Source organism: Semicossyphus pulcher, unplaced genomic scaffold (genome assembly GCF_022749685.1).
Source record: "Semicossyphus pulcher isolate SPU_LCO1_2020_fin unplaced genomic scaffold, fSemPul1.0.p SCAF_18, whole genome shotgun sequence".
NCBI classification, from domain to species: domain Eukaryota; kingdom Metazoa; phylum Chordata; class Actinopteri; order Labriformes; family Labridae; genus Semicossyphus; species Semicossyphus pulcher.
In genome coordinates this window covers 2,233,770-2,305,858 of record NW_027211691.1, presented here as the reverse complement: position 1 = coordinate 2,305,858, position 72,089 = coordinate 2,233,770, and the positions used below count along the sequence as shown (strand labels likewise).

Sequence of the window (72,089 nt, the reverse complement as noted above, 5' to 3'; positions counted from 1 at the left end):
TAATGGACATTTAAAAATATACGCCTAATTAAGCCGCCTTAAAAAGGAATAATGACATAATTTGCTCTGAATAACACTTACCACCTAGCCAGCTATAATCACCACTGGACAAAATATTAAGTATTAAAATATGAACCAGATTCTCTCTAAATTTAAAAAAACATTTACTGTTTTAACCGTATTTATAAGATGTGGAGTCATTAATGTCTGCAGTCTTCATTCAATTTTAATATCCCAGACTTCTTCTAATATAATAGTAACTAGAATTGCCACCTCACGGTTGTATGCCTCCGCCAACCAGTCAAGTTGCAGTTTACATCCATGTCTGTCTGTCTGTTTGAAGGAATTTAATAAAAAGTATCAAGTATATTTCTTGGCGAAACGTGGACGCTTCACACACATCTTCAACCCGACAGCACAGAAGATACAATCAGCACAGTTCCAAGGTGGCACCAAACATTAGTGTCACTACTTCAGTATCTGACCAAATGTGAAATATGGTCACAATCTCCCCTTCTGTTCCTGAGTTATGGCGTTGAATAATGGCCAGAAAAGTATTTTTGCAGAACATTATGTTGTCACGGTGAAGTTGACCTTTGACCTTTTCGGTATAAAATGTCATCACTTTATCATCTTATCCTATTTTGTCATTTGTCATACAGTTATTAGCGTATGAATTCTTGAGTTACCGCCCAAAATGTGTTATGTGTAGTCAGTGACCTTTGACCTTTGACCACCAAAATCTAATCTGTTCATCCTTGAGTCCAAGTCGACGTTTGTGCCAAATTTTAAGAAATTCCTTCAAGGTGTTCCTGAAATATCGTGTTCACACGAATGGGATGGATGTGAGGTCACAGTGACCTTGACCTCTGACCTTTGACCACCAAACTCTAATCAGTTCATCCTTAAGTCCAAGTGGACAATTGTGCCAAATTTGAAGACATTTCCTCAAGGAGTTTCTGAGATATTGTGTTCACAAGAATGGGACGGACATGGTTTGCCCAACTACTAACCTAAAAGCAGTGAGTAGCCCAACTAGTAGCCTTAAGTGGCAGAAATTTGAACTTCTATCATTCATCATGTTTGCCTAGAAATGGTGACTAGCATGACTGCTAGCCCCAAAAGTAGTGAAAATTAGCATTTGATTAGCCCTATGCTTATGAAGGCACATTTGAAACTTCATTAAACCATCGTGGGTAAACTTCAGACACAGAACAATCATTTTAAATTACAACAATGTTCTCTCTGATATGAGTGTTTTGTTCTATGCTTTTATCCCTCTCATGTAATATAGTCATACAGGAAACAGTCCATCATTGTCAGAGTCCTTATTGAAGTGAACCACATGGGCTACGCATGCAGATCAATCCCCTTGAACCGTGACCGTTGGCGTGCGTCCTGGTCCTGTGTGGTTACATGTCACTGCTGTTGGAGCGGTGGCTAATGTTCAATGTGTCGTCTGGTTTGACCTTTAGCTAATGGTGCCGGCTCTCCTTAGCAAAGGTCACATTTTACATTTCAACCAATCACTGCTTGTAGCGTGAACCGTCGGCCCTGTGCTGACTGAATGAAACAAACCGTGGAGGATCAAAATACAGCATTTAAGGCCGTTCCACAAATAATAATGTGTTCGATGTGTGATGAGGTGATAATCAGTTTCACGGTGGGTTCGATGGCGTGGCATGACATGACCTTTACAGAGCCTGAAATGAACGAGCAGTGGGTCGAGGTTATATTACAACATCAATATTTATGATAATAACATCTAAGAGTGTTATTACCCTCTCCGTCTGAAACACGCCACCTGTATTTTTAGAGGGCTGTCGACAAACAGTGGATTTAGTTCGGGGATTTGGACTGCATAAAAGATTAAACCAACATCTTATGCAAAGGCAGATTTTCAATTAAGGAGCAAAGCAGCTTCTCTTTGTAAATTACAAATTGTCAAGGCTGTCTTCATTAAATTAGTTATATTAGCATTAAGTGCATAATTGAATATGATTATCTGTAATTATTGCCATAAATTACATTTAGGCCACTGATCACAGAGGAAACAAACACATAAAACGTGTCAGGGGTGTATTTTTCCTGCTTCTTAATCGACCGCCCCGTCTAGAAAAATATCCCCCAAACAGACCCAGCATTAATATTTGATTCCCATCTGGTGAAGAGTTTCTAAGCTTCTCTCAAACTTTCTTATTCTCATCTGTTGACAGTTTGATAGATTATCATGTTCTGCTGTTTGAAATCAACCCAGACTCACTGCAGTTGTCGCAATAGTCAATATTTATCTTTAGATTTTAATCTTCAGAGCCTTTATGAAGTCAGGAGTCGTAGTTAATTGGGTGGTTGTTCATAGATGGTTCAAACTAACAGTCAGAATTTGAATTATTTTAAGTGACTAAAGTTACATCACATGATTTAATTGCCTTCTTACAGCGTTCCTTGAAGGAAAGTTTTTCCCAAATCAAACCCATTAGTTTTGTTGCCTAAATATAACCCGACTGTTTGTTGGATAAAGTTTATTATGAAAAAATAACTCAAAATCAGAGGGCCTTTTTTACACGCTCGCACAGATAAGGCGTGTCCAACCCACTTTTGCTGGTTACTCAGGGCACAATCTGGACACAAACCGAGGCACATGGCGCAAAGAGGTTTGCTTAAAGGGCCAGTTCGCCGACTTTCAACCTCAGGGGAGGTTGCTATTATAGGGAGCTAATGCCATTAAAGTAGGACATAAATGCAGTTTGGCTCTGTGCCTTGGAGGACGCTATCCGCTTCTCCAATGGGCCCTGGAAAACCTCTGCTAGACTAGCCAGGGAGCTAGGGAGCTTGCTAAACTACACTTCCTCAAACTAGGACGCCCGCCTCCGATGTCTGCATTGTTTAGTTGAAAAGAACACACATCGTAAAATGTAATAATTTTTTCCGTGAGGTGCTCTGAAACACTGCCTGCTCTGCTGTATTCCCTCCCAGACACATTATATATGTACATAATAATATATCTTGTTCAAAATCGTCAGGTTTGAAATGTAGACTTAAGTCCTGAAGTGCTTTTAGACGATCCAGCGGTATATTCTCGTCGTGTTTCAGATTCTGTACCGCTCTGGGTTCAAAATGTTCCTTAAGCTTTTGGGAAAGATTGTGGTTTTTGCAAAAAAAATACCTAACCTCATTTTTTGGTATATGTGGGATGCAAAAAGCGATCTCCTCGATGAAAAGGAAAGAGCTGAAAGGGATACGTGATTCGTGCCACCCCCAAGTAATGTGGTCGTGCTGACTGACACAAAAAGGCTTTCATGTCGGAGGCATTCCAAGTGAAATGATTGAATTTAATTCTGACGGACACGAACGAAAGGGAAATACTTGTACATGTTAACAATTTGGAGTATTCTGTTTTCGTGAATATTTAATATAAAAATAAAGGTGTAAGTAGCATCGATGGTATCATAATTCAACAACAAGCTAAAGTATGTCATAATGTCAGTGCCAGAAACAAACAGAACAGACATGCAGCATAATGACTCCTTTCACCACTAAACTCAGAGACCTACAGATCTCTCTCATGTGATCTGGAGACAGAAGGAACATTTTCATGCAGTGTGTCACATCTTCATGGCAACACGGGAACAGCTAGAGAAACACGTTCGACTAAAAACAAAGTGCCAGATCTTTTTGTGGACTCGGTGAGGTAGTGGAACAGCCTGCCAGCCGCCGGTGCAGGAGACAAAACCGAAACAAAGTGTGAGCGTGCGTGTGTGTGTAAGAGAGAGAGAGAGAGAGAGTGTGTGTGTGTGTGTGTGTGTGTGTGTGTGTGAGTGTGAGTGTGTGCTTGAAACTGCTGACTGGAAAAATGTGGGTTTCTTCAAGAGCTCACAAAGCCATGAAAGCATGTGATGACAGAGTCTGGTGAACACACTCAATCACTCATGTGGGCACGCATGCCCACACACACACACACACACACACACACACACACACACACACACACACACTTTTGCACACTTAGTGAAGGCTGTCACAGCAGATGGAGCCACTTAAATGTTGTACCTGCCTGGAATATAAGAACTGTTTAATTCTGTGATACAGTCTTGTAGCCAGTGAAGGTGTTTATAGTGAATCTGAACTCTCAGATTATATTAAGTTGACTGTCCACACCAATAATATGACTGTACAGCTTGTCTGTGCAACATGTTATTGCAGACGATGTTTAAGTTTATATCTAGGCAGTGACCTCTAGTGGCCGTGGAAGTCATTACGGTAGAAAAGCAGAAGTTACGTTTCGTAGTGGGAAGAGCGCAAAGTAGGTTTGGGGTGACGGATGGGTCAAGCAGAATCAGGACCTTCAACCAGGTGACAGGAGTTTAAGTACTGTGTAAAATCAAAGGTAAACATTGACTTTTTTTAAAGGTATGTATGCAGGTATGTCATTTCAGTAAAGTAATAAGTGTACTCTTACAACCAAAACAATCTTTATTTCAAACAAACAGGGTTTACGACGGGGAGGCTGAATTTCTAGTCATGTGTAAAACCAAAAGTCACCAAAAGTGTTTCTATCTTTGAAGTTAGACTACTTAATGTCACTTACCTACATGGCGTTTTTACCTACGTTGGTGAAGTGACGGAGGTAAATTCCTTATTTTACTGAATACTATCTTTTTCACTTTTAACTAGCAGACAGGAGCCTGAGGTTTATATGAAACCAGAAGAAAAAATCGACTTTGCCTTGTGGGTAACTTGTGTACGTAAAGTAACCCAGGTACGTTATTTAAGTAACCATAACCACAATTCTTGGTTGAATTTATGTTTTTAAAAAAAAGGTGAATGTTGTCTTCTTTAAAGTTGTGTGCATAACGTCACTGATGTACGTAACATAGGCCATGTTTATAGATTAGGTAACATCAGTGAATTACTTGTTTAACTGAGAACACAGGAGCAGACCAGAAATTTGAGTACTTGAAAAACCAGACAAATACGTCACAATACGGAAGCTAGGTACTCTCGAAATGCCGTTTCAGCTCCACTTTAAGGACTGAGAGGTTGAGAAGAAGCTTTTTCTCCACAGCCATACGGCAATTAACTCAAATAACTCCAGAGGGAAGGTGTCTCAGTCTACTTCTTGCTGTTCTTAAACGTCCAAATGCACTTTAAATGTCTTTTTACCATAGCCTTTCAGCATTACATACAGATGAATCTCTTGAAGTTATTTTCTACAGTTTTTAGTGCAAATGATGAACTTAGAGAAGCTGATTTAGGAAACACTCCTGTGGGTCGTATATTAAGGTAGGAACCAACTACCTACTGGGTCTAACGGTTCATGGAAGATAAAGATTAATGCGTTAAACCGAGAAGTGTCCTTTAAAAACTCCCAACATGTTTTGTCTGTAATTTTAAGTTTCTCCTCCTTTGAGGCAGGTTTAGCAGCACCTCTCGAAGCTTTTACTTTAATTTAGACAAAAATAAAAAAATAAAGTAGTCCTGTGTTTATATTTAGACACCCTGGGCTGTCAAAGAATATTCCTCTGTGATGGGCGACTGAAAGTACCACTTTACATAAAAGCCCTGAGAATCCAGTGACTGGCATGTTGCTGCACAAGAGCCATTTTTAATAATCAAATTCCCCAGTGGCCTGAGTAAGAAACATGTGTGCCTGTGTGTGCATGTGTGTGTGTGCGTTCCTGTTCTCATTAGGATCTACACTACAAGCCCCGGCTTCAGTGTTGTTTCCTGTATAGCCCATTACTGCTACCTGCCCCGGGGTTGGAAGTTGAAGCCTGAGACAAACAGCGAGCTGTGTGCGGTAAAATGCACCCGGGAGATTAGCGTGGCGAGGAAATCGGGGTGTATAAGAGGGGTGAACTTAAGGTTGAGTCAACCTGCGGCCACAATGGGCTGTTGTGGAAAGACGATTTCCAGCCGGGCTTTTAGTGTGGAGGGCCGGGGACAAGAAGGAGGGGGGGTTATTGTGCCGAGACAATTTCAGTAATTCAATTCAGAAAATAAGGAAATACTACAGTTTAAAGGACCGCACAGGAAAGAGTTAGCCTTATGTGCCTTAAAGAAGGTTCACACCACAGATCACGCCGACAATACAATCCAATAATAATCATATTTTAGACAAGAAGAAGAAGAAATGAAAGTGTCTGAAGGTGCATTCAGACTAAATATGTATAATTCATGCAAATGTGACCATGTTGGCAGAGTTGGGTACTAAATGCACATCTGTTAGCTGCAGCTAGCTCGCAAATTACATATTGACTGTGTCTCTGTGTGTGTTTAAAAAAAACCTGAGACTCTCAGTGACCTTATGATTACCACGAAGACAACTCCTTATTTTTTATCTTCAGTTTGTCCCCTTGTTCCTCTTGTCTCTGTATATTTATGTAGTAGAGTCCTACAACCTTAAATAAAACAAAGTTTTCACCACTAATATTTGGTTATATGTTTTTTTTGCACTGACATTATATATGCAATAGTTCTGAAATTCAGAGACAATGGAGCTCTGGTCAGGTTTCCAATTATTTGAAATATCAAAAAACGACAGCGATTAAACAACAGCCATGTTTGTTGTTTCTGCCTTACATGCTCTAAAATGCACATTACTTCTTCTTCCCTATGTTGCACTCACTACTGATGCAGTTATTCCAGACAACCTCCCATGCTTCTTTGTACAAAATCCCTTTTTTTGTTTCTGTAATACTTTGAAGGCCCCCCCTTCTTTTTGCATTCAGCCATTTTGTGACAGCTGGGGTGGGAAACTTTGCAGAAACCAGAAAGAGTAAGCAGGTTTTTAACCAAAAAATATTTAAGCCACACCCCAAAATACTGAACATTTTTAAAGCCACTCCCCCGTAAACATGCACTGTGTCAATTAAAGGGCAAGACACATCAACAAGGGAAGGCTGGGCAAAGGTAAGCAGCTAATTGTTAACATCTCAAACCTATTAAGCACCTTTCATTCCTTCTTTTGCTAATAGCTTGCTAGCTTTAGCATGTGGAAGACTTCACTCATGCACAGTGATGGTCGAGTGCAGGTAAGTAGGAAGACAAGTAGGCAAGCAACCTAATAATTAGGACAGACTTAATAGTTTTCCTTAGATTTTATTTCTGATTTAATAATTGCTGTCTGTATGTAAAATAATTAAATCAATATGACCAAAAATGCATCTTTAATATTTTACCTACGTTAGCTTTAACTTGGCTCATCTTCCCTCTGTACACATGCACACTGAGCCGGTTTGTGACGGTGGTGTGCACCATTTCTTATCCAAGCATACATGATATAAGGAGATGTTTAACCTCCTTGTATTAGCAATGTTTTTTAAAAGGTCTTATATTAATCAGACTGATGAGCTACACTGGCTGCGACGGCATCAGTTTACAAATCATTAGATTATTGGTACAGCAGTGCTTGATACCCCTGTGTGAAACCTCAGAGTGGTCACAACCTAAAGAAAGTGTGATACAGGAAGTACTTCACAGTAAAGATGTCTGTGCTGTCATAATCTTCTTGTCTTTGGTCACTTCACTGAATGATTTCCCTGTAGGTGCCTGAATCTGCACTTTCAGATGATCCAGATTTGCAGGGGAAACAGGTTAATTTAGAATAACAGGCAGAGAATCAGCCTGTCTGCACTCACTCACGACATTCTGCTCTGAACGAGATCCAATCTGCCTCACGTTCTGTCCGTGCTGAGACACACGCAGCTCCTTCCCTCCCTGTGATCACGAGAGGGCCGGTCTGTCTGCCTTGCGTGACTCGGCTGGTACTACGTCTGTGTTGTGCCAATTGCAGTTTAGCAGGTGTTTGTGGGGACGTCTCGCACTGATACTGTCACTCACCGTGTTTTCCAATTACCATCGCCTGCACACCGACGTGATTGCCTGATTGGCAGTGTTATTTCCGTGGCAATTATTATGATTCTGATTATGTCAATCACTCCTCTCTCTCTGCTCCGCGTGGCATCAAATAGCAGCCGCTCCGGTTTATTTCCCCTCATGTGTCTGATGCTTGTTTGAGGTATTTTCTCTCTTTTTTTACAGTAGAAAAACTTTTTAAAAATTCATGCTCTGCTCCCCTCCAGTGCTATTACCTTTGAGCTCGGTAGCTCATTCTAAATTACTAACGGCCTGTATATGGTCCCCATAATGATCATTTTCGCTCTCTGTCAGTAATAATTGCGAGGTTAGTTCTATTTTAGTGCAAGCTCAGGGCTTCTGGTTTTATCTCGCTGCTTCTTGTATTATTCATGTCATGCTCGTGTCTTTGACTTTTCCTACAGCCCCCTCCATTTAAACCGCAATTACTTCTATTACCACCACTATACTCCTCGGGTAAAGGGGGAAAAAAGTCATTTTCTTCATTATCATCGTCACCGCCGCCATCATCATCATCTATTTACTACATGATTCAATTAGTGAGCCATCAGATAAAAGGTCACGGCTGTAATCAGTCCTTTGAGAACATGTTTTTTTTCCCCTCCTCGCACCTTTCCACCGTGCCGCCTGTTACATCTGAAGCTGGGTAATGACCTTGCTTTCACATTTCACGACCGGGACGACTCAGACGCCTTCACGTTTGAACTCATCCACAGCAACACTAGATACGAGTGAAGTGTTAGAATCGCTGCAGAGATTGGCTCTGGTTCAAATTTGCTCCCCTGCCTTACAAACACAGTGAACTGACTCCAGCCTGCTGCAGATTTTGTGGAATATTCAGGTTCCTGTCTGCACTCCGGGCTGCACAACATGCTAATGTGCTCCGTGTTTTATCTCCTCTCCTGTATCTGCTGAAGTGCACGGCAGTTTAAACACAAACAGTGCTGTCTAAAGATGTTTGCTGTGCTCAGGTGTGGTCGGATTGCTGTTAAACTAATGCAATCCTGAGCAAACACTGCACAAACATTACCTGTAGTTAAATGGGGCTCTCCAGGCTGCACATTTTCTCTGCCATGATTTGCCTGTCCCTGGTAAATTTTGGTTTATCCAGGACAAAAACATTTTTGTCAACACTTTTTTAATGTCTTGTAGCCTTAATTTACTAGCCAGGTAAGCCGGACCACTTTGGTTGTGTCTGAAATACTCTTATAAAAATGCCTTTAATATTTTCCTCTCAGTGTTCATGATGCCCTGAGGATAAATCCTAAGAACCTGGTGGACCTCGGCCTTTTTATTCTAGCAACACAATAAGGTCAACATTTATTGATTTGAATGAAATGAAAAATATTGCATGATTTCATTAAATGTGGCACATTTGTAGATGTTTCCATGAGGATGAATTTTAATTGACCTCTTGCTTTTTTTATAAACTTTTTAACTCGTCCAGTATAATTTTCCAAAAACAAGATGGATTCGCTCAGCGTCTCGTATCGATGTATCTCCTGACGAGGGTAAAATCCTGAACTATGACACTTGTGTTTTTATGTGAGATGTATAAAAATATTACTTCACTTTATGACAAAATGTCTGTTAAACTAAAGCATTGTGATCAGCCTTGTTTGTCTTGAGTGCTCATTAGCTAAATTTAGCATGCTAACATGCTAATGGTGCGTTCCATTTGTACTCGGAAGTCGGAATTTCCGAGTTCCCACTCCTGTCGCCTAGCAACAGTGGGCTAACTAGCTAGCATAACTAACAGCAAGTAACATAAGCTATTATTTTAAAGATAATTTGCCCCCTCGTCATTTTTAATGTGTATCTGAAGCTCTTTGGTTGAGTTGAAACCAAAAACTCATTTGAATTGGTGTCCAATGATGAATTGGTGAATGAATGAATCCCGGGACACCGTTGGGCCGCAAAGGATGCACCCTGGAAAGGAGGACGCATTTGTTGGCCACATCTGAAGGAGCCTTCGAAATGAGACAACCTGCGACGTGCTGCTGTGACGCAAACACTGTACGTCCTTCAAAGGATGCCGCCCCTGGATTGGGACACAGCTTTAGATTGTAAACATGGAAAATATTTGCTTTAGCTGAGCATGCTAACGTTGTCATTGTGATGAGGATAGTGTGCTGTTATTAGCATGTTGATTTAAGGAACCAGTAGTGCAGCACTGAAGGGACATGTCCAGCAAAAGATAGACACTCTGCAATATTCTTGCATATTTAGTTCCTCCATAAACGAGCCGTTAGTTGCACATGGTCGTATAGCTTTATCATGAAATTAACATTTGCCACAGGGTGGGGCAGAGTTTGAGGATTCTGGATCGCAGAACACAGCGTGAGACAAAGCATGCATTATGAGGGAATCAGTAGTCTGTCCTCACGTGGAAATTGAACCTCTTTAAGTCCATGTGCTCGTAGTTTCTAGATCATTTTGAACTGATCGCATGGAGCAGAGTGTGCAACCATTATAACACTGTCATTATCTGTAATAGGGCAGTTTGCACATATTATTAGACCTACTCCAGCGTAGGAAGTGCAGTGACCCATCCATCCATCAGCTATACCGCTTATCCAGGGTCACCGTGGGCTGGAGCCTATCCCAGCTGTCATTGGGTGAGAGGCGGGGTTACACCTGGACAGGTCGCCTGTCAATCACAGGGCTGACACACAGAAACAGACAACCTTTCACACTCACACCTACGAGCGATTTAGAGTCACTGATGAACCTAACGAGCATGTCTTTGGACTGTGGGAGGAAGTACCTGGAGGGAACCCACGCATGCACGGGGAGAACATGAAAACTCCACACAGAAAGGCCCGCTACGTCTGAGCCGGGATTCGAACCAGGAACCTTCTTCCTGTTTCACACATTAGCTAACAAAGAGAGGACTACAAGTAAAGTTATAATAAAACATAACTGACTCACTCACCGACACTGACCTACATCTGAATGAGACACACACACACACACACACACATAATCACCTTAAACATCAACGTCTTATCTTCCCTGAACTCACACACTGAACGCCTGCCTGATCAAAGAGGAAAACAGCAGACTTCAGTGTGTGTGTGTGTGTGTGTGTGTGTGTGTGTGTGTGTGTGTGAGTGTGTGTGTGAGTGTGTGTGTGTGTGTGTGTGAGTCCATCTCAGCAGCTGCTCTGTCAGCATACTCTCAGTCCAGGAGGAGGGGGGGTCCACACAGCATGGCTAAAGAACTCATCAACAACCCCAGGCGTTGTGCTCGGTGTGTGGGATGATGTGCTGCAGACTCAGCCTCTCAGCCCAGCATCCACCACACACACACACACACACACACACACACACACTCCTGTAGACACATTAACATGCTTACTGTCTGCATTCATCCAGTAAATATGCCCGTTGCCCACGAGGACGGTGTTTTTGGGGGTTAAGATGAGGGGTTGTTATTAGAAACCAGAATTTGATTTGTTATGAATGCAAAGCACGCAGCTCAGAAGCTCTCGGGGTATTTAGTCTCCGGCTATAGGCTTAATGAGTGTGTGTGTGTGCACGCTGTATGTGCTGCATTAATGTGTGTGATGCATCAGCATTTGTGCATGTGTGTTTGTTTTGCACTTGTCAAAGAGGAGAGCGCTCTCGAAGTGCAACACACTCGTGTGACGGCTGGAGGCGGTCGGTCTAATTCACTCTCAGAGGCTAATTCCATGCTAACAAGTCAGTGATGCCACATGTTTGTCCTTGCCCACAGCCCACTGGGTCGGACTCAAAGCAAACCAATTAGCCCGGCTCGCTCTGGGTCTGTCAACCCCCCCGAAAAGTCATCCTAAACTTTTTTCTCCCTCTTCCCTCGGAGGCTTTTGAATGAAGGAGGTCCGCGAGGAGAGCAAAGGGGCTGCGCATTAATAAGCCTGTATCGCTGACATGAAAGCCGTCGAGCAGGAAACATCAAATACACAAGGCTAAGCTGCCGTGCCAATTAGCTAAAATAGCTATTTAGTGACAAATCTTCTAACATGCGAATGAAAGCACGGACGAGGACATGAATGCCGTTCTAATGGACGCATTAACACGCTGAGGGATTCTTTGTGCAAACTTTCTCTGTGAGTTTGAAGACAGCGGCGAACATGAAGGTGTCAGGACTCGCTAAGTGGACCGAGTCGACACTGTAGCAGCAGCAGCAGCTCCTCTGTGGGAGAAGCTAATTGGATGGTAATTAATGAAACGGAGGCCGATAAATACCTTTGTGAGCAGGCTTGTCAAGGACACGGAGGTGATGGGAGAACGTCTGAGAGAGAGAGAAAGCTGCAGGACGGACACCTTTTCTTCTTCCTGACAGCTAATCCTCATCCCTTCATCCCCTCCCCTCCTTTCCCAAATTAAACTCCCCCTCGCTCATCAGTCCCCCTCCCTCTTCCTCCCCTTATCAGGCCCCCTGCCTTTTCTCCCCGTCCCCCAGCTTCACTCGCTTCCCTGGAAACACAGGATAAAAAGAGTTACTTCCAGATTAAATCAAACATTTTTGAAGTGCTGAAAATATTACAAGCTCTTTTGAATCGTGTTCCTCGAGTTCAGGATGATACTCTATTTTCTCCTTGCAGATAGCGCGTGTGTGCCTCTTTCTTCACACACTCTATTCACTCTCTGACGCACACTGTTAGACCTGACTGTCTCTGCGGGACCAATGAATGGCTCGTGAGTTGACAGTTTTTCTTTCTTCCTGTTTTTTCCTTTTTTTCGCTGCATTTCAAGGCTTTGTAGGCGTCCCACAAATCTGCTTAACCGATCTGTCAGCCCCCGTCGCCGCCGTGGAGGTCCGGAGGAGAGTTTTGTGCATAATTGAATATCTGGGTTAGAAAAAGAACCTCGTCTTGTGATGCGTCTGTAGGATAGTGCACTTATAAGTCTGGTGAGGCTGCTTGTCTTCAAACACACTGCAGGTTACTGTAAACTGTGTTATCTTAAAGCGCCGTCTCTTTGATCCTGATCACCACTTCACAATGTGTAGCTGCGAGCGTCGGCTCTCTCCGCTTAAACAAACACATGATTGCTGCTCTGGAGTTTTACTAGCCAGCAGGCAACTGAGAAAAGCAAAAGACTTGTTGCCACCAAAACCAGTGTCTGACACGACAAAGACACTTACATAATCATTTAAATCACAACGTTGTAGAACCTTTGTTGGTTAGAGTCAGAATCAAATGCTCCGGCAGCATGTTGGAGGCGGCGCCCAAGCTTTGGGTTTCTCCCTTTTCAACAAGTACCCAAAATTATTGAGGACATACATATTTTGCACGTGCATTTGAAGGACACAGTCATGCACACTTTCAACAAACTATTTCTCTGTCACCCCGGGGACGCTGTCAAACCAAAACACAATGTTGACGCTTTATTTTGACCTTTTCAAAAACCTAACCAAGAAGTTTTGGTGTCTAAAGTTTACCAAAAAGCGACAGTTTCACAAAACAGAACACATTTAGGTTTAGTACCAAAACTACTTGGTTCAGAAAACGATCACGCTTTGGGCTAAAATAATTTATAGACCCTCTAAAGTGATATCAGAATACAGTCTCCCAATTGAAGTAGATTTCAGTCAGTTTACTGCAGCAGCAGAACACAGCTTGTGTTTGGCCTCTAGGCTCGACCTCATGACTCTGCGGTTTATTTGAGGAGTCATGAGATAGTATCTTAAACCCCCTCTAGCCGGAGCCTGCAGGTGGATGCTGGGGTGGTGGTGGGTCTGAAAGTAAGAGCGCAGTACTGGTGCAGGGCAACGGTGGCAATAAGAGAGCAGAGGGAGAGACCGGAAATGGTGCAGCTTAGATAGACCGCCAAGCTGGGAAGAAGTGTTCGTCAGGTGATTGTGGAGTGACGCATGTCAAGTGTGAAGCTCGAGATGCCTGCCTGAACAAGCTCGCAGGCGTCGCTCCATTTATGTTGATGGAAATATTTCAGTCCCTCTGAATGTTAATATATTTCAGCACTATTTACTTTGAGGTCCAAAACGAAGCTGGTCAGTGTGAAAATGTAACAAAAGTCAGGTAATTTTAATTTGAAAATCTGCAGAAAGTCTCGTCCTGCAGATTTCAGCCGTGCAGCAGTAAAGTTACAAGGAGCAAAAATCTAAGAGTGTCTTTATAAATGTATGATGACAAACAAACACTGAATCATCTCTGTGTGAAGTTACAGTCAGGCTGAGCTCTGCTGGAGCTTCAGTCTGCAGGTTAGCACAAAAATTAGCTTCAGGTCAAGGTTTTGCTAGCTTACCCAAAAACTGCAGCGAGCTTAAGGTGACTGCAAACTGCCCAGAGAAACGCCGACCAACTCAGACGGGGTTGTTCCAGTTTGACATGTCCAGTCTGGTTTGGTGGAGTCGTGGAAAGTTGGACGGCCTTCTCCCATCAAACCGCAACATTCTGAGAGTGCGTTCCCTTTGACAACTAGACTATACTCGCGGGCGGGAAATCAGTACGCATGACTTCTGTCCATGTAAAATAAAGCAAAAACGTAAATAAGAAAAAGCAACAAAAGTCTCTCTTGTCAGCTAAGTGTGCAGTCACCTTACAGGTGCAGAGACAACCCAACGAACGATGTGTGACACATGTGAAAAAGAGAGTTTTAAGAGAGTCCCTTATTGTGCTAGCTGGAAATGTACGTTAGCGATGAATGCCACGTTTGCCTTTACAACATTTGTTTGTATTACTTTTGAAACATGAAAGCTAGTTAGCCTAGCATGCTAACATTTGGACCAAGTCTCTCTAGGCTGTCATGTTGTTGCAACATTTGCATAATTCATGACACCTCCTCAGGATTAAGTTCTAGCCAATATAAAGCTAGCTAGCATTAGCCCTCTCCCTTTCAAGGTAACATGTTTACAGTAGTAGATTAATGACCTCGAATATGAATTACAACATAGTGATGGAAAAATAACACAGAATGCTGACAGGCTAAATGATTTAAAATGCGAACCTTGTGCTCTCCAATGTAATTCCTTCTCATGCTTACTGCAATGTTGACCAATGAAGTGCACATTTAATACAAAGACTAATGAATAATCATGCATCTCTTAGCTACGAGTCTTTACTCGACTCTGTCGGGAGGAAAACAAACACATTCATTGTGTATCCCCGTTTTTTAGAGGCAGCAGAGAGCAGTGCCGTCATTGTTCTGAGGATCTGACCTCCAACATGGCAGCAGGATGGCGCTCCGGCACGTCACCTCAGACCTCTCCATGGAGACGACTGTCTGATGTCCACTTTGCTCGGTGCAGATGAGTGACAGGAGATCCACAGTGACACCCGGCAGCACGTAAAGCTTTTACCAGCAGCAGACTGAGCGTGTCCCTCCTTCACACATGGCCGAGTCCTGAAGGAGATGAGAGTGCCAGTTATACCTGACTGCAGGGCAGACATGTACACATGTACAAGGACATACACAGACACACACACACACAGGAAGTGGTGTCTTAATCCCAGGAGAGAGTCTGGACATGGGTCTGTACAGCAGAAAGCACGCTCCATCAGTCCACAGGGGGACCGTCTGAGGAGAAGCAGTCCACCTTAGTCTGCGTCAAACTTGTCACGCCGTCCTGCTGGAATATTTCCTCCCTCAACAATAACTTTAATGGATTTTTCTTTGCAGCAAGAGTAGAAATCATAGCAAGTCTTCAATAAGTGTGCGGTTAAATGCTGCAGGACTTATGCATTTTTTAATGCATACTTTTTTATGCATGTTAACAGGGTTTTATAAGTAACGTCTCTGTACTCTGAGAGGAATACGAGCTTCAGGGAGGAAGGCTGCAGATTTTTTGCGTACTGTACAGTGGTGCAGAGTTACCACTCAGCAGACTTTGATTTATGAGGTATACACCCTCCAAATTGCACCTAATGAATTGTATTGCTACAGCCTGAGTTTAACACCCCCCTTCACTTTACTGCCTTTGTTAAACACGGGTTAACTGCCACAGGAATAGCGATCAATGCTGAAATGGTTAATGAGTAAACGAGAATATGAAAGATTGATTTGCTCCGGCCCTAAGTGGGATTTATCGTGCGTGTTCTCACGCCGGGCCTTAAGATTAACCCCGCGATGCTCATGTTACAGAATGCACATGTGTTGGGATCCACACATCTGTCTGCACGTCTCAGATCGGCCTCACCTCCTCCCTCATCAATGCAGGGGGATACATTTAGCACACACCTGCATCAAACGGACGAATTCAGCCGCTCCGGGGGTCAGAATTCCGTAAATATCCTCTCGCTCTTGTTAACGTGTCACGGCTTTTAAATGGATCGACAAACAGCCCACCTGGGACTCATGGGAGAGAGAAAGGGGAGCTGGGGGAGGGAGCAGAGAAAAAATGAAAACACAGCCCGTCCGCTGCTCCCGTCGTTATTTTTACAAGTCTTTACGACTCAATTTAGCGGATGGGAAATAAAACAAGCAGGGTGTCTGAGCTCGGGGGGCTGAGATGAGTTAGAGGGGCTCCCTGAGCTGTCAGAGAGCGAGCCACAGCGGCGGAGCCGGCGTGGGGGCTGGGGATCAGAGGGAGGAGGAGGAGGGAGGAAGAGCGTCCTAATCAAGCAAGTTTATTCAGATCAGCGTCAGTCTTTAACTTCACATCTCAGCAACTTCAAATCTGAGCGCTTAGCAGAAGAAACCAGAGGCTCCTCAGAGGAGCAGAGGCCGAGTTCTACTTTCAGGGTGAGTTAGCGTGAGCGCTGCATGTCAATGTAGCATTTTCATCAAATCCTGCCTGCTTTTAACTCTCCATAGAATAAGACAGGCCTGCACCCTGGAAATCTACAGATTTATTTTTAGTCTTCTTTTTATATCTTTGTTGAATTCTCTTCACTGCAGTCAAAACACGAAATGCTCAAATAAAGATAGAAGGAAAATAATCCTCTCGTAGGACTGTGCTAAGTAAGGATTTGATGGCGTACCTACATCTCTACCTACCTTCATGTCCGTGCACTCACTGAGCATGAGCGAAGTCTTCCACAAGCTAAAGCTAACAAGCTAGTTGCACAAGAATTGCAGAGGCAGTTTGATGCTGCTGTTACTTAATGCTGCTGCTTCATTAGGTCTGAGATTGAGTGTCTCAATGAGATTAACGTTCTAAATAATGGTGAAATAAAAACTAATAAGGGTGCAACGATTAGTCGCCATTGTTGATAAAAATCGATGACAAAATTAGTTGCTAACAAATTTTTTCTCATGCTGTGTGCGAACAGAACATCGTTTTTCCAGAGCTGAGTTTGCTGAGGGGTGAGCCGTCTCACATCCTTACTATCTCTGCTGACGGTTGTTCATGCTTAACGGCGACCCGGGAAGCGACAGGTAAACAAAACATAGCGAAATGTCGGCAGCCGAGGCAACACCATCACATCCTGAAAGTGTGGGAGCATTTCACCCTCAACGCTGCAAAGAAAAGGATCGCCTGCATGGTGTGTAAAGTGGACCTTATCACGTGAGCACGTCGGTGATGCGCGAGCATTGAAGTCACGCTGGACTTGATTTGATGTATTTTTTCTATCAGCACTTTGTCTGTCGTTGGTTTTAAACGGACAAAAACTTGATGTCTCTTTTGTATCAGTCGGAGCCGAATCAGCAGCAAAGTTTATTAAAGACATACTTTTGAATGAAGAACTTTATTGTCTTTATTGTTAGTGAGCACATGATTAAAAGAACCTCCAGCTGCATTTGAAAGCTGAGAGCTGAATAAGAGACATTAAGTCATTGTGAAATTCATTATCCTGATACACTGATCGATTAAATAAGCGAAGACCAGTCGACTATCAAACAGTCGCTACTTGCACTCATGTTTTCTACTCATATAAAAAGGAGATATTGTTAATTATTGTACCTTGCAAGTCACAAAAAGGTGGTTCTAAACGTGTAAGTATAATATGTTTATGGGTGGTTCCTTTAATACAGGAAAAGTCAGCAGTGACGTGGGATATTACATTTATTTAAACCAAATTAAAATCTTTGGGTGACACGGTTGTGCAGTGGTTAGCCTCACAGCCAGAAGGTTCCTGGTTCAAATCCCGTTTCAGACGTAGTGGGCCTTTCTGTGTGCAGTTTGCACGTTCTCCCCGTGCATGCATGGGTTCCCTCCGGGTACTTCCTCCCACAGTCCAAAGACATGCTCGATAGGTTAATGTTCAGGATTGACTGGTGATCAGTCCAGGTGTAACCCCGCCTCTCGCCCAATGACAGCTGGGATAGGCTCCAGCCCCTCCACGACCCTGAACAGGATGTAGCAGTATAGATAATGGATGGATGGATAATAATGTTCACTAAAGGGCTTTTGTTGCCTAATCTCGACTAAGGATCAAGTGTGGACGTAAACGCCGGACTGTCCTGCCCTTTGCACCACGCCACCACCCTGTGACATCACTCTCTGCAGGAACATAATCCAGGAAGTGATGATGTTGTTACTATAATCTTATTTTCTAAACACTTGAGTGATATACAGTCACAGGAGACAGGTATACATTTAATACGGTTAGCTCTGTGATGACCTCTCCGACCCTCCAGTGGACTTGTCCTGCACCATAAATGACAAACAGCACGTGTGTGTGTTTTGTGACTTTCACATTTTTTCCTGTTGGATACTTTACAAAATCTTCTCCCCAGCCTTCCAAAGATCACTGACATATTTTCCCTCGTTGCATTCAGGTGGTTGAATTGCTCCACATGGTGCTGATGCCGCGCTCTGATGGTGTCTTTCTCCAGCAGCAGCTCTGATAGCTCCGTGTTAATGGCTCCGTCTATCGCTCAGAAAGGCCTCCTCTTCCTGTCTCGCTTTTTTTTCTCTCCATCGTTATTTCAGACCAATTGGGAGCTCGCGCACACACACACGAAGGAGAGGAGGAGGAGGGGAGGAGAGGGTCGGTAATTAAAATTCTGTTCAGCATGACAACGCTGTTTCATGCCTCATTTTTTGTCACACGTGGGACGAATACGGGAGCGAGCGCAGACTTTAATAGGTGAGGAGACGTGTGTGTAAAGAGCACCGCGAGCGCACAGGTGGAGAGCAGACACAAACACTGCGAGCTTATCGGCAGCAGCACGCCGTATGTTAATATATGTTATGTTTGGTAATGGCAGAGGCTTTAATGTTTAATGTGCACGTAAAAAAAGACCGTCCCTGAAAACTTGTGTGAGCGTTTTCAAGGATGCATGTGTGTGTGTGTGTGTGTGTACTACGCTCCTGCTCGCATGTGCTGATTCTGTGATGTGTTTACTCATCGGCAGGGGGAGGAGGAGGGGGGGTAAAAGTGAGCCTCCTGGGATGCCGTCCACAGGGCTTGTCAACTACTGTCACTCAGTCATCACCCGCCCCCTCACCATCCTCGTATCCCACACTCCCCTGCTCCAAAACAAAGAGCGGCAGCCACAGCAGCTGCATCCAAAGGGAGCGTCACTCCGCCAGTGTTTAACCTCTGCTGCAGCTCCTCTCTCTCCCTCCTCCTCCTCCTCCTCCTCCTCCTCCTCCTCCTCCTCGCCTTCATCAAAGCATTTCTGGCTATTTTGTTTCCTGGCTCTACAGAGAGTTATTGCTCATGACAACGATCACGGTCGTTTATTTTCTCTCGGCAGCCCGGCCTCTGTATGCACGCCGGGCTAGTATTACCCTATGATATTCAAGCGCTCTCTATTAAATATGCATGAACCCTGGAGATGAAAATTAATTTTGGGAATGTTCTCTCCCTCTTTCTCCCCTCGCTCTCTCTTTGAATGTTCAAATATGCCTTCATCTGCCTTTGTGTCAGGCCGCGAATTCATTATTTCATTTGCCGGTGATGGTGTAACACAACACAACATGCGGGGGGGGCGGCGACGTGGTGATCGTGATCTGAGGGGCAACGAGCAAAAAACAACTCCGGCCAGAAACACGCGACGCAGGAAGCAAGTTTCCAGAGAAGTTTGGAGCAAGTTCGCCTTGAGCTCTTATCATTCATGAATATTTAGAGCCATAAAATGTGAAAATATTAAATTGAATTATGCATGTATGAAGCGATGGAAATCTGGAGTAGGACACTGCAGCTCCTCTTCCGTCTTTCTCTGCTACATGATCTTCTTAGCATCCCATCCCTCGTCTCTGGAAGCCCAGACGACCTTCAGACTGCAGACCGGGGCGCGTATGTGGGTGCTGTAGCGCTGCCGTCCGTCCCGCCGCACAGTAAATTACAGTATTCCTCAGTAAGGAGTGTGCGGGAGAGTGAAGACATGAAACGGCTCACAGACGCAGACGGGCTGGTTGAGCAGGTTGTGTGGGCGGTGAAGTCGACACAAGTTGACGGATAAAACAAGAGCCGCTTTGAGAAACAGAACGCGGCAGAGAGAAGATGTTTCTCTGAGGTGTCTTTCCAGGAGGATGCTGGGAAACAGACGTACTGACACAGTGACACCGTCTGCACGCCGCTGCTTTTAGATTCAGTATTAGTGCTAGACCTGGGAACTATAGTCTGCAAGTTTTAGTCGACTTAATGCTTCTCTTGTTAGAACTTAAACTGAACATTTTATTCTCAACTTAGACACAGAAAACAATGAACATTTCAGTCTTCTTTGGGATCAACAGATAAGAACAAGAACAACCTGCAAAAAGGCCAAACAAAGGTTGTTTAAGGAAGCAGCTTAGATTGTGATTCGTTACTGGAACAAACACCAACTTTTTCCCGTTGAAGATCCCACAACTTTGCGAAACGCAACTGCAAAATGCTAACCTATACGTGCCTTGAGTTTCGCACACCAGGAGAAATCATAAACAATACTTCTGTGCTCTTTCGCTCGCTCGCTGTTTGTAAGTTAGATTTGTTTCAGGCATTAATAGACATCTAAAAAAAATGCTTATTTGGGGCGCCAGTGAAGCTCAGCGGTTAAATCGTGTGTGCCACGTACAGAGGCTACGGTCCTCGATGCGGCTGCCCAAGCTCGACTCTCTCTGTTGGCGCCTTTGCTGCGTCTCAGCCCCACTTTCTCTTCCCCTGTTTCCAACACTATCCACTGTCCTAACTCTCTCAGTAAATGTATAAAAGGCCTGAAAAATGCTTATTTGCATACTCCGAGTGTTAGATGCTACTTTCATGTCTGTCTTGTAAATCAGTAAGTATGCTGCAGCCAGCAACGACTACATTAGCGTAGCATAAAGCATTGAAATGGAGAAACAGCTAGCCTCGCCCAGAAGCTCTGCACAAACATAACAAAATGCATCCACCAGCAGCTCCAGAGCTCAACATGTAACACTGAATATCTGGTTAGTTTGCTCCATACTCAGCATAGAATACAAACTAACACTATGCACTGTTGCAGTGATTCTGCAAACTGTGGTGCATGATCCACTGGAGGTACGCGAGAGCCGTGCTGAACCATGCAGCCACAAGTCCTTCACTTTAATTGGCTGACATAACATAACTAACATTACTATTATATTGCAAGGATGCACAAATTACATGTTTATTATTTTGATATTTGCAGGGTGGACGTGGCATTTCGTCCTTCATAGCATGAACTCTTACATAAACGTTACCGTGAGATTAAGACCCTTCAGTTGTGGATGTTAGCAAAAGGAAGTTTTTAAAGGGCAATAACGTCTAAATAACAGTCAGCGGTAACAGGCCTCAGACCTGCTGTTCAAAGACAAAGCCAACAAAAGGTTCATTTATCTCAGAGTGAAGTGATCTTATAGATATGCGAGGTGTTTTTCATCATCCCACTGTTGTAATCTGCAGTAGGAAGTAGATTAGGTTTAGCACACGGTGGTGCATGGTCTCCAAATTGTGTGAACCTGTGCATTATTGTATTTCAGTGACAGGAGAAGGTTTGAGTCGCCTGCAGGAGCCGACGCTCAGAGGAGGAGGAGGGGGAGATTTTGGCTGCTGCACACCAGCCCCCCTTTGGCCTGCATTCACTCACAGCGGGTCAATCTGCATAACTGCATCTTTCATGAGGTTAGGTCAATGCCCAATCCATACTGTATACGCCTCTGTGTGTGTGTGTGTGTGTGTGTGTGTGTGTGTTACTCTGCATGTTATTTTCTATCCCAGCATGTTTGTGTCTGTGCAGGTTTTAAATCTTGTGTGTGAGCTGTTTTTTTTTTGGACGCAGACGAATCCTCCGGGTCAGAATTGAGCGCCCCTTCCTTCGAGTGAGCTCCCTCACCTGGATCTCTTCATCACCTTCATGCTTCCTGCCAGTGACACCTTGTTTAAGGCCGGTCAATATTAGCAGAGAGGGATGATGGTGACTGTAGTTTGTGGACGTTCACTGCAGCTCTTATCAGGTAAAGTGGTTTTTGATTAGTGTTAATGGCTGCGACTAAATAGCCTTTAGCTTTTCCCCTGGATACACCTGTTATACTGTATATGTGTGTGTGTGTGTGTGTGTGTGTGTGTGTGTGTGTGTGTTTGCGGCTCTGCTCAAGGGCGTGCTAGCCATTCATCAAGTTGAAAAAGATGTATCCTCCGTGCAGAGCGAACAGGTTTTATGTCTGAATCTGCTCCCTAAACTGTAACCTCCACAGTCTGCCTGCTCTCTGTTATGTGCAGAATGCTGCTGGAGGAGCTGCAGAGCCGTGTGTGTGTGTGTGTGTGTGTGTGTGTGTGTGTGTGTGTGTGTGTGTCAGCAACACTACGGTGTACAGACAGGAAGAATGAGGCTTTTCTGGTCGTGCATATGTTGAAGTGTGATGTTGTTTAACTCAACAAGGACAGCGTATCGATTGTTCAGAAGAGTTATATAAAGATTGAAGCAAAGACTTTTATTTTGAAGGTCGCAGGTTAGCATTTCAGCTGGCCAGTCTTTTCGAGTTTTGTTGCACATGTTAATAAAATGAAATCTTGAGCGTTGAAATCTTTCCTTTCAGAAAATCTTTATCGAGAGTCATGACAAGCTTTTATTTCACGCTCTGCAGTGGTGGCACTTCAGGTAGCTTGTCCTTTTCCCCTCTTTGCTGTTATATAAATGTGACGATGCTAATTAGAATTGCATCATTAAGGTATTTCCATGAGCTGCAAAAAAATCAGCGCGACAATGCTGTGCTGCAAAAGCCATCAACATGGAGATGTTCCTGATGTCCCGAGGTTGCATCAGAAGTATCGATTCACTCTCCATAAAAAAACAAAGTCAAAGTCAGTGTGTGTCTCGGCTCGCGGTCGGTCCGGACAAAGCCTTGATTTTCATGATGCGGTTATTTTAGCATCTTTACGACCGTTTATTGTCATTACATCTCAGTTACATCTGTTTATTTGGCTTCATAGCGCTGTAGAGACAGATTTCATGTGACACATGTGACATGTGCTAGATACAGTGAAACTCAGACGGACGGCGCTCCACAGCTGAAACAGAACGCTGGTAGTTGGTGTCCATCAGAGAAATCCTGGTACTGATCCGAGCTAACAGCAGGAAGCAGCAGGAGAGTTCATGCAGACACAGCTCCTGGAGAAGGAGGGGACGCTAACCGAGCTGTGTGCAAGTCCAGATGATCTTTCCAAACCAATGCAGTGTTTGGTTTTCGGACGCAAATGGAAAATACACAAATGGTCCTGCAGGTAACTTTGTGTGAGTAACAGGAGAGGAAAATGGGCGTCACTTTCTGTCTGAATTCACCTTCAGAGTTGCACTTTACGTCTTTACAAGAACAAATCTGCTACTTACAGGAAGTTTCAAAATGTTTGTTGCAGCACTAACATTAGCCAGTTCAAGGCGGGATTATTACGCCTCTGTTACATTTCGTCTTCTATGTAAAATGCACGGAGGCGGACTGGTGGGGCGAAGTCGTTCCGGCATCAGAGGTAGCAACAGAGGTGAAACGGTGTCAGTGTAAACTCCAGAGGCGGCACATTTTGCTTCCGCAACACGTGAACGTGATTTAAAAACACACACTGGGGCGGCTTTACGCCGGCGTTGCGTGATCCAATGTAGAAGGACAAAGGCTGCATGAGGACGGAGCTTCGTTACGGCGCTGAGGCAGAACCGCAGAGTCAAGAGGCTGTAGAGTGTCCCGTTTAGACTGGGTGTGCTAGCATGTTGCATTTAGCGTTTCTCTGCTGCTGCAGGTATGCAGGTCTATGCATGGATAGCTTTTCTGTCTGCAAGCACAGAAGGTGAGATCATGTTCATAATTTGCATCTCATTTAGTTTTTGTTGGTGCGTTTTTCTTTTTCTTTGTCTCGGGGATTTTCCGTGGTAAGGCGTGAGGAGAAACCCTGTGAAGGTTTTGTTTCATTTGCTGCTTGTTGGTGAAAAGAAACCTCAAATTGTGTCTTTACCTTCTTCACAACACAAAGCAGACTCACTCCACAGACTGAAAGCGCTCCACTCGTGGCCCACAAAGACAGACTGCAGCAGCACCCGCTCTGTGAGAACGTCTCAGCATCTGGTGCAACAGACAGCCGTGCATGTTAATGCCAAGTTAATATTATTATTATGAACTGCGAGTGACTTCGCATGTTAGTGAGCGCTCTGTCAAATTAATGTCACTTCCATTAGAGCCGCCGTCTATTCCGTGTCACAAGTACGCTCGCCGCTCTTACACACACACACACACACACACACACACGCACAGTCTGCCTCGTGGAAAGATTCACACCCCTGTATCTCAACAGTAGATACATATTTACACACACACACACACACACACACACACACACACACACGTCTCTGTGCAGAGGCAGAGACGAGAGGAGGAAAATGAACGTCCTGACTCATTTATCACACAGCCCCAAAAGTACAGATGAATCCAGTGATGAAAATCTGTCCTGAGAAATGTCAGGAAGATATTAACTCCAATACATCAAAGCAGAGCTGCAGTCTCTGAGCCCGCTGCTGCCAGCCTTTATAGTTACACAGAGAGGGGGGGGCGCGACAGTGTAGATGTAATTTTAGCAAACTCTGACCGTTCGTCACACAGAAACGAGTAAATAAAGACACAAGTCACTTCCAGCCGAAGAATAACATCCGAAATGATGCAGAGCGGATTTCATTAGCGTGCAGAAGCCATTCTTTAGATCTGTCTGATGCCAGTGAAGTGTGAGGGAGGCTGAAGGGAAGAAAAGAAATTGCCTTTTCATGTAGATTCCACTAATCGCTTCCCTAACAGAATGCGGAGGGACTTGTACTAATAAGTAAGTTAGGGCTCAGCGGACAGAGAGAGGGAGACGGCGCAGGGGCTAATGGAATCGAGAGCTTTCCACGCCTCCATGGGCGTCTTAATTGTCAAAAGCAGATTCTCACAGGAGTATTTCGCACACTCGCCTGCTCTGGATTGTGGGAAGCCTAAATTGGAGTGCGACTGGCTGGGCTTGTTTAAAGCCCGAGCCTCTCCGGCGTGTGCGAGGTGGATCAAATCCCTTATCCGATGTGTGAACAGGTCCTGTTTGTGTACGCGCCGCGTGCAGCCGTCAGGCGCCCGCTCGTATCTGAAATCTATAACTTCTGTGCTTTCTCATCTCTCCTGCAATGTATTATGTGCTCATTTATTTCTGCATGGATTTATTTATTCATAAATATTCATTCTGGATTCTGTCACACGTGTGATTCATTTGAAAAATATATATATATATATTGCTTTTTCAATCTCAGGCAGGCGGATTTATTGGCTCTCATTGCTGCTGTGATCACAAAACCTTTAGCGTGATGTGGGGCTGCACCCGACTCACCATCTACGGTCCAATCAGATTAGTTTGTTCAGTACGAAGCTTCAACTGTTTTCTATAATAGTATATTTACCTGTAAGATGCACTGTTATAAGGTTTTTCACAACAAAACAATACAAGACTTCCTGCAGACTTCCTTCTTTGTGTTTCAGTCGTTTCTCTGTTATTAACAACATCATTTACCTGGATGAAGGATTTTATGAAGAGTGAATGAATCCAAAAGCTCCGGCTCTCAGCTGGACATAAAAACCTTTCCAGCCGATTACTTTCTTACAATGTCAGGACATGTTACCTTTGTTTTTAACTGTATTATAACCGGAGGAGGGATGTTGGCTTAACTTGGCTCATAGAAGAAGTTGGTGGCAGCTCGGCTCACAGCCCCCAAAGAGCATCACCGGCTCTCTGCAGCGTTTCCACCAGTTTGAAAGTTTCGTTTATAGAGAATTAGTTTCAAATGTAAAACATTTAAAAGGAGATCAAGAATATAAAATGTGTGTAAAGGTAGTAGAAACCTGAAAATGACAACCAGAAGACATCTTAAAAGGTAACACAAACCAAATATAAATAATGTAAGACTTACATTCACACTTGTTCTGTGTGTTTGGAGAGGAGGAGACGGTAAAAACCTTGAGAACAATAAGAAGTGAAGGAGTCGTTACCTAAAAGCTTTAAGCACCAACAAATCAGCCTGAAAACCAGCCCACAGGTGGCGCAAGTTGTACCTGTAAAAAGCCTGTCCATAGTTTCCCATAAGCTCCGACCACTGGACATAAAAACTAAGGATGGGTCAATTTGTGATAAAAAAGAAATAAATAAAATATCCAAGAGTTCATGCGACCGTTATCTCATCCTAAAAATATATTATTTCCACTGTTTTACCGGCGTCGTTGTAATGCGGTACTACCATCAGACAGTGGCTGTAGCGCGTGTGAAAGCCGTTTGCTAACCGCCATTAAATAACAAAAGAAGAAGAAAGCGTTAGCGCCAGGTGCCTGCCAGAGTTCTGTGTGAAACTACTCGAAAACGAAAACGAGGTCAGGTGCAAACTCTGAAAGGTAAAACTAGCATCTCTTAAGTCTACATCTACATCTATCAGAGTTTTCCGTAAGCTCTCAGCTGGCTTTGATTTTTGATGTGAATCTGTTTATTTCTGGGTCTATAGAGAAGACGACCTGCATTCTGTCTGATGTCCAGCAGGGGGCGATTCCAGAAGTCTATGAGAAATGCTTTTACTTCTCTCCTGATTTATTCCCTCAGTAAACATGTTCCTAATGAGTTTATGGTCTCAGTCTCTAGTTTCAAGTCTTCTTCAACACAGCATGATGTTCATTTAGTCACTGATGCTCCCATTGAGAGTCACACAGACCAGAAAGCAGGGGAGGGTTTAGGGCGGGGCTACCTGTGATTGACAGGAGCTACAATGGTGGCCCATCCACCAGAATACAGGCGTAGCACTGCAGTTACGGTCACTTCAGGCTCCAAAAAAACAAGATGGGTTTACAAACTAACGGGTGACTTTGCGGTGACTATGTTAACTTCTTATTTAAGGTGACTCAGAAACAAGCCGAGCACCTACAGCTGCAGCTCGGCCTGCTTCCCCTCCTGACGTTTGCAGAAGAAGAAGTTTTTAACATTAAACTGCTTTCTTCAGCGTTTAAATCACTGCTTTGCTCCGTGAACAACGATGCACTTAAAAAATAAAAGTGCAGAGATTTACCTGACAAAATACAAGTGCAGTCGAGTTCTTCTTCTAGTTATTACAGCAACTAGAAATCCCAACAACTGTGGTTCATTAGGAGGAGAACTGGAGAGTAAAGGACTCCATGAGAGAGAGAGAGAGAGAATGTGCTTTTAATCTAAAAAGGTCAATGTGCGCCGGCTATTTTGGAGATTCACTGCGAGCTTATAATTGGAGCCTTGTCTGAAGACAATGTAGAATTAAATGAAGACAAAGTTAGCGAGCGTGCGGTTGGCCTTTGATGAGAATCGGGGAGTGAGGACCCTTCATTTGCAACCTTTAATCAGTCCAATGAGATCAGACTCGCATAGAAGAAAAGGAGGTGGGGGGGGGAAATGAAATGGTAATTAGTATTGATTATCTATGGGCATGTGACCCCGCCGTCTCCCTTTGCATTCTTAAATCAACCCAAATTATTGGATTTACTAATTTCATGCTCAGAGGAGAAGTCGCCTCCACAGCGAGCCAGGTGCCAGCCGAGGTCCGAGGAAATTAAAGCGCTGGAGAGGAGGCGTCTCTGTGCGGCGGCGTGGGCGTGCGGCTGAATTAACCGCCCCGCTTTAACTTAAGGATGATAATTATTCCAGGAGCCTCTGTGGGGAGGAAAGGTGATTCAGGTAGCTTTTCCTTCAAATTACATTTCACGTCGCTGCGCTGTCGCTAAGCGATGCCTCAGCCCGGTCGTATACGCGTGTAATTACTCGCAGTTAAGACAGAAAAAAGGTCCATTTAAGCAGGAAAAGCAGCCCAATTACATGTACACACAATTAATACACCCATGGGAAATTGAAATTTTCTTTCAAATGATAAGATTAATTCCTAATTATGGCAGCAGACGCACACACGCACGTCCACACAAGGCCGCACACAGTTAATCTACTTTAGCAGATTTAAGCCACCATATAGTGTTGTTGTGAGGCAGCAGTGGACAGAGCTGATGGAGGGAATCGTGTCATAATGCACCCGATGAACCCGGGCAGCTGGGAGGACGTGGAGCTCTGCCGCCATCTGCTGGATGAAAGGTGGAACATGGAAACAACAGCATGAGAGCAGAGTCGGGGAGTCCTTCAGTCTCTCTCGTGCAGGAGGTCAGAAGATTCTTTAGTCCACTGAACCGTTGGTGCCACTTGTGAGGCGCACACGCTTGTGTTTTCCCACTCCCTGTGGAAATAGTATGTTTGTATGTTGACCTGTCGATGGAGGTTGCTGCAGCATTGCTGTGATTGGTTCAGTTCAGACGTTGACAAACTTGCCAGGAGCATCACCGCGTTTTATTGACAGCTGATCGGCCTATCCTATCATTCTGTATCGGAGGGGCGGGACATCTGTGTATTGGGAAGAGGCTTTCAAGGTGTATTTATTGTTGTCAGATTTTTTGTACAGAGTCTGTGAACCTCTAACATCCCGGCGGCGAGCTGCCTGTGTGAGAGCCCTGCTCTGAAGGATCAGAGATGGTCTGGGGTTGTATTTTCTGTTAGGACTGCATGTTTACTCGCCTCTCTCCTCTGGCTCCCTGAATACATTTTACAATTGTAGTACTTGTTTTTAAGTTGCTTAGCATCTTACCTAGCAGACCTTTTAACCCCCTACACCCCACCACGAGTGCTCAGATCCTCTGAGCAGTCCCTGCTGGTCGTCCCTCAGGCTAAGTGGAAACTACGGGGTGACCGCGCCTTCTCAGTTGTCGGCCCCGACCTGTGGAGCTCACTGCCTCCTCGTATCAAAAGTGCAGACTCGATAAATTAATTGACAGCTCAGCTCAAAGCCCACCTCTTGTGTAATTGTATATTGTTGTGTGTTTTACTCATAATCTGTTACATCTCTTGTTTTATCTGCCACTGTCTGTAAAGCACGTTGGTCAGCTTACGTTGTTCTAAATGTGCTGTATAAATAAATTTGACTTTTGCAGGACAAATTCAGTAATTCCCTTATTTTTAAAACATATTTACGCCATGTATATAAATAAGATGGAGGTAAAATGGACGCTGTCTTTTTGTGCTTTTCTATTGTTTTATAGTTTAATTAAATTAAATTTCAACAGACTACCATTAAGGAGCATTTTTTTACCCGCACGCCCTGAGATGAGATGTGCAGAGATTTGCATAAAGACACTGTGTGACTGGTTGAGAAGCAAAAACACTGAATGTCTTGATATCGAGTTTCTGTTTCTGTTTCTGTGTCGTCTCTTATTCTTGTGTCTCTTGTCGTGTAATCTCTCTCTCTTCGTACTCCTTTGTGTTTTTAGTTAGCTTTTCTCTGCTTAGTTGTTTTGTCACTTTTTTGTTGGCTTGTGTCTCTTGGTTGTTTTTTTGTCTTTCTTGTAACTCTTTGTTGTTGCTTTGTGACTTTGTAGAGATGTTCCTGTTTGTAGTTGGTCTGTCTCTCTTTATCTACTTGTGTCTCCTTCGTGTCTTTGTAGTTGGATACTTTGTGTAGTCATGTTTTCTTTGTTGTCAGCTTTCATTCATCTGAAATCAGTTGGTCTCCTTCCCTCGTTCTCTTCATAGTCCGCTCGAGTCTTTTTAAAGTTTATTTTATGTCTTTGTCTTTGGCCTTTTGTTTTCTGGAATTTGTGTATTTGTAGTTTTCTTGTTTTCTTATCTTATGTCATTTTGTCGCTTTATAATATTTATGTCTCTTTTGGTCTTTCTGGCCCCAAAGCTGGTGTTCTCTGTAATCAATAGAAGCCATATATATATGAAACTGGCGCCATAGCTGTGGAGAAAGTTGTACAAACAGCTCGTGGTTTCGCCCATTCTACATTCCTTCAACACCCAGGGTGCATTGCACCCGTCCCTCTGGAACGGCCCAGCGAGAGACGCTGGAGTGAAATACGACCGTTTTCCAGTCAAGGACATCGATCGCTGCCGGCAACAGCTCAGAGCGGGACAGAACCCGAAATACGAGAACAAGACATGACATCGGAGGCGGCGTCCTAGATTGAGGAAGTGTAGTTTAGCAAGCAAGGTTTTCCAGGGCCCATTGGAGAAACGGATAGCGTCCTCCAAAGGCACCGAGCAAAAGTGCATTTTTTCATTAGCTCCCCATAAGAGCATGACAGGACTGAGGTTGAAAATCGACGAACTGGCCCTTTAAGGGGAAACAAGGGGTCATATAAATAAATCCAGTGACACTAATGATTCGGGTACACTTCTCAAGTCTGACTTTTATTCCGTGGGAAACATGAGTCTCTTACACATCTAACTTGTTGGTGCAATATGACAGACAGCTACTCAGTACAGCAGTGCCTACAGTTAATAATATATCCATGTTTACAAGCAAAATAAACAAAGTTAAAAAGATAAATATTAGTTTCAGTGTAAAGCACAGCAGCAGTAGAACTGTATTGCATCAGTCTCACATAAATATGCTGAACCTCACACTGGTTCTAGGCAGATACACACACTGGTTTTACAGCAGATGCAGTGTCTATTCTGTCCTCGTGCAGCTCTGCGCTCAGAGCCCGCCTAAGCAACCGGAGACAGAGAAAAGTGCAAGTTTAAAATGAACGGTGACACTAAAACATCCAGGGCGACAAGGACACACAGACAGGATGTGTGCGAGAGTACGTGTGTGTGTGTGTGTTTGATATTAGAAACACCGCAGAGCTAGGTTACAGTTCATGATTCTGCCAAGACAAAACAGAGAGGAGGGACTTTGAAGGAAATGACACAGACAGGAAATGAACACAGAGACGGCTGTTTGTTTCTGGAGCTCAGATCGACGCCTCACAGACCTTCAGTCTTACACACAGACTGGACTTCGCAGGCCACCGTATGTGGCGTCCTTCACATGGCTACTGAAGCGTCCGACTCTTTGGGTCGGTTGCGTACGACGTGCTCCAGCTGTCCGGAGTCCGAGACGTCGTAGCTCGTCTTGTACTTCGCCAGGATCTTCATGAGAGGACGCAGCTTCAGCCACCACTGCTCCTTCGGGATCCTGTGACTGCAGAGACACGAGGGAATTCATATTATCTTCATATCTGCCATGTCCATATTGGTAAACTAAAATGTCCCTGCAAATTGCCAACCATTTTCACCACATCCAGAGATCATGCTACCCTCTCCTGAGTAAGAGGCTTATTGGCAAATATAAAAGAAAGTTTTTACAGCAATTAAGGCTCGTCTCATTAAACAGGACGAAGACAGATTCTCAGAAAGAGTTTAAATCCATCAAGGGATGGATGACATGCAGGGCAGCGATGATTTTTCAAACTGTTATTATACAGCAGCCTATAAATAGTAAAGCCAGGAAGTGAGTGTTGCACATTGCATCATGTCAGTGTACGGCTGGGCAGAATGGACTACAAATAGAACATCATATATTTTTCACACCTCGTTTTTAAGGTTTTAAAAGCCGTGTTATCGGCTGCTGCTGCTGCCCTGTTCAGCTCACACTTCCATACACTTCTCTACTGTGTTCCTCTGATTCGTGAGTCTGACCAACACTTTCATAAACTCTAGTTTATTAAAGATATCATCTTGAAGATTTTCATGTAAATAAATGTCTGTTAGTCTCTATCTATCTCTGAATGAGGTAACACATGGTGACTGAGCCTGTGGCCCGCTGATGAAAGCCTTTGCATCTGCAGTATGTAGTATTATTATGGGCTGGGTGTCTGTGGCGGCGCCCAGTTAGTGACACGTTTCCCATCAGCCAGCAGTGGTTGGTCTGCCAGAGAGGGTAGGCGGAGCTAAGCGGCTGCTTTTCCGCTCTCTGCAAGTGTTGCGAGTAAACAGTAATCTACTATGGCTGAACAAACAAAGAAAAGATGGATGACTACAGATACAACTTCAACAAGAAGTGCGCCAAAGAGAACGAACCTGAAATCTTCGAGATTACATAAGGGGAGTCTTACTATGAACTGCAGGAGCTCAGGAAACCAGTGACACCTTCTTTCCATTGTTACCCAAATTAAAGTGAATTGATTTATATTTTTAAACATTTCCTTCGTCATTAATTAAAGTTCATTTGTCGTTGCCCAGCTCCTTTTCTGGAGGCGATAATGTCGGTAAATAAAAGTAAACTACAGACTTTGTTTATTTAAAATGATGCGCCCAGAAACACAGTAACAGGAGTCCTGTGCAAACAGGGCTATATCTAATGTTCACTTTCGATGGTCTCGTAGCAAAATTCTAATATATATATATCCTAATGATATCGTAGCCGTGAGGAGGTATATTCCAGTGTGATACTTACACAAAGTCAGTCTGATCCTTGAGTTGTACGACAGGCTGGAAGACCAGAGCCCTGCGGCGCATCCCGAGCAGACAGCAGGAGTCCTCGGTGTTTGCAAACACTCGACCTGCAGGGAAACACGGCGGCAGTCAGAGGTGCAAACACAGACAGGTACTGAAGACGTCCTGGTTTCAAACACACAGCAGCAGAGAACAGACGTTTGGAAGAGGCTGTGGGAGGATGACGGTGCCCTTTCTTCTTGAGGATTAATTTAACTAGTTTGTATGGATGCACAGGAGGATGGTGGGACTGATAGAAATGATGATACAGAAACCATGACTACTAAGAAGCAACAAAGAGCGCCATAGACACACAACGAAATGTGGGGCAAAGCAGGAAACTGAATGTGAGGGTTATTCTTTCATGCTCGATCCGACTATTTCACATGATTTAGAAATAGTGCAGCTTGGTAGCTGATGAATCGTTCGGATGGAGCATCGTAGCTGTACCCCACATGTGCCTGGACAGGACATGTGTGACTATAAGAAAGGGCAGAGTAGTGGCAAAGACAGACAGGGACATGGAGCTAATATAAAGATGGAGATGGTCATGGAGCCAGCGTGAAATAAAAGATTTACCTTCATCTTATGTCATCCATGTGTTTGGGAAATAGACATAAAAAACAAAGAGGAGTTTTAACTTTAATCGTCGTGTTGAGACATGCAGTGTGTTTTACGGTGTTCAGAAGTATCACAGTTGTTAGTTTTATCTGTCAAGTACACTCAAGTTAAGTTCAGTTCTTATGCTGAAGAATGATTCAATATTTCCTCTGAGAGGACAAAGATACATCAGACAGAGTGACTCCATGACAGATCAGGGTTGCTTCACAACGGTCACGCCTCTGCAGGGAGGGAGGATCAGCTAAAACACAGGCCGTGTCACTAACACTGAAGTGCAACATGAACCTCACCCTGTCTGAACGTCTCCGTCAGCTTCTTGGTGACCCACTGCATCGCCTTGGCAGAGATCTTGGTCCCAAAGTTACGGTCAAACGGAGACGGTGCTCCTCCCTTTGAAAACAAGACATTGTTTTTAACACAAGACAACAGCACAGCATTTACTCTGCTTAGTTCCATTTCGATTCTGTAATAAAACAATCTAAATGTTTTAGGGTTTCAGTACCGTCACCAGTGTCACGTTCTACCACAACATGGATTTTGCGATACCGTCATTATCGGGATAAACACAAAGGTTTCGGTTTTGGTTCAGTTTTCACAGCAGCAGGTGTAAAAACAGAGTCACGGGCTGAAATATTAAACTACGAGATTCTGTAAAACGAACAGCTCATGATGAATGTCAGCAGAGTAGAAACATGTAGAGAGAGAGAAACAGAAAGCTGCCGTGTGCAGGTCCAGCAGAGGTGAAGCTGTGTGGGGAGAAAAAACTCAAGAGAAGCAAGACGAGCACATGAAGTTGTTTCTAATGGTTTATAACCTTCTTTAATTTGGGTGATGTATTACCCTACATTATATCTGCTGTATAACTGCCCCTCCCTCCTTCCTTCCCTCCCTCCAAGATCTCACCGATGCCCTATCAGGGAGGAATATGTCGGCATGTGAAGCGAGTCCTCCATCTACTAAATTCAGATATGTTGAAGCCAGAAGAAGAACAAACAGGGCTGAGGGAGGATATTAAGAAGAAAGATTATTTATCCAAATATTCTTTATCACTCAGTTCACTCACAGCTCAAAACACATGAAGGCCTTTACCTCATTTTCCTTCTTATTTTGCACCAATGAACACATTTGTTTCTTTAAAAGTCATTTTCAAGAAATGTTCCCTTACACTGACAACAGAGCAAAAAAAGCTAGAATCATGTTTTGAGTCGAGTACCACTTTTACCACTGTTACCGCAAAAAGTAAAAAAGGTACCGTGATATACATTTTAAATCAAATCACCCACCCCGGTGACCAACTCAATCTTGGTTTAATTATTGTTTTCATTTGTTAAAGACTGCCCGAACAAACTAATATCTCAGTGTTGCATTTGTATCTGTACATTTAGTCCATGTTTACTTCTTGCGGCTAGCCAGTAAGAGCAGGTCGTCAAGATAACATAACTCGGCTCCAGACCGTCTCCACACATCTGGAAGAAGTGTACCCGTATGTGCCACGGACAGCACGTTTTGATTTAACCTGATGGTAACACTAATGTCATCACACTATTATTTAAATGTCATTTTTCAGGTCACAAAAAGGTGGAATTGTTCTTGAAAATCGAAGCACTTCAGGTTCCCCACAGATCTGAAGACATAAATATTTTCCTCTAACAATGTGCAGCTGTTAGCGCCGGTGTTTGTGAATTTCAAGTTTTATTCAATAAGGCTAATAAATATAGAAAGAAGCCTCTTTAAATGTGCAGACAGCACCAGAGCAGTGACATTATTTCTTAGCACTGCAGGTTTTGGTGCATTTAGCCTTCACAGGTGCTTCGAAAATTCAATTTCCTTTGTGTTTCATTTGTGCAGGTTTAGGAGCCGGCAAAGCGAGTTATTCCTCTGTGAATTACTGCTCAGTCTGGTGGAAATATTTTCTTTCTTTTTCTTTCAGAGCTTTAACATCCACAGTTAAGAGAAAGGAAACAACAAGATGAATATACACAAGATTCAAACCAGAGCCACCGGGACCCCCGCCAAACTCAGCTCCTCTTCATTCATATTTAAAAGCATTTATTTGTTGAAGTTGTTGAAGTAGTTGTGCTAAGTTTGTAACTCTTCACATCACAAAATCTGCTTTCATTTATTGCTTTTCTGTTTCCCATTACTCGCTGCAGACACAACCCAATCTCCCCCCCGGGATCATCAAAGATGTCTTTGATCCAGTTTTATCTGCGCTAATCTCAAGACACACAAATCCAGAATACAACAAAGCAAAATGGGTTTATGCATATTTATGATACAAATATAGAAAAAGGTTTTCTAAATCTTCCTCAGTCTGGACAAATTGTTGCCCCTGACGCTGCTACAGAAGGGATACGTCCCATTTAGTGGCTGTGCGTACCTGCTGCATGTGTCCCAGCACGTTCTTCCGGGAGTCAAACACCCCCCTCCCCTCTTCAGAGTACAGCTGGTAGATGAAGTCTGTGGTGTAGTTGTCATTACAGTTCTCATTCCTACACACACACACACACACACACACACACACACACACACACACAAACACACACACAGAAAAGGAAAAGTATTAGGACTCTGGGTCCACATTTACATATATTCCTAATGTGCGTCTATGATGTCTGCTGCATCATCACTTTCTTTCCTGAGTTACTGGCGATACAAAATGTCAGCTGTTAAACTGTTGACATCAGCATCAGATCTGTTTACAATACAAGCAGCTTTCAAACAGTGAGGGCTGAAAATACTGGATCATAAACATCTTTTAAAATGCAGCAGCAGTGCCACAACAATGGGATGTAACCTAGAAGGGTAGTTGCGATATTTTGGGATCTAAATGAGTAATAAAACGTCCGGTATATTGCTGCAGCCTTGAAATTTTGGAAGGAAGCTGCAGAGTTAAGTACATCCTCTTTAAGTGCTTACTTTTGTCATTGACAGGCTTCAATTATTATTCTAACAGTCCACCATTGTGGTCGATCTCTGTGGGGATCCTTTCCGCAATGTTGTCAAAGATTAAAAAGGTTTTTTTTAACCCAGAAACAGCTGCTACGTCGCTCTCTTCAAAGCCACCAGACTCCATTGTCCAAACCAATAATTTTACCCTGCAAAACAAAGGAGTTGCAGGTCTACCTCTGCCCTGAGTGATCATTATTTTTTGGATAGTCTGTGTTATAAAAATTGCATTGAATCTGAACTAAGCCTTAAAAGAAGAACAAAGTCATAACAATAACACAAACAAACCCTAAGAATGAAGCGGCTGTACATAGTGATACCTGTGTTCTGCAAAGTAAAATTACTGTTTTTGTCAATGGAGTCTGGTGGTATTGAAGAGAGCAATGTAACAGCTGTTTCCAGTGCTTCCTCTCTATCATAAAGGTCTATCTCTGTCGGGATCCTTTCTGTAATGTTGTCAGACACTTAATATGCAACAGGCCCGAGGTGAAACATACAGGAACAACCCTTTAAAACCAACTTTAACTGGACTGAGGTCATTGTATTACCTGAGGACCAGTCCTCTTTGAATGCTTGTCTTCATTTTCTCCGTCAAATGTTCAACATTTGCCTGTAGGAATAAACAGTAAATGTAAGCTGTTGTGCAGGAGATGGCATTGTACGGTTGAGGCCCTCTAGTGGATGAAGTGAGGGATGACATGTAAGAGACCAATTCATTTGATGAGGTAGGAGTCATGCTGCACGTTGGATGTTACCGGGAGCTGAGTTACCTGCAGGTCTCTGATGTCAAACGGCTCCTCGTAGATGTAAGCAGCATCAGCTCCAGCAGCCAGGCCTCCCACACTGGCCAGGTAGCCACAGTAGCCTCCCATCGTCTCAATGATGAACACGCGTCTCTTTGTCCCGCTGGCAGACTGCTTGATGCGGTCACAAGTCTGACACATGCATATAAACTCACTATGTCAGCACACTTTAAGTGATTATTGCAGGATAACAGTATATCCTAAATACCTCTAATTCAATATCAGTGTCACGTGTGGTTAGTATGGAGTCATAGTAGTGCCATAAAAAATGTGGAAGTATAAAGAGAATTTAAAAATGGGGGTAATTCTCAGCATATTTAAGCAGGGGACTGGAATAAAGCCAGTTGATGGACATATTTTTTATGGCACTCCTGAGACTCAGGAGAACAGGTCTGTTAGATTAATACATTCCACATAGATCAACGTCAGCCTGCCATGCCTATTATTCTCTTATCTTAATCTGCACAAGAGTCAACATTTACATTTCAACAATTCAAGCCTAAACTGCTGCTTTCACCAGCTAGACTGGAGTCCTGCAGGAGGATGAGAGAGCACATCAGACGTCACACTGCAGATATCATTTACAGTTCATATGTTAGACACATGGTTATTAGTGAGGAAATCTGTTCTGACTGATGGAAAAGTGGACGTTTAATTTAGGCGTCCAGTGCATACAAGTCAGTAAAAACTACAACAATGTTAAAGGGGCACTCCAGTGATTCAGCATTAGTCCTTCATAAAGTTAGGGAACATACAGGGCACAGATTAAAGAAAGAATCCCTCAGTTTTTATGTTTTTATGCTCCGACACCTCCACCGAGTTGGGCTAGTTAGCCACAGCTCATTAGCTCTCTCTAGTTTAAACGCCCCTGTTGATGTCAGCCACGGCTACTGCACAGTTGGTGGGTTGGTGGCTGTGGACAAAGCCACTGTGGCATCACTCCATTGGTTTGAAGTCTAGAGTTTGGCATTTTGGCCGCCCACCATGTTGTTCTTTTTTGAGCCTGAAGTGACCACATTTGGAACATGAGAGGAGTCAAACCTTAAACCCTGAGAGCATCAGTGACTAAATGAACATCATGCTGTTGCAACTCATTGCATTGCTCATTCAATACAATCAGACTTCTTTTTTCCTGAGTTCCCCCCCTGGGGATCAATAAAGGATTATTTTATCTTAAACCAGTGGAGGCGCCCCCTTCTGGGCATGAGAAAGAATGCATGTTTAAGACACTTCTTCACTTTTGAATCCAAGTGGAAACATCCCATTCTCATATAAAGTCCAAGGTCAAGTCCCAAAGACTGGATCCTACATTTCCCATGATGCAACTGGATAGCCTCTTTCAATAAACACTACTTTATATCTAAATGTTCATGTCTCTAACATCACTGGAGTGCCCCTTTAAAACTGTACATATACTGAATGTTTGGGTTAATCTTATACTCAAGGTAAATGTTACGACTACAGTCAGGGTTAGGTCTGAATGTAGCTTACAGTCATGTTAATGGTTACAGGAATCTATAGAGGAAATCACATTTACAGCACATTTCCTGTTAGACTTTGTTAAGTAAAAGCACTGAAACATTAACTCTTCATCATGCGTGTATTGCCGGCGGCGGTTCGACTGCCTTACCTCCACGATGGCATTGAGGGCCGTGTCTGCCCCGATACTTAGATCTGTGCCCGGCACATTGTTACTTATGGTTGCAGGCAGCATACACATCGGGATGCAAAGCTCCTCATAGGTAGCACGAGCCTCATACAGCTGCAGCAGACTCTCAAACGCCTGAAGCGGCAGTATATGAAAACGCGTTAGAGCCACAGAAGGACAGGCCACTGAGAGAGAGAGGTGAGTCTCTCTCAGTTTGTTAGAGCGTATCCTGCCATTCCGGCTCTTTCCGTGTGATAGCGGCAATGGCTTCCCTTTGGCAGAAAGGACGGGAGGGCGGACGTGTGAAAAAGAGACATGGAGAAGAATGTGAAGGAGGAAAAAAGGACGATGAACGAGTGGCAGACAAGAGCCACGAGAAGTTTAAGAAGACAAAAAAAGGTGATGGTACAGAAAGAAGAGAGGGAAGAGAGACAAAGATGTGACAGAGATGGGACAGAGGTTTGTGTGTTTGTGGGTCTCAGAAGCAAAATGCAGTGCGCTGCATAGGCAACCACATATCTGTCGGACATATATGCTGTGGACAGTTATATGCAGGCAAGACAAGCACTGCTCAAGTCTGCATCAACAGGAGGAGGATGAGGAATGATGACGATGGCGGCATATGTTTCTCTCTATATTTACGCAGCTTCCTCAGTCCAACATGGAGTCTAAATGAGTAAAACTTAAATTTTTTTTTGCAATTGCTCCAATAGATATCTTCAGCTGACAGCCTCCAAACAGAATTCACTTAGAGATCTTGTTTTTCCACTGACAGGCTCAGATTGTTATTCTAAAGGTGCTTTTCGACAGCAGGAACTTTCCCCAGGTACTAGGAACCTTTTGAGGAACTCTGTGCGTTTCGATATCAGGAACCAGGGTGAAAATTTTGCTCTGGGGTAATTGATTTACCCCCAGTAAAGTCCCTGTTCGGGGGGAAGTCCAGGAACTTTCAGGGCGGGGCCTGCAGTGCTGATGGTTTCTGATGGTCGAGTACTCACAGCGTTTTATTTCAACCAGTTACTTTTATTACTTATCCATACGTCATTGGCCTGATTTGCATCATCTTCCCGGCACTTTAGTCCGCTGTGGAAACGCAGACAACAATGGGCCACAGGAACCATTCAGTTCCTTCAAGAGAAGTTCCTGGAACTAAAAGTTCCTGCTACTTTTGGTCGAAAAGCACCTTGAGTGTCTGACAACATTACCAGAAATAGCCGTAACATTCCTCTCTTCAAAGCCACCAGACTCCATTGACAAAAACAGTAATTTTACCTTCCAGAACACGGGAGCTGTTGGTGTACTGCCGCCTCAACTGGTTAGTGAGTTAGTTTTATTGAGTTACTAGTGTTTTAAATGGTTAGTTGAAATGCAATACAACACACAATGCAGGGATTACATTGCAGCCTGTTTTTAGGCGGGCGGCTGAAGCAATCTACAAGAGCAATATCAAACATTTATACCTATTAGTCATTAAGAGCCCAAAGATATTTCCGACATTATGATGCTTTTAACGAAGCAGCAAGCGCATTGATGCTGGATTATTTTCCTGAATACATTCACCCCACATGGAGCGCCACATTTCTGGGACGTTACTGAAAAGAAGTTAGTGTGGCAGCTTCATCATAAATCGAAGCGATTCAGTGCGTGTTAATTGTGCTACACGATATTAGCTTCTTCTCTGCAGCTGCTAGCTTACAAGACAACCTGCATGCTGTTAACCACTCATCCTGATGTTAATGATGTGGGCAGTTACAAACACACAGTCAGGGAGAAGGGCAGGCAGAGCAAACATGGCGGTCACGGCACTCGTGCAGCTCACAGCATGCCTCCATGTTGCCGCTCACTTACCTGAGAGGGAAGGGGCGCTACTCTATACCTCAGTTATTTACTTTTACCAGTCATGCCTCAAAGTACAGACAATTCTGTCTGGATGAATTTCTGATGGTTTAGGGAAGCGTTATTCCAAAATTTCCAGCAAATAATTCCCTGACAGGCCAGAAAAATGACTGAGCGAGCCATTCCTCCCTTCTTGAGACATGACTGGCTGGCTGGTTATGTGAGCTCAAGCATGTTTAAGTGTTGTGCTTGCTTGTGTGAGTGCTTTATATCAGTCTGTGTGTCGCTAAGATCATCTACTCCGGTTGCCAGCCCCATCACTTACAGTAGTGATGGCGTTCAGAGCCGTGTCAGCGCCAATGCTGAGGTCTGAGCCCGGCACATTGTTGGAGACAGTGGCTGGGACCATGACCATGGGCACACAGAACTCGTCATATTTCCCGCGCGCCGTTAACAATTCCAGCAGTGACAGGAAGGCCTGCAGGGCAGAGCCAAGGGCTTTAGTGTCTGTGAGGGTGGAGCGTTTGGATGGCTGGTTTGGTGGAGAGGTGCTACTTGCCACAAAGGAAGGGAGAGACAAAAGTGAAGGGTGCCAAGGGGAGGAGCCAGGTCTATCACAACGGACAGCAGCAGAACAGACAGGTACCACTCCACATACTTAATACATCATCTCTCTCACACACGCACGTGCACACACACACACACACACACACACACACACGCACACACACAAATATATACACATATTTACTTGCATACTTCACAGGAAAATAAAGCCGGTGAGCATCTAAACGGGATTGCGTGAAATGGTTGGAAGAAAAGCAGGTGCTCTCTGTTTCCAATTAAAACCAAATCATCACATTATTTATCATGTTTTCAACAGTTTAACTTTTTATTTCTATAATTCAAATGTCTCAAATCAAGACTTAAACATTCTCTTTAATCACATTTTATCAACAGTGAAAAACTTTTACTACAACTTGTTTTAAGTTTTGGCAGAGAAATGACTGAAGCATGATTATGTGCATGACTATGTATGGAGTATGGAAGCCCTGAGAGGCCAGTGAGGAAAAAAAGAAAAGTCTGATCTTTGTATTTTTCTGTCCTGTTTTTATGAAACAACAATTAAACAATTAACAATAGTGGCAGGTAAAAGAAAGGTTTGCCCGGATTAAATTTTTTTTCTTCTTTATTTTATCTGTGGAAAAAAAAAAAGGTAAAGGATTTTCTCTCTAAGTTCCCTTCCTTGTGAAACAGGAGGAGGTAAAAAACGTTTTGCAGGGTGGGAAATTAAAGTCTTTCTTGGGTCTAGTTATTTTTATTTTTTCAGCAGTAAAAACATGTGTAAAACAAAGTTTTATCAGTTAAAAATACGGTGGCCCTGAGAGCTCAACATACAGCAACTTAAGAAAACACATGCATATACACAAAAGACAAGCAAATTAAGAAAACAACAATTCAACAACACATGCACAGTTTTTAGAAAACGCGCATCAAATACAAAAAATGATGCAAAAAGAAAAAAAGCTGCAAATAGAGAAAACTCGACCGGAAACAGCCGGGACATGTTTGTTGTTGCCACCTTTTGTGACTCATTTCAGCTACATGTCAATGGTGTTGGAAAATGTTAAAAGTTTATGCTTGTTTATTTTAACATTTTGATCGCATGATTCAGACATCATTGCTAGATATCGGCTGCTAACCTAGCGTTAGCATTTTGCTTATTATTAGCCACTTATGGAATAACGTTAAAGTTTTTGTATTTGCTGCGTTTTTCTGTTTGCAGTGTTTTTGTATTTGCTGCACGTTTTCTAAATGCTGCGCATGTGTTGTCAAATTGATGATGTTTTCTTAACTTGCTTGTGTTTTGTGCACTTGCATGTCATCTTAACTGGCTGTGCGTTGAGCTCTCCGCGTCTAAAACACTTTGCATGGATATATTTTCTATGTCACTTTTACTTGTCTGTATTTGAAATCAGGCATAAAAAGGTTTGCCAGGATCACTTTTCAAACTTACTTTTTGTTTTTGTGTGTTTAAAGTTTTTGCAGATGAAAGTAAAATTAAGGAACTTTGCCTGATCACAAGTCAGTTCACAGGAGAATGAATTAGAAATTTACATCAGACTTTGATTTGAAATTATGTTTTGGTCTCACTTGCCTCTCAGGGCCTCTGTAACTGAGCCATATGGTGGTACACTGACATAAAATGGGATAAGACTGATGGAGAGGATCCAATTACAGTGTTCACTGTCAAATAATGTTCAGTACATGTGGACATCAGTCAGTGTAAGTAATGCTTCAACAGTTTTTAAGTGTATGAGCAGAAATCCAACTCTTATCGTTCATATGAAGTTGTTTAAATGAAATAAAGCATTAGCAGTACTGCAATGAATTTCAAAATAAGAGCTACAAAGCTTAAGATGAAAACGTAGCATCATTAGCAAAATTAGCCCGTAAGGACAAAAGAGTTAAAACATACCTCAAATCCACCGACAACTAGCAGCGCGTTAATGTTGTGCGCTCGCATCTGCTCAGCAATTTTGTCAACATGCTTTGCAGGAAGAGTTCTGGAGGAAGGAAGGGAAAGAAACACAAAAAACATAATGCATGAGATTCAGCCGGAACAGTTTCAGTGGATGCAAAAACAGAGGTTGGTCTTTTTGTGTGCCACTTATATAACATGCATGGCTTTGTTTTCTTTGACGATTTCTAGCTTTAGGTTTTTGGTCCCACAAACACATTAACCATCTCACCTGTCCGACAATAACTCCTTACAAGCTGAGCAGTGCATTGTAGCTGCGTTCTCATCAAATTCCAGCCAATAATGTCTGTCTCACTTCTCACAAATCTTTCATTTATTGCTTAGATACCTTCATTTCTTTGTTTCCCGCTCTCTCTCTCTTTTTAGAAAATGACTCCACATTGTAGCTGGCTTTTAAATTTTAGCTTTCAGATTAAATTGATGCGTGTAGGGGCGCTGGTTTAGCTCAGTTGGTAGAGCAGGCACCTCATGTATAGAGGCTACAGTCCTCAACGCAGGTTATTTTCAGTCTGTCTTTGAGAGTTGGGTGGATAGGGTGTCTCTGTGCAGCGTCTCTGTTCTGGATGTCTGACTTGACGCTGTACGAGGACGGGGAGCAGCTCGTTCTTCCTCTCGGCCTCGGCTGTTAGTTTAGGAGGCGGTAGATTTGATATAAGTTTTCTACAGGCGAAGCATTTTAAACGTCATTATTGCCGTCAATCATGATTATTTAATCGTGGGAAGACAAAATCACGATCATGACTGTTTCAATACTCCTCCACTTCAGGGGATGAATTAATTAATTATAATTTAAAACCTAAAGGATCCCATTTTGAATGCAGAACAATCACTGTTAAATTACCTATAAGAAATCAAGACTTTACCTTTTGGTTCCTAACAGAGATCCACCTTGTCCCGTCCATCCTCCGACATCAGCCCATTTAATCTCCTTTATCTGAGGGGAAGACAAAAGCAACACATGCAATCTTTAAAACTTCCCTTTTTAACATTCTAATATATGAATCCTATGCCGTGGATGGTTTCTGTGTTGCTGCACATCTACCACACATCTTAACACATCTTAAACCTCCTGAGTACAGTCGTGTATCAGCTGACACGTCCTCCTGAGGTCACAGCTTGTTAGCAGGACTTAATTTCGTGGACACACTCTTTTATAAAAGAGAAGAACTGGACTGCAGCAGAGAGTCCCAGAGCACTGAAGTGTAGAAATCCATTACTCCTGCTGCTCTCCTCTCTTTAGGGTCAGTGGGTGCAGCCTGATTTCAGCCAGCCCCGGGCGCACACTGGGTGTTTAACCAACCGCTGATGTTGGAGACATTTTGATGAAGATAAATGGTCGGATCATTTGTTAAGTGCTGCTCTTTGAATGAGGGGATTTAAAGTGTTCCACTGGGAAAAGTTCAGTTGAGGATGAGGGAGAGGAAACCAGTTTAACCAGTCAGGCTCAGAGGGACAAAAAGCAGTGTCTCGTTACAGCACAGAACAGGTTTCACTTCAATACTCCGATATCTGTTGTGACTCTGTGGCTTTTACCTTCCATTCAAAAGGGAAAACTACCCCCACAGTATGTTCAGATCAGAATAAGCTCACTGTTTTATTATGATGCTGTTTCACTGCCTGTGTATTCTGTTGCCCTCTTTTGGTTCATAGCGGTACTGCACCAATGTTGGTTGAATGGCAATCTCAGATCCCGGTGAACGTGCCGGGCGGTAAGCGATAAACAACTTCACATCAAGACTTCCTTTTCCGCGTGCTGCGTTGTTACAGAAAGAGAAACCGTTCTGTTGTGATTCACTTGTTATTAACGGGTCTTAGCTTTGCCCAAATTTCAACATCATGATGCAGATTTGTAAGAAGTAAAAACTGAAGCTTTGTCAGGTCTGTCCTCAAGAGGAGAAGAACACTTTTAAAATGCTCATTTGTTGAACGGAGGTGGGATCGATCTGATGCGTTCGAGGAAGTCGGGAAATCTGAACGCTGAGCGGCTTTCGTGACACAGCGTCAAGGGAATTCATCTCAAGTTAAATTTTAGATCTAGAACAGATTGTTAGCTGTTAGCTGTTAGCATGCAGATGTCTGTTCATAGAGATTAATAAGAAGCTAAATACGCCGCAGCCTGCTGATACGTGATTGGTCAATATTACTCTGACTACAACCGTTGTTCAAACAGAAACCAGAACACCTGCCTTCCCGGGAATCCACGTCCCTGCCAGATTCTACTATGTAGATTGTTCTACTATGTAGAATCTGTACATAGATATTAGTCTGATTATGATGATTGTGTCTGACTCTCATCAAGCTGACCCAATTGTCTGAGTAATGAAATAAAGCTTGAGGGTAGTACACCAAATAATTGATTTTATGATGAAAATTATTTGATGAATACATTTGAATTACCAAATGTAACCTCCTAAATGTAATGAGAAGAAAATTTTTGCTAATATTTGTAACAACAGGTCCCGGATGTCAGGGCACAAAAGCAGGCTTCTTTTTTCTGGCCTACAAACACCAGGTTTGCCGACTGAAATAATAACTGCTGGTGGCAGAATTTATAAGCTCCAACTTAGGCTAGTTTGCTAATAGAGTTAGCATTAGCTCCATGAGCTTGAAACGCAGAGGGAGGAATTTTTAAATGTTTCAGCTGAATTGTTTAAAAAAAAGGTCAAACCTGTGAAAGGCAACAAAAAAAACATTCTCACCAACTGATATGAAAATAGAGTATGTCAGATTTTTTATTACGCTGTATAGGTATTTATTATTATAGCTTAACTATTATTTCTTACATATACAAGTCAACTGTGCAATAATGTCTTCTACACTGTGCTATTTTTTTTTATCTCATTCTGGTCTAATCATTTTGATAACACTGGCATATTTATCTACAAGGAAAAATGTATACATAGTGTGTATAGTTTTTTTATTACTATTACGTTTTGTAACTGTTATCATTTATGTTGTGATATTTTTATCCTTTTATTGCCCCCTGTCCTTTCAGTCTATTTTTATTACCTGAGTGCTCATTATATTTGCCTCCTTTGTGAGCTGCTGTAACGGGTCAATTTCCCGTGTGGGATCAATAAAGCTGTTCTTATCTTAACTAAAAGGGATAAAGAAAAAAATCTAATCAGACTTTCATCTTTTTTTTCTTAAGCTTGTACTTTTTCACTTTCACTGCTTCAAAAACATTTTTTACAGGAGTATTATCTTGAAAATCTGCTATCCTGAATAATGTTAGCTGGAGTTGCTGTAGTGAAACTTCAGCAGCACAGAGCTTCTAATATTAGCCACAATTTAGATCACATCCTTTAGTGAAGTGAAAAAGACAAACACGGTAGATGTGTGAGTCTTGAATGTGGCTTTTATAAAATAACATTATAACCTGAAAAATAAATGTAGTTATCTCTAGTTTATGATGTGCATTTTGGGTTTTTACTGTTACTAGTTAGCCAGACATGCTAACCGTTGCTGCTCACGTTAATGCAGAACAATACACTGTTTTTAAAAACACTTTCACCTTTGCTCCTGTTTTTTTAATCAAAGATAAAGTAAAAAGTGACCAACCTACTGTATAAAATCTCTTAGAGCACCATACACACACAGTTTCACCTTTTGGAGAAATATATAAACTTTGACTAAACTGCCGTGCATAGTTATGGATGCTAAACTGCGCAATCAATGTCGAGTGGAGGGGTTCGGCTAAGAGTAAATTCAGTACATGTACCTGTATATCAGTGCAAGTAGTACCCACCTGCCCTTTGTAGAATCCCTCAAAGCCGTCACTGACAGCAAACATCTTGTGCCCCTCAGAGATCCCTACCCTGACGGCTGAACGGACGGCAGCGTTCATCCCCGCTGCAGGGGCTCCGACATTCAACACGGCCACATTGAAGTTGCTCTGAGGGCATAAAACAGACCTGATTTAAGACTTTGAGGTGTACAAAAATCACAGTTAATACAGAGCGTGTGTTGCAGTTGTTGTTAGAGGACAGTTGATCAAGCTCTGCAGAGTGAATCAATAAATGCTCTCTGCCTCCTGCTGGGCCTTCAGTGGTCATTATCACACATGCAGTGGGAGCAGAGCCCCGAGGCGAGCTCCACAGCATGCAGTCCGCCTGCCGTGCTGCCTCTACACTTCACTGATCTTCAGCCTGAGCCACCTCAGCAGCAGGCTGCCACAGCTCCTGGCAAGGTTGAACAAGTCATCCCACAGCAGGGGGCCAGGTGTCAACTCATATTACTGCTCGGCAGAGCAGTGAACACTGAGCCCCATGTGAAGCCTTTCACTACAATTACAGGCTGCAGAGCAAATAAAGGGTGACACAGCAAGCACGTAAAACAGCTTATTATCAACTGGTCATCATGACTGCAGGTTACAACTTATTTTGCACTTCGAAGGAGGTTCTGTTACTTAAACTCAGGCCCAACTGTACACATTTTGGGGCCTAAATGTTTTGGAATTGCTCCAGTAGATTTCTTCAGCCAGCAGCCACGAAACAGACTGTAACACCTGCAGCGTAATCCAATGTAAATGCACCTGATCAAAGCTTATATAATAACTGACTGGCTTTGAGTGTCTGAAAACATTACAGAAAGGATCCCTACAGAGATAACCTTTTTATAAAGAGTAAGATCCTTTCGATTACTAAAAGCAACCGTTACATCGCTCCCTTTAAAAGGAGCAATTCTCCCCTGGAAAAAGCCGCTGTCAGTCAAAGCTGGTGTTCTCTGTAATCGATAACAGCAATAATACTTGAAATTGGTGCCATAGCTTTGGATAAAGTTGTACAAACAGCTCGTGCATTGCGCCCCTCCCTCTGAAAGGAATGGCCCATCGAGGCTGGAAGGAATTACTACCGTTTTCGCTGCAAGGGTCAGAGCGGTACAGAATCCGATACACGACGAGAATATACCGGTGGATCATCTAAAAAATCTTCAGGTCTGCAGTCTACATTTCAAACCTGACAATTTTGAACAAGACATGACATCGGAGGCGTCCTAGATTGAGGAAGTGTAGTTTAGCGAGCTCCCTGGCCTCCGCCAGATGACGCGTTTTATGCAGTCCTGTTGAAGTTTTCCAGGGCCCATTGGAGAAGCTGCATTATTTTCATCATCATAATGGCATTAGCACCCCATAATAGTATGATCGGACTGAGGTTGAAAATCGGCGAACTGGCCCTTTAAAGCCAACAAACTCCATTGACAAAACCAGCATTTTAACCTTGCCTTAATCTGGAGTTGATGGTGTACCGCTGCCTCGATTTATTATGTTGTTTGTGTTATTATTGACTTTGGTGTTTTAGTTGGTTAGTTGGGATCTGACAAATTATCGATTCACAATAATATTAAAAAAACAACAGATTGAGGCAGTGGTAGGAAAGCAACTCCCGTGCTCTGCAAGATAGAATTACTGTAAATGGAGTCTGGTGATTTGAAGAGAGCGATGTAACGTCTGTTTCTGGTTTTAAAAAATCATCTTCCTCTGTACCAAAAAGGTCTATCTCTGTAGGGATCCTTTCTGTAATGTTGTCAGACACTTTGCCACCCAGGATTGTGATGCAGCCTTTACAGACAGCTCTGACAGCTGCTGGCTGTAGCAATGTACTGGAGTAATTCAGAAACTTTTTGTACGCACTATTCATTTAGACCCCAGAATATGAATAAAAAAAGAAAAATAAGGCAAAGTTTTAAGAATACAGACTCCCTCTAACAGCAGGAAATAACACAGTAGCATAGTAGAATTCTATATGCTCTTCCTTTCAGAGAAAGACATTACCCAACTGGTCAGAACAACAGCACTCAGTAAGTGAGTCTTGTTTTCCTCTGAAAATAGCAGCATCATCATGCCAGTTTGCAGAAGCTGAGTCATTATTTGTTGGCAGATCTTTAGGACGGTGTAATAAAAAATTAAACACCTCTGTGGTTTGGGGACACCAATTCAATTCTCTCTACAAAAAACAAGCTGCACTCCAGGCACGGATGGAACTGCTACTGCATGATAAACATTTCCTGTTCTGTCTGTCTGCAGTCTCAAAGGGAAGTTTAAGATGTCATGTGGTGACTCACAATCGGCAGTTCAGATTCGGGTTTACGATGAGCCAGCAGTTTGTACGTCTTCAGGTTGTTTTCAAAACTCCTGCAGTGAAACACGAAACAATGTTAAACCAATAACATGACACATTTTCACTGACACAGAAATGAAAGTGTACGACATGAGGAACAAAATGAAGGTTGTATTTGGATTTATCTGCATAATTATTATTTCTATGTCCTGTGTGTAAACAGCTGAATGATGGAGGTCTAAAATGGCTCTGTGATGCATTTTTTCCTGCAGTGATCAACATCAAACTGATGGCATGTCTAGCACTGAAGTAACGGGCTGGCTTTGGTATACAGGTAAAAGTGGGCAGTCGGTCGTACCTGCCCCGAAGCTTAACCGCCTCCTCGAACCTCTTCTCGTCCATGGCCTTCTGGACCTCTTGAGTCTGAGGGAAAAGGATACAGGATACATTTGATACAGCACATTCAAAAACAGAGTTACAAAGTGTCGAGCATGAATAAAAAGAAACAAATTATCACTCAGCAATGCACTAAATACAGAGAAAAACACTACAATGAATACAGCAAACAGGCAAAAGTAAATCAAAGCAGACTTATACATGTGTGCAGGGAATTCCAAAGTGTGGGGACTCAAACAGCAGACAGAGTCATCTTTAGATTTAAAGCTTGTTATGGACAACAGATTTCTGCCTGAGGATAAGGCAGTGAATTTGGTCATAAGGAGAGAGCAGCTTGGAGATAAAAGGAGGTGCCAAACCAGACAGGGCTTTTAAAGTGATTAAGATTATTTAAAAAATGATTTAAAGAGGCTGAGGTAACAAATGTAAACAAGCTAAAATAGGTGTGATATGTTAATTTTTGTACCCAAATAAAAGCTCAGCCGCAGCATTTTAAATCTCAAGGAAGTTGCAGTGAGAATGTTTAAATCACATTTCAGGAACGTTTCATAAATCACGTTCTGATAGTTCAGGTCGTAACATCCTGAAAAGATCCTCAGAGTGTTGCAGTGAGCATGTTCTACCTTTGTCCTTATGTAACATTGAGTAAATGTTTTATAAAAGGCGTTCTGACATCCCAGGCCTCAATAACATCCTGATAAAATCTTCAGAATGTTGATGTTAAAAAGTTTAAGTTTAACGTTACAAGGACTTTATTTGAAATGATAAACATCCTTAAAAGGTTTTTTGAATATTAGACTAAAACGTTTTCTTTCAAACATAATTAGAACTCATAGGTAATGTTGGCCGATGTTATGGGAACGTTCCCTGCCAGCTGGGATAGTCTAAAAACCAGGGGTGTTCAGAGTGTGGGAAAGTGAGCCTCCCCTGAGAGAACAGAAAAGCACCCCAGGATCACACCAGGATTTCTGTCAGAGGGTTTGAAATTGCGAGCCAGGGGACCAAGGAGGTTGTTATCAATGTAAGCACTAGCATGGGGAGGGAGGCAAAGGGGGCAACCTCAGATTTGGTGTTATACTGTACTTCCTGCTCGTACAAAAGCGAGGGCACCATTTTTAAATTTAAGACAAGTTAAGTTAAGATTAATTCAATACAAATCTTTATTTAAGCCTCGAAAATCATTGAGTTTCCCTCATTTGCAATGATTTCGAGATACAAAAAATGACACAATTAAAACAACCAAAAACACAATACTTAATAAAAACAATTGCAAGCCGAGGTGAAGTCATTTGAGACCATCGCCTCATTTTTTTTTTGTCTATTATGAGCTGAACATGTTGGACTAACTGCTTTTCTGGTGTGAAGAGAGACGGAGCAATTCAAGAGTAAACATGTCATCATCTGTTGAAGCTAAAATTGTCCTTATTTTGACCTGTAATAAAAAGGTCTGTAAAACTTGAACCACATATTAAACAGTGGTGGGATTTTCCACTTCAGTTCTGTGAAGATCCACATGAGTACAACAATAAAGCTTCTGTGTGTGTTTCTAAGAGGGGGCTGCTATTACATCATCAGGCTGCAGGCCGCCATCGCCAACGCTGCCAAATGCTTCAGATAATCATTAACCAGACACAACTGCTCTCAAACAATACAGCACTCTTGTGAACATTAGTGCTCTCCAGGCCCAATGGGCTGTGCTGTTTGTCATCATTACTTAAGCTGCTCTAATTCGTCCCCATCGACTCTCCAGCAGAGTCATTTCACACTGTTGGTTTGTGCGCTGCAGCTTCCTCTCTTCTCAGCTTCCATATTTTTATAACACATGTTTGTGTGTGTGTTGTGAATGTGTTGCAGTGTTGGCCTGTTTCCAGCCCAGTCCAGTGCCTACCATCTGTACACACTCCATCAGAGGCAGCCGCACCGATTGGTTACCGCACAGAGAGACCACACAGGCTGGCGTGTTGGCTGTGGTCTCCAGAAGAGCGAGGACAGCCTCCACCCCCATGCGACTGGCCTGTGGGAGCAAACAGACAGAGCTAAACCTCCAGCACCTTGCTTGTTTCTACTGTGCACCTGTAATGTTTTTCTTTACCAAATCCACACTGCAAAAAGTGAAAATTAAGAAAGATGAAGTATTGTAAATAATAGCGGTGGGAATCGCAGGGTAACTCACGATACGATACGCGGACGTGGCCCACGATAACGATAATATCACAACACAACGATTCTGTGATAACTGATATATTGCAAGACAATACAATAACGATACATCACGATATGTGAAGAAGTGCAGAATTAAAGTATTATTCACTGCAATTGGGCGTCAGTTTCACAGATTTTGACACAAGTTGAGACACATCTGTTTAGAACGCTGAATTTGTTTAAAATTAAAATATCTATATTTGGCGACATCGATACGATAATTACATCACACCAGTCGGGACGAGGATATATTCCTTAGATATTTTTCCCACCCCTAGTAAATAATAGCAATATTTGCTTATTTTTTTGTCTGACAAGATATTTTTTCTTACCAGAAAGTTTTCAAGGAAAATCATTTCATTTGTTTTAAGCTCTTTTTGTCCTTTAGTATCCAAATAAGATATTACAACTTGTTACTGAGATTTTATTACTGCTTCTGAGTAACTATCAGAATAATAAATCTGTTTGATCAACGATGACAAGAACAAACTGTTTTGTCAAAGTCAGAATGTCTCATTTCAAGCATCGTATTCTTTTAATCTTTTCACATATTAAGAACAGATATTGACTTAATGGAATTCCATGTTTTTTGTCAATCTTAAACCACAACACACCAATCATGTTTTCTTATAGACGTCCAGAACAAAGACAGAACACTGTTCATATCTGAGGAACGGATGGGATGCAATTTGACTTCTACAGAAGTTTGGCAAAGAAATATAAATCGACCTGAGAGGGATTACTTATTTAAGACAAAATATGGATCTTTTATTGTAAATCCCAGAATAAATTATTTCATTTCAGGCAATTGCAATAGCATTGGAGGCTCGTCTAAATACTTTTCTACATAATGAGTTAAAAATTATTGTGTTATGTTTTTGAATCAGACAAATGCACCTGTTTTAAGTCGGGACACTCAAAATTTAAGATATCTGACTATTTATGTTTCCTAGTTGGTTTATGAAATCTAGGGAAGTTATATTTTGTAGTTCTGGCAGATAAGTAAATTCTCAGAGATAGATTTATTTTCCTGTTATTGAGAGGTGAATTGTTTGTAGTGTGCTTTCTTTTTCACACTGAGAACAACATTCTTCCTCTACATAATTTCTTTCTGCTTCAGATTTAGTCAGTTTGTGGCAAACATGAAGAGATTTGTCAAACACTGTCTGGGCTGCATCGCTTCACATGCTGAGCCACAAATCTGTTAATGTGCTTAACCTAAAACCTGTGACCATTTCTCCTCACACACACACACACACACACACACACACACACACAGGATTAAACAGGAAGTGCTCCAGACAACTAGGCTAGTCCTACCAAACACCTCAAATGTGGTGCAGTAGGTTGTGAACACTTACTCTTTTGGAAATGCAGTCAAAGGAAGTTATAGTTATGGTTACAAAATCAGTGCATAATATATTTTGTATGGGGCTGCTCTCATTATTTGTCCAACTGTTAAAAAAAAAAAATCTTCTTTTTGCATCATAGACGACAAAAAAGCATCCTGACATGTAAAAAGATGCAACCTGCAAAAGTAAAAGACGTGGACGTACCAGGATGCGGTCAAAAGCAGAGGGGGTCCCTCCTCTCTGCACGTGGCCCAGGATTGTCACTCGCGTGTCGAAACCCAAGCATTTGACGACAAGCTAGGAGGTTAAAACGTACAGGTGTTAGCAAATATATTTGGGAATATGGGCAGTAATGTGGAATAACACTCATTTATCTCATTCATACTAGTAATACAGCTAAATGTGACAATGTGTCTGCAGTTAAACAACATAATGAAACTCGCACACAAACACATACACAGACACGTCACCGAAACACAAACACAGTAGAAAAGCTGAAGAGAAGGGGAAACAGCAAAGCACATGCAAGCCATTCTAAGTTTTCAGTCATGTTAGCAGGAGCTCGTAGCTTAAAACTGAACATCACAGAAGATCCCAAAGTGGAACATTAAAGGGAGATACTCAGGTACTGCTCAAGGAAACAAAAAGCTCGACATGTCGGCCTTCAAATGAAGAACAGTTAGTGCAAGGTCATGAGGCATACAGTGATCATTTATATGTGCAAACAAACAGTGTGAAGGTATCAAAACATATTTAATACAAGGTCGTGTGATTGTGCTATCAATAAATATGTGGGTGTGAGGTTTAGTAGGGGTGTCTGCTCAGGAGTAGTAGTGCAGTGATAGCCATCTTACCAAACTAGAGTGTCTGATAGAAAACTCCAGAAACACAGCGACAGAGTCAAAGCCACACCAGGGCAGCAGTACAGTAGTAGAGGTCATACAGGAGGCAGTCAGAGCTGGGACACTCAAACACTCTGTACTTACATTCTTGATATAGTCAGTGGTAATGGTTTTGTTGCTACGATCAATCGCCCCCTCGGCTACAATTATGATATTCAGCCTTTTCATCCCTGCTCGGTTCTATAAGGAGGGGTGGTGGAGAAACAACATGACAGAAAAACTGAGACTGTGGCTGTGACATGGGCTCTCAGAAGCACGGGGGGGCCAGACGGGGCTCACAGCCCGGGAGCTGAGGACAGATTCTGTCATAATGAGCAGCTGGTGTTTACACTGCGTAATAAGCAATATCCTGCAGACATTATTGCTCGTCTTCGCTGTAATATTGTGGACAAAGCATACAGCATGATGATTATATTATTACCTGGAGAAAGATGGATCTTTTTCCACTCATACTAAACCTTTAAACCTGGGCCCTCTTTTTTTACATATTTTGAGCAGTGTTCATTTGGCAGCTGTTTTAGATTTAGTCTTAGTCTTATGATGAAAATGCTTCTTCCCCTTTATAGTATTTATTACATCTAGTTTTAGTCAACGACAACTCAAAACATTTTAGTCCAGTTTTAGTCAATAAAAAGTCATTCATTTGAATCAAAACATTTTCTCTCTTTAAACTAATTCAGTAATGATGCAGGTTAAATCTGCTGTAAAGCGCCGTCCTTTCATTAATTATCTCCTGATGATTTTCTCCACAGGTAATATAGATCCTACGCTGATGTTTTATGTGTGTATGGAAACTTTTGAAACGTAACGTTATTCACATAAAGCCACAGAAGGAAGCCGTGCAGTTACAGTAGCATATACGGCACATTCCTCTCTTGTCTATTTGCAGCAGCAGTGTTGGTTTTTACTGTGATAACTTTTTATATATTCATGATCGCTTCTCATTTAAACAGACAATGATCACTCTTTTATTTTATGGAAGAAGCGTCAAATGAAACGCAACACACCCCACGTCCGATGGCCCACTACTAACATTTCAGTCCTGTTTCATCTCGTTAACGGAAACAAAACGTGTCGAGTTTTTATTATCAACGATCTATTTTAGTGTGTCAACGTCTCGTCTTCATCATGAAGCAGCAGTAGGACACCAACTCTGCAAGGGAAAATTAGTGTTTTTGTCAATGGAGTTTGGTGGCTTTGAAGAGAGCGATGTAACAGCGGTGGGAAAAAAAACAATCTAACCCTCTAACAAAAAGCTCTCTCTCTGTAGGCATCCTTTTTGTAACATTGTCAGACACTTAAAAAAAAAGTTGGAGCCTGTCAGTGGAAAAAACAAGAACTTTTAGCAGATGAAAATTGATCCGGGGCATTTGCCCTGATAGAAAACATAGCAGCCATTGAAGCTGTGTCATACCTGCTGGCTGAAGAAAACTGCTGTTTACATATATTCCAAAATATTTAAGGCTTAAAATATGTTAAAATATGGCCCAGGCTTAAATAGATTCAATAACCTTTTAACATATTTCATGGCAGAAAAACTGAGGGAAATCTGTGATGCTGAATATTTGGGCTTTTTGAGGCTCCGTCAGGTCTCCGTGCTTCTGGCTTCCCCTTTCTTTGCACTCAGGTACTCACATCCTTGACAATACCAGAAGTTATAGGCTTCCCATGTCTGTCAATGGCTCCCTCTGCAACTATGATTATGTTCAGCCTTGTGCCCCTGGAGCGGGTCTGAATCATACAACAGTGGCATGTTTCCAAAGCAGATAAACACAATAAGACACCAGACAACTTAGACTAAAGACTTTCCTTCATATCCGTCTTCTCTGATAGAAAAATAAGGAATTTTGTCCTTGTAGAAAAACACAGAAGATATGCAGAATAATGACATTTTTATAATAAATATGACATCCAGTAGGTATTATGTAGCTCTGACTCTTGTACAATACGGTTCATTGGGTTTACAGTGGGGAACAAGTAAGATCATGTTACCGCAGACAGTTTCTGACACATCTTGTCCTCCCAGCCGTCCTCTGGGGGCATCTCAGGGATCAGCACCCAGTCTGCCCCACAAGCCAGGGCGCTCACCAAGGCCAGGTAGCTGTGATAAAACACACACACACACACACACACACACACACAGAGAACAGTGTGGATGTAAACAGAGCTGATAGAAGTCTCTGTGTCTGACGGAGGAAGTTTGTTTTCATATCTGCTTATCAAAGTTTATCAAATGCAGTCTTACCCACAGTGTCTGCCCATGACCTCTAACACAAACGTTCTCTGGTGGCTGAAAGATAAGAGCAGAAAGTATGATTTAGCAGTGCGTTTGAGCAGGGTATCTGCACACTTTAAGACGTCCCCCTGCATTTACCGTTCGGCTACCATAAGACAGCACTGTAAAGACAGCTTGTCATGCCGGTCCCCACAAGCTTTTTTCACTACCTTTCAGAAGCAGGAAACACTTCTCTAATTACTTTGTTGAATGATGTTGAACTATTAAGTTGATGCAAAATATATAGGATCTCTGCAATAACCGTGGCTATCTAAGTGTTAATGGTGCCTGACAACTGATAGGCCTGGTGGCTTCGTCAGCGCTGATATATTATACCCCAGATCAAATGAAATGCCTCCCCTCCAGATATTTCAAACATTCTGAGACATTTTAGACCATGAAAATAAAAATCTAACTTTAAGAGATTAAAAGATTTTTAAGACATCTGCTGGGACAGTGAGGGGAGAATTCACTGAAGGAGTCTCCACCTCATTCTCTGAGCACACGCAAAGGATTAAATGCACCCCAAACAGTGCTGTTAGCGTCATTATGCATTCGGGTCAAATTTGGCCCCTTTCTGTGTAAATGAGCCTCGTGACAAAAAGCATCTAATTCACAAACTCCAGCGCTGACAGCACCGCGCAGTGAAAACATTACCGCCGGCAGAGAGCTGGTGGGAACTGCAGCACAGTATTATGAAGGCTGTCACGCTCTGAGTTTACAGTAATCATGACGACAATTCCACCTTTTGTTTGACCTAAAAAACTCAAATGTCTGTAAATAACATTTCATTATTATTATAATCAGGAGATTAATCGGTCAGGGGCTGTGCGAGGCTCAACCCCGGCACACACAGGCACACTTTGCCCACATGTGTGGAGACGGTCCAAAGCCGTTAAGCAGGACGGGGATTATTATATCTGGATGAGCTGCTACTGCGTTACAGAGAGTGAAAGTAGTAAAACATTTGTCGAGTCTGGACGTTACAGTAAATTGTTAAAAGAGCTGCCCTCTCCTCTCCCTGCTCATCATTGATCTGTGGATGGAGTTGAGATCCAAGCTCATTTAATGCACGAGAGTGCAGCACTGCGCAGCAGAGGGTGGAGGTGCAGACAGCTTCTCTCCACAAGCAGACACAAATCAAGAGCAAACTGCACGGATCTGCAAAACTTGGACGTTGAGACGGAGCAGACAGCGGGTGCAAACGATGCTCAATTTATGGAGTATTAGCGGCCACAATTCAGTCTTAGTGAATTCTCTCCTGAGTGTATTTATAAATAGATATTTGAATGGAGATGGCAGCCTCAACTAGGAGATATATTTGATGTACTAACTTAACCTGCACCTAACTATTTCTGTTCCCATACCTGGAAATAGCAGGAAGGAATCCTCTCTGTCAGACCAACAATAGAGCATATGTCAAATTTTAACTTTTGAGATTGAGATTCCATTTTCAGCATTACAAGACCATAAATGTGCTCCAAATCAACTGTGTTAAATAGTTAAACAAGCATTTTTCTTCCACGTTAGGGCAATGGGATTCTTAGTCAAAGTAGTTATGTATTCAGGGCTCAAAATGGACTAAGCATATGTCATTTAGCTTTAATTACTTAATTTAGGATGTACTAATACTTAAGCCCAACAGATAAAAAAAACAAATAGCTAATCAACAGCATCTCCCCCTCACCTCTGTGCAGTTGTCATAATAGCGTCCACCACCTCGATGATTCTGTGCAGAGCCGAGTCGGTGCCGATTGTCATGTCTGTTCCACAGAAGTCGTTATCGATGGAGCCGACCATCCCCACGATGTGGAGGGCCGAATACTTCTGAACAGCGTCTGCTTCGATCAAGCCTGAAAGGATCAGGATGTGAGGACTTAACCAGCGTCTCCTCTGTGTTTCCTACTTATATTTCAGACCGGTTACTCTCATGGTTTGTTTTGGAAATATAGTAACTAAAAACCTTTAGCACTGTTAGTTATACTTCTCAGAAGATGATGCGACATGGATCTTTGTCTGCTTGCAGGGTGCAGAGTTTGATATTCAAACCGGGGAGGTTGTGACAACAGCCAGGATGAGAACAGAACACGAAACAGTGATTCATAGAAAAGGTAACTGAAGTGTTCTTTTAAAGAGAGTATGGGAGGATGTGGGATGTGTGAAATATCTAACTTACAAACAGAAATGTCAGCTAATACTGGCAGCAAGTCAGTGTGGAAACAGAGTCTGACCACATGCAGCTTCTGCAGCGTTTCTTTTATCAGACATGAATTAACAGAATAAAAAGTACCTTGCTCCACCAGCTCCCCCAGCAGCCCGCTCCACTCCTCCCTGAACAGGTTAGCTCCCGTCAGACTTCCATCTCCACCGATCACACACAGGTTGGTGATGCCGTGCTGCACCAGGTTGTGAGCTGCCTTCAGGCGTCCCTCGTGGGAGCGAAACTCTTTACAGCGGGCACTGCCAATGACAGTCCCACCCTGATGATGACAGGTGGAAACATTTCTTCAGCCTGCTTTTTGCTGTGATTTTAAGGAAGCTTTCCATTATGCAAACATGTCTCCTTGCTATAATCACTCGTATCTCGTCCTCATGTTTTATGTCCTCCAAGCAAGGATGTGAGGAAGAGATACGAGGCTGGAGGAAACAAAGCTGCCCATCAAAAAATCCTTGGTTCAACATCCTTCACCTTATCTGTTGTGTTTACTCTGAATGTTTATCTTTCTGCTACGTTACGTTTATCAGGAAATGACTGAATGATTTTATCTATGACAAGCAAACATAAATGGTATCGAGCTGCAGCATTTCACCTACTTTACGCTACTGGATAACAGACTTCCTCTGAGAATACAGCTTTGTTTCTCGCTCTAAGCTCCTGCAGAAGCCTCCTCTGTTCTTTCCCTGACATGCATTTAAGGGTTTGGAATATCCTTCATAATGGCGAGGGGAAACGCGCAGGGGAGAGGATGAAAGGAAGCATAAGTTAGGAGTTAATGGTGACTGAAAAACACCCTAAGTTACTCAGTCGTGTCTGTATCCTTGCAGTATTCATTTAGTCTTGAGGGGAACAGAGTAAACACAGCTGATGAACACACACTGGCTGCTGGCGTGTTAGGCTGTGACCTCTGTAACCACAAAATAACCTTATCTGTCAGCAGCAGGACTTCCTCTTTAAAGCCTTTAAAGATAAGACTTACTTTGTACCCTCATTTCCTTTTCAAGTACTGCAAGAAGAAAGGTTTAGGAACTCTAATAGTAACTATATTTTAATCTTTGTTTAGCTCCTGAACAGAGCGGTTTCTAGAGCCGTACAGTAATTGCATTAAGTGTGAGAAATCCTTATAATTACTCACCACTTGTAGCATGCTGGAGACACTTTCCCATGTGGCTTCCTTTATGTTCTCTCCTCCGTCCACCATACCCTGATACCCCTGATGAAAACATATCACACATCTTAGTAAATAAACAGAAGAGAACAGATACTCCAAACAACATGAAGCTCACAACTTTACTACTTTATTTTTCAACCAAATTTACGGACCAACACAAATATATGATTGTGAAATTTAAGACTTTAACATGCGTGCTTTAAAGTGTGTCCATATACATTGTACAGTGCAGAAACCTGCTGCAGAACACCCAGGGTACTGCAAGTACCTGAGTGGGAGGGGAGTTTCATACGAGGCATCTGCTAAAGCCAAGTCAGTTATATAACGGCACGCTGAGCGATAGGGTTCATGACACACACACAGATGTGCAGGGATCATTAGATGAGCATGCAGAGCACAGCACTCGCCAAAGCTCCTCTTACATCTGCTATGTGAAAATAAACACAGTCTACGGTCCCTACATACAGAGAACAGGGTCCATCTTATTGGTGTCAAAATGAAACAAGTGCAGCCGTGCCTTCATGACATGCATTAATTAAAAACACTTCTGCTTCTGATGTCTTTGACATTAAGCTGCTAATAATGTTTCTCAAACCTCTGCTGAGAGTAGAGTGTGTGTTTTCTTTCCCATCTCCCACTAATATGGGAAAGTTAAGATGAATACTTGCAATAAGTCAGGCCTTAGGTCATCTATACTAACATCAGGCTTATTTAATGTTTCATGTGGTATTTCTTTTGCAGGTATTTAGCCATTTAAATGCCGGTGGCTCACCTCCTAAAGTCTCCGTGTTCCACCAAAATAAGCTCCCTTTCCAACATTATTTTGCAATACCACCTTTGCTGGATCCGGGGTTTAGCACCTTTTTTCTCACACCTAGCATTTGTACTGAAAATTCTACTTCATTCACTTCATGACTTTATCCTAAAAATGCTGATTAAAATAAATCTCCCACCTCTCATTTCTTTTTCTTATGCCTGTCCTAATATTCCTTTCCCCAACACTGGTCCGTCACAGAGTGTAGATAGCTCTGGCTACGTGAAACTTGATGTGTTTTGCATGTAAAACGTTTGCAAAAATATTTCAGTTCAAAGTATACACAGTGAGGATGATGTGGCTGCAGGTTAGGGCTGCACAATTAATCAAGGATTATTAACTACTCAAATCAAGGCGCTCAGATCAAGTGCCTCTTAAACTAACAGCCACTCCCCCAGGGGGGCATGGAGAGGTTTTGGCTTCACTTGTGGGGGAGATGTCATGTCATGAGCGCCTGCCTTGAAGAGGCGAGTGGAAACTCTGAACAGTGTTTCGGTTTATCGAGTGGCCATGTAACTGGCGACTTTCAACAATATGCCTGTGGTTGTCATAGCTACAGCAGCTGTTCAAAACAGCAAGTGAATACGTAGTTTTCCTCGTGAATGCCTCTATGTTGTTTTTCATTACGAGCTCAACATATACTTGTGTTGTTTGTGCAAACGTGTCATGTAGGCTACTAATGCTCAGTCGTGTTTTGAACGCTGCTTGTTGTCACGCTAAAACAGGAAGAGAGCGAGTCTCTGTTACACTGAAACACCGGTCCCCCAAAATGGCTCGAAGAGGTCATGTAACCTGCGTCTGTGCTGCAAAGCAACACGACTAACTTGTTCAAGCAGCTGAAAAAAACAGCACTGAGTGCAGCATGATGAGTGTATGAAGGCCAAGGGGAATAACGTCACTGCTCCCCGACCTTGTCCAGCATGAAGTCATCCATACAGACATCCACAAAAGCTACATTGTACAGCGTGTTATCCACATCCACATTATCCAAAGACAGAAATTACCATTGCATTTTGCCTCTAGAAGATGCACCAAAGTCAGGTGGAGAACCTGATTTTAAGTCTTAGTTTGATGCAACATTTGTACATGAGCTGGAATGTAGCACACAATGGAACTGAAAGTGTTGATCTGATCCTAAAATACATAGATAATCGTGATCTCAATATTGATCAAATAATCCTGATGAGCATTTTGGCCATAATCGTGCAGCCCTACTGCAAGTCATGTTACCTTCTTGACTCTCTTCTAAAGCATCAAAAGAACTATGAATACTTACAAAATACCTTATATTGATAAACAGCTGTATATCTTATAATAGTACTTTGTGGTTAAAAAAACCGAATGTACATTTGATTATGTTTGGTATTAAATTCTACTGGTCTAGGACATGATATTTTAGATAACTTGTATAGTCATAATTCTTATGCATTATCCTGATTTTCTCTGAGTTTTGTGAGCACTCATACTGTTGTAACCCGTATCACAAAGTGTTGGCTCACCTCATGAATGAAATACACTTTAGCTCCAACATATAAACCCATTCGAACCACGGCACGTACAGCAGCATTCATCCCTGGAAAAAGAAAACACAAATGTAATTTGCATATTAAAACAAACTTTTATGAAACACTTCAGTGATCGGCGGGATAAAGAAAACACATCTTCAACTGTAGCACATAGTTGTAAAATCATAATTAACATGGCTGTAAAACTGTCACTACATGCAGCAATAAATCCTTTATTTGCTCTCGATAAGTAATTGCATGTCTTTAATGTGGTCTGTTTTTCTGACTGCAGCCTATCTGTGTTTATACTGTCTCTCTATCTGTGGCTTGGGCCAAATTCTCACAGCAGCATAGCACAGCATGCTGCCATTTTTGGTCAGAAGCTTTCCCAGCTCCTCCTGCAGCCTCCCTGCTAATTTGTGGTTAGTCCAAGTGAGCTCAGTAACCAGTAATGCACTGCTGTGACTTGAATGCCAATGGCAGGTTAGCTTCAGCACTAACTGCGAGGATAATGGTTTACACAGAGCAGGCAGAAAGAAACTTGGCTGACTGGAGGAGATATAAAAAAACAGAAGAAAGCACTGAGTTTCCTTTCTCTGCACAAATGGCTGAAGCTCTAATGGCAGCCGAGCTGTGCTGTTACAAAGCAACAGATTTTTAGGCAGCTTGTGGAGAGGAAAAGACAGCAATGAAAGTGAAACAGACAGCAAAACTTAGAAGGGGAACTGTTCTGGAAAGTAAAAACTCTTCGGATTTTAGTGTTTCTTCGTACATGGGAAGTCTGGAACCAAAAAAAGGATCCATTGCTGTTAGAAAAGGACCAATCATTCAACATGCTGTCCAGTGTTGAAAGCCCATGACCTACTGTCTCGTTACATAACTATGTTCATATAAACAGCCTGCTTATATCACTATCTGAGAAGACAGAAGAGGAAATGAGAGCGAGAAAGACACAGAAAACTTTTAAGGATCTTGGAGAAATGTATTGTTCATTTTTCTTGTCTAGTTTTGAGCTCGAAGTCGTGAAGTTTGTCCGTCTCATTCTGCAGTACTGACACTTTCTCATGAAAGAATGAAGAGTGAAAAGACTAAGCCAAGGCTACACAATGCCCCCTGACACAGACATTCAGCTCCTGTCATGCATGCCACAGCCTCATTGCTTTGCTAAGGGGCCAACTCCATGCCTTGTTTTTTTTCTCTTTACGTGTTCATGTGTGCGCCAACAACCTGTCGAAGATTAATTAATTTCTTCTGGGAGAGGAGAGTCATAATAGAGATAACTTGGCTGGCAGTAAACAAGCATCAGTATACAGTGCTGTCATATGTTGACAGGAAGTGCAAAAGGTAGAGTACACAGATGAAACATTAACTCCTGGTTAACAACCTGCAGGAATTTTCATATTAGACCTTCTGACATGTCACAGCAGGAGAAGCACAGGTGTATATAATAAACGTATTGATGGGTAAATTCCTTCAAGCTGCTTCTATTTGTGTTGTGCATGCTGAGTCACTGTGACAGCTCAACAAGATACGTTTAGACAACTGCGACATTGTCAGTGTTATGAGTAACACCTGTGCTTTTCCAATTATACAAATAATTTTCTGTGTTCCAAGTAGCATACTTTTCCTTTTTACTACAGTACATACTACATCTGCCTGTACAAGTACATACTTTACATGCAGTACTTGCACAAATCCATCATGACATCAGCAGTGAACTTTAACTCTCTTACTTAAAAATCGTCTGATACATCCAATACAATACTTGTGTAACATACAATAATACAAAAAAACTGATTAATCGAGACAGAGGAGGAAGAGCAACTCTTGTTTTCAGTCAAAAGACACTGTTTCTGTCAACAGTTCGGTGGCTTCTGGGAAGCGATGTCAGAGCTTATTCCGATGAAAAAAAGGATCTTACTCAATAAGAAAAAGATCCATCTCCATAGGGACTTTTTCTGTAAGGATCTCATACAATCTGAGCATTAATCTGAGGCTATCAGAGGCAAAAAGAAGCATTAAGACCCCATATCGTCTTTATAGAAATAAGGTCTAGGTTTAAAGATAGTGGAATTTTGTGCTTCCTGTTTTACAATTGGTTTTATTGTAGGATATTTTGTATCCTGTATTGTTATATCTGTTTCATTGCTGTTTTGTACTGTCTGTTGTGCATTTGTTGTTGATTTCATACATTTTAAAGGCCCATCGAGGGAGGGGCATTGCAAATGAGCCAAGGCTATAAATGCTGTAGTGTGTGGCATCGGTTTACTTGCTGTACTTGCCTATTCAGATAAACATTAAATAAATAAATACCACTTTATTTATCTTTTTTCTACATCTTAAATTCTTTTACATGTTGCAATATTATGAACTCTGGTGGAAGGTTTCTTTAAATTTTATCAAAATAATGCCTTCTGCCTTCAAAATTAATACAAGTACCTGAACTGAAAACCTGTATTGATTTTCAGCATTAATTGAGGTAGCTCCTCTGTGCGTTATTAAAACGTCTTTGCTGAACTAATAGCAATTCATTTATAAAGCACTTCATGGTATTGTCCTTTTCATGGGGGCAGGGGGTGTGTATTGTAAGTCGTGTTTCAGTCAAATGAAGAGACGAGCCGGTGAGCACGTGACCAGGGTTTCCTCTGTGACGCAGCACCAGCCGAGTGGAGACAGGGCAGAGATGTATGCAGCTCATCACGTACACAGGATACAGCATCCACCAGTGGCCCCCACTCACTATGACTCCTAACCACAAACTCTATTATTGTTTTGTATTATACATGTTAAGAGACTTATTATGCGGTTTTTATCCTTCCTGTCACTATCAGCAACCTGCACGTCGACAACCGCAATGCAGTCGCGTGCACGTCAACGGTTGTCACTCTTTCATCCAAGTTAATATGACAGTGTTTTTAAAGAAACACTTGTTAGTTATATTAAAAAGCTAATAAATTCTGGTCTGTCTGGGAAAAGATGATACGGCTCGACCTTGCCATCCCATTGAACAGCTGCCCGACAAACATGCCATCAAATCAATGACTCCAAAGGATGCTGCTGCTAGCTAGTTAGCAGGATATGTCATGTTAGCCTCAGGTTAGCATGCTAGCTGGCGGGCTTCCTGAACGTATGGTCATTGTCCTACTATTTCACAGATACACTTCGCTGCAACGCAATGCTTTGTAGTAAGAGAACTGTAATTCCTTCAGTGAGAGTACATTATGACACAGTTGAAGAGGGGTATTTTCGCCCTCTACGGGCCTGTCCTCACACTGGTAACAGATCTGTAAACTGTCACCGACTGTTTACCTTGAGCATCTCCTCCGCTTGTCAGCACTGCGATAGCTTTCCCCGCTCCCGACAGGTTCTCAAAGAAGATTTTCTTGGTGTCTGGCTGCGCCATTTTCAAAGCGGTTCAGTGTAATTCCCAGTCGGATCCAATAAAATAAAACAACCAGGCCGGCAAACAGTACAAAATTGTGCTGAACTGATGAAGGGCAACACTCGTCCGCCCCCTCTACCTATGAATGCCCGCTATGCTCTTCTTCTGCTCCCTGTTCCGCATCTATTCGTCGATTTGCATAGACTGACCGAGAGCAGAGTGATTGACGTGGTTATCAGCCAATCAGATCTCGGTTCATGGAGTTTTACGTTTGTTTTAACCAATAGAATAAGAGGTGGGTGGTATGTGGGCGTGGCAGACTCTAGGAAGATGCCGGTGCGGATTTCAAATCTCAGGGATGCTTTTTGTTTTATTGTAGAGAACAATAGGCGCACTGACAGTCTGTAATACATGCACATATAAAAAGCATACCGAAAGTGGAAATAAAGAAAAAGTTATATTCGCAAAATGTATCAATAGTCAATAAGTGTTTACCTTTTTTTGTGAATATGGAATCTTCCCAATAATTAAATTTACTGTGCACATTGTTTATCTTGATTACATATTACACAAATGTTTTTATAGTATCACCTAGTTTTTTTTCCATCTCCTTCTCTTCCTACTTTGTAGCAATGACAGTGTAGAAATGAATTGAAAAGTGACGTTAACATAAATAAATATGCACATTTTTAGAGATAACATGCACAACTGTATATCTATTAAGTATGGTTATTATACGCTGAGGAAAGGCAGCTTTATTTATATAGCCAGTTGTTAACATAGAGGGAATTCAAAGTGCTTTACATCGGCAAAGAAAAGCAATACAATGACATATAACTATGAACAATAATAATAATTTATTACAATGAATTGTTAAAACAGGCAAAAGAATTAAACAACATTTTTGAAATGAAGTGCATAATTGTTAATATGTAGAATTAATAAAAATACTGTTTTGATCATTTAATATAATTTTAATATATATTGTTTTTGTTTGACTGTTTTGTCTGAAAAATGCTAAAAAGACCTTTCCCGTCTTTTTTGTCAGCTTGTACTCTTCAATATTATAACATGTAAACTATTTACTTACATTATCACAGTCTAATAAATGAACTATTTAATAACTACCTTTACTATTTTTCTTACATTTATTTAATCAAGCAATTCATTAAAAACTTAATCTACAGGGTTTGCAGATAAACAGCTGCATCATGTCTTTAAGGAGTCCTTGAAAGCTGACTTTGAGATAAATGTGTTGTTTAAACTCTTCTGATATTAAAATGGACTTTTGGTTGATTGCAGTATTATGATTATTTCGTGGGGGTTGAAATGCATCACTGAACCAGCCCACTGTAACCTTTGACTTGTTGAATTCAGACCAGAAACCAATTGACAGAATCCAGATCTCTGACTTCCCTTTTCCCAGAAGCTGAGATATTAAGAGAAAGATAAAACTTTTGGTTCTTAATGGTAAATCTCACGATCTGCTGCGGTCTCAGGTCTCGTCCTGTCCTGTTGCCTTATAACACAGTGATTTATTTAAAATCCCTCCTGACAAACTGGAGGCATGAAATGGACTAAAAGCATTCATAAAGACTTTGTCTCACTGTCTCCATCTAGTGGTGTTAAGAACACATTACAACATATTCATCTTGACTGCCGAAGGAAAACCCTACGTGTTTACAGTTACACTGAATTGCAATCAATTTTTTAACTTAAATCAAAGATAATTTATTAAAATACAATGTAAAGAACAAGATGTGGAAGCCTAGTCCTCCTTGTTTTGTTCTTTGTGTTGCTCTTTGTGTCCTTCTTCTTCCTCCTTTCATTGAGTTCCCCACACTAATTTAACTAGTTTAGCGACCAGTAACAAACTATTGTGCTGCATCTTTGAAACAGTTGCCTTATTAACTTGGATGACAACTCCAACAAAGTTTCAAAACCTTTCAAGGTGTTTAAAATTTAATTGCACATGAAGACATGTCAGGGCTGCACGGTGGTGCAGTGGTTTGCCCACCTTGCCCAAACACCGGTTGCCCAAACCCCTGAACAGGATAAGCGGTGTAGATGATGGATGGATGGATGACAACATGTCATTGCATTTTCCAGTAAATTAAGGTCAAATCATTTGCTGACCAGCCCAAGCACCCACACCTGAGAATGTGGGTATGTATCACTCACACCTGAGAGCGTGGGTATGTATCACTCACACCTGAGAGCGTGGGTATGTATCACTCACACCTGAGAGCGTGGGTATGTAATCACTCACACTTGAGAGTCGTTTGATCATCACAGGAACTTCACTTCAGCCCCACAGAACCAACGTTTCCCCCTTTTGTCCACTGTGCTTTTGTCTTGCAAGACAATTCGATGTTTTTGTAAAGCACCATGACACAGCTTCTTTTAGCCTTTGTCCTTTGCTGACCATGACCTACTGAACCACAGTTTGGGCGACATAAAGGAACAATTGTAGAGGTTTTCCTCCATTTATTTTGCTCCCAGTGTTTCTCTTGTTTTTCAGTTTGATTCTGTGTATTTAAAACCTGAAGTTTTTCAGGCCGTGGAATTACAAAGTCAGTGCAAAGACAAAATTGATGTAAATCTGTGCAGGGCAACTCAGAACATGCAAAAGTTTTCTTGACTACATGAAATTCTTATAACTCTGTGTTGCTAAAGCAAGTCAGAGTTGAGACTTTCCTGACATCCTGAAGTCGTTCTATTCTGTTACTTTATCTTTATTAACCACTTTTCTTTAAATAAATGTGATCAATGGTTATATTCAGAGTGTTTCCACAGCCTTTTATTGTTTTGTTCATTTTTGCACAGGTCCTGGGCAAACTCTTTGTAGCTCCCTGTTCGCCAAATATTCAGAAACTTACACAAGGATTCAAATTTCACATAAATAACCAGAATTAGATTTATCTACAAGAAATATCAAAGGAAACCTGACAGAAGCACTTTATAGTCTTTCAACTCTGCAATAACAGTAATCAGTTGATACTATAGTTATGCATCAGAGGAGCAGTTTTTGCATGGTATGATCATTGCAGAATCATAAAGTTTAATTTCTTAGAGTCATTTGTCTATTGTTATATTAAAACAATCTGCTCTTTAAATTATTTTAATAATAATTTAATTTTAAAAAATTATTTGATTTAAATGTAAAAGAAAGAGTTTGTATCCTCTAACGATGTTTCACTCTCACTTGTTCCTGTCTTTCTTTTTATCTCTCTGCAGGGAGAGAGAACTATACATTAGCAAGCTTCCTCCCCTCAGGCGCTTACTGCAATCGTATGGTTTCCCTCCATGGGGCTGCTGAGGAGACGGCTTCACTGGAAGCTGCAGAACTCGCGCTGCCAGCTGGAAACTCCAGGAGAGCCTCTTCATTCTTGATTTGATCTGAACTTGTCAATTTTTTGCCTTCAGCGTTTTTCCTTCACATGAAAGCTCGTTCACTTATGTAACCCGCAGAGAAATGTGTCACGTGAGCTGTTTTAGTTTGTATTTATGCAGCAGCAACATAATGCATGCAGGATTACATGATTATAGCCTACTGTACTTCCAAGTAAACAAACCACTCATAACGCGTGAGAAACAGCAGCATTATCCCTCATATAGAGCTGTTGTTTGCCTGTACAGTACACAGACCTGTGTTTTGTGAGCTACAGGAAGCTGAGCCTCTGTCTCTGCTTGTCTGTTACACTCTGTTAGCTTCATCCTTGGAGCCTGTAATGGAAATGATCCTGAATGGCTGAATAAACTGCGCTGAGGGGTGAAGAATGTGTTCATGTCTGTGGGTCTGCTGTTAGGGGAGATTTAACGGTGTGTTCAGAGACAATAGGCGGCACAGGGTGCACATTTGACATGTGGGTTGAGATGCTATGTTAGTCTGCAGGTTAAGTCTCCCAGGTATGACAGGCTGCTCTTTAAAAGTCAGTCTGTGCTCTTGCATGGACATACAGACAGGACAAAGGAAAGAACAGACAGAACATGTTTACTTGATTACTTGTGTAGCTGTTCCTAAAGCCATTGGTGGGGCATTTAGGTACCTGTAAATGAGTTAGAATTTCTGTTGGATGGACCATAAACTGTATTAAAAGTGGAGGTAGCTATCTGAAAAGTGAAGCATTAAAACCTGCATTCTTTCTCATGGCCAGCAGGGGGAGACGAGACATTCTCTCTTGATTTATTCCCTCAGTAAACATGTTCCTAATGAGTTTATGGTCTCAATCTCTCGTTTCAAGTCTTCTTCAACACAGCATGATGTTCACTTAGTCACTGATGCTCCCATTTAGAGTCACAGAGACCAGAAAGAGGGGAGGGTTTAGGGCGGGGCTACCTGTTCTATTAAACTAAAAGACACTCTGAGGAGTTGGTGGTTTGTCTGTTCAGGAAGTAGATTTTATTTAATGCATGTTTTCCAGCATTCCAATTAATATAAAGTGATTGTGAATGATCAATGCTCGCTCCAATGACTGTATATTAAAAAAATATAAAATGAAGCCACAATCTCCCCCCGCAGCGGGCGCAGCCATCTTGCTCATTTGTATCATTTGCAGCAGAACAGCTTCTTGTGTCGGTCTGAAGCAGATATTCACGCTGATGGAAAGTTCAATGACTGTAGTGTTAGTGTTAGTTACGTCTCCTCTCACCGTTCCTCCTCTACTCTGCTACTCGGGAACAGAAGGCTGCAGGAGCCCCATTTGTCAACAGAGCTGTCAATCACGAGGTCACACCCCCTTTTTATAGCATTCCATCCATCCATCCATTATCCTCCGCTTATCCGGGGCCGGGTCACGGTGGCAGCCTACTCAGTAAGGTGACCCAGGCGTCCCTCTCCCCAGCAACATTTTCCAGTTCCTCCTGGGGGATTCCGAGGCATTCCCAGGCCAGACGAAATATATAATCCCTCCAGCGAGCTCTGGGTCTGCCCCAGGGTCTCCTCCCAGTTGGACGTGCCCGGAAAACCTCCATAGGGAGGCGCCCAGGAGGCATCCTAACCAGATGCCCGAACCACCTCAACTGGCTCCTTTCGACGCGAAGGAGAAGCGGCTCTAGTCCGAGCTCTCCCTGGATCTCTGAGCTCCTGACCCTATCTCTAAGGCTGAGCCCAGACACCCTCCGAAGGAAACTCAGTTCGGCATTCTTTCGGTCACTACCCAAAGCTCGTGACCATAGGTTTTTATAGCATTATATAACTAATTAAAAGTAAACTTGTCAGAAAAATGAACACTTGGACGTAAATCAGCATGATAAGAACTAACTATAATGACAGAAACCATGTGTGAGAAAAATGTATTTGATGTGTATTTTGATTTTACAGTTTGACTCATGTCCCATCTGTTAACATGGAGGAGGCGGCCTTTATGAGCTATACTGCAGCCAGTCAGCAGGGGGCGCTAGAGAGGGTTTGGCTTCACTTCTAGGGAGCTGTCATGTGGCCATCTTATTGCTCAGGGTAAACTGATAACTTATATCTAAACACTGAATATTATTAACAGCAAAATGGACGTTTCCATTCACTCTTTTGAATTATGTTTCTGTATCAGCTGGTGATATTGAGCATGAACATCATTTTTAACGGGAGCACTCAATCTGTATTTAAGCTGAACAATGTGAATCAGCTTATATGTGACATCAAATATATTATAAATACCAGTATAGCATCGGATGCTAATACATGATCAGGCATTAGTGGAGCCGTTCCCTCCTAGCAGAGGTCACTCGTGTCATCGTCTCCTCACACTCTCTGCGAAATTACATTTCCTGCTGGTAATTTTACACCTAAACTTCCTCCCTTATTGCATTGCTTGGTGCGTCCCTGGGGAAATCAGATCCCAATTTGAGCAGGTTTGTGCAATATAGGCTCACATTGATTGTTTGTTTATTAGCTGCAGGCTGTCATTCAGACCGGTCATCTCTGGTGGGATGAGTTTGTGTCCTAAAGGGAGGGAGCTCAGTCTGAATCAATCCCAGGAGAAAAACTGCTGCATAGCTGAACTACATGGAGAAAGTTTATGACAAGTTTATGACAAGACATTACTGCTTATCATCCCCACTGAAAAAAACAAATAGGTTCCTGGTAAAGGTGATGAATTACTGTGTTTTTGTAGAAGAAAATGTATAATAGAAATAGATGATACATTTGCTAATGAAGTAGTGCTTCATATGGGAACCCTTTTTGTAATGTTATTTATATCCTTAATGAATATTTTTATTTTTTGTTTTTAGTACTTCTTTAATACAAAGATGTGTTCTCCTTATAGCCGTTCTTGTGGTGGATAGAAATAAAAAACACTGGTGACAAATGTTTGATAACCCCTAAATAAAATTTACCAATCCAATTTGTGTTTGGCCTAAATTCTCATTGTTACCACACAATTAATCTCTATTTAGGCCGGGACGTGGATTTCCAGGAAGGCAAATGTAGCAGTTTTTGTTTGAACTATGCTTGTAGTCCAAGTAATATTGGCCAATCACGTATCAGCAGGGTGCGGCGTATGCAAGAAAAACAGTCCGTGAGGAGAGCAAAAGCAGGCAGAACGTAATGCGCCGTAATGACATCCCGGCTCTCATCAGCGTGATCTGACGACGATTTAGCTTCTTTTTAATCTCTATAAACAGACTCTGCATGCTAACAGCTAACAGCTAACAATCTGTTCTAGATCTAAAATTTAACTTGAGATTAATTCCCTTGACGCTGAGTCACGAAAGCCGTTCACCATTCAGATTTCCCGACTTCCTCGAATGCATCAGATTGATCCGACCCCAATTCAACAAACGAGCATTTTAAAAGTTTTCTTCTCCTCTTGAGGACAGACCTGACAAAGCTTCAATTTTTACTTCTGACAAATCTGCATCATGATGTTGAAATGTTGGCAAAGGTAAGACCCGTTAATAACAAGTGAATCACA

At 42.3% G+C, this 72,089-nt stretch overlaps 1 protein-coding gene across 5 annotated transcripts; it reads right to left on the bottom strand.

Moving 5' to 3' along the window:
- Positions 1-30,403: 30,403 nt before the first annotated feature.
- pfkpa (phosphofructokinase, platelet a) lies at positions 30,404-65,337 on the bottom strand. Of its 5 annotated transcripts, XM_069667652.1 has the most exons (23): positions 65,103-65,337; positions 61,788-61,861; positions 59,439-59,516; positions 58,376-58,565; positions 57,773-57,938; positions 56,056-56,100; positions 55,803-55,911; positions 53,895-53,990; positions 53,113-53,205; positions 51,243-51,368; positions 49,317-49,381; positions 48,963-49,032; positions 46,648-46,794; positions 43,763-43,833; positions 42,837-42,924; positions 40,683-40,835; positions 38,504-38,656; positions 36,841-37,005; positions 36,619-36,680; positions 35,502-35,613; positions 33,412-33,511; positions 32,463-32,568; positions 30,404-31,208 (listed from the first exon to the last, which is right to left on the bottom strand). In XM_069667652.1, exons 1-23 carry the CDS (start codon positions 65,194-65,196, stop codon positions 31,052-31,054), a joined length of 2,520 nt encoding a protein of 839 aa, XP_069523753.1. In that variant the 5' UTR covers positions 65,197-65,337; the 3' UTR covers positions 30,404-31,051. The 5 variants fall into 5 exon arrangements, with proteins under 5 accessions (XP_069523753.1, XP_069523750.1, XP_069523751.1 ...); XM_069667649.1 differs by lacking the exons at positions 38,504-38,656; positions 53,895-53,990 and adding an exon at positions 55,446-55,541; XM_069667650.1 differs by lacking the exons at positions 40,683-40,835; positions 53,895-53,990 and adding an exon at positions 55,446-55,541.
- Between the last annotated feature and the right edge of the window lie 6,752 nt (positions 65,338-72,089).

What these genes read in the sequence shown, in the direction of transcription:
- pfkpa (XM_069667652.1), bottom strand. Translation starts at nt 65,196, where the DNA reads ATGGCGCAGCCAGACACCAAGAAAATCTTCTTTGAGAACCTGTCGGGA. An exon ending in TGATGGAGTGTGTACAGATG is followed by an intron (nt 49,382 to 51,242) that starts GTAGGCACTGGA and finishes CTTTTCCCTCAG; the next exon opens with ACTCAAGAGGTCCAGAAGGC. An exon ending in CAAAGAGGACTGGTCCTCAG is followed by an intron (nt 35,614 to 36,618) that starts GTAATACAATGA and finishes GTGTGTGTGTAG; the next exon opens with GAATGAGAACTGTAATGACA.